The sequence below is a fragment of the Vitis riparia genome, chromosome 8 (assembly GCF_004353265.1).
Source record: "Vitis riparia cultivar Riparia Gloire de Montpellier isolate 1030 chromosome 8, EGFV_Vit.rip_1.0, whole genome shotgun sequence".
In the NCBI taxonomy this organism is placed as follows: domain Eukaryota; kingdom Viridiplantae; phylum Streptophyta; class Magnoliopsida; order Vitales; family Vitaceae; genus Vitis; species Vitis riparia.
Window position 1 is genome coordinate 3,209,086 of NC_048438.1, and position 72,089 is coordinate 3,281,174.

The 72,089-nt window shown below is 31.8% G+C and overlaps 4 protein-coding genes, 2 long non-coding RNA genes and 1 pseudogene across 7 annotated transcripts in view; 6 read left to right on the plus strand and 1 right to left on the minus strand.

The window, feature by feature from the left end:
• The window catches only part of LOC117919986 (F-box/LRR-repeat protein At3g48880-like), a 5,343-nt gene extending 4,603 nt beyond the window's left edge, over positions 1 to 740 (plus strand). For both annotated transcript variants that reach the window (XM_034837322.1, XM_034837323.1), the window contains exon 5: positions 114 to 740. In XM_034837322.1, coding sequence (XP_034693213.1) covers positions 114 to 594 — 481 coding nt within the window. In that variant the 3' untranslated portion in view covers positions 595 to 740. The remainder of the gene's footprint in view (positions 1 to 113) is intronic.
• A 10,173-nt stretch (positions 741 to 10,913) lies between these two features.
• LOC117921136 (F-box/LRR-repeat protein At3g48880-like) lies at positions 10,914 to 12,995 on the plus strand. Its single transcript, XM_034838935.1, has 4 exons — positions 10,914 to 10,982; positions 11,045 to 11,205; positions 11,564 to 11,910; positions 12,367 to 12,995. The coding sequence occupies exons 2-4, from the start codon at positions 11,131 to 11,133 to the stop codon at positions 12,845 to 12,847; spliced, it is 903 nt and encodes a 300-aa protein (XP_034694826.1). The 5' UTR covers positions 10,914 to 10,982; positions 11,045 to 11,130; the 3' UTR covers positions 12,848 to 12,995.
• A 4,274-nt stretch (positions 12,996 to 17,269) lies between these two features.
• LOC117919766 lies at positions 17,270 to 39,920 on the plus strand. The gene is made up of 3 exons (XM_034837014.1): positions 17,270 to 17,430; positions 17,830 to 18,037; positions 39,595 to 39,920. The coding sequence occupies exons 2-3, from the start codon at positions 17,835 to 17,837 to the stop codon at positions 39,761 to 39,763; spliced, it is 372 nt and encodes a 123-aa protein (XP_034692905.1). The 5' UTR covers positions 17,270 to 17,430; positions 17,830 to 17,834; the 3' UTR covers positions 39,764 to 39,920.
• LOC117919768 lies at positions 20,031 to 21,037 on the plus strand. Its single transcript, XR_004652141.1, has 2 exons — positions 20,031 to 20,114; positions 20,712 to 21,037. It is a non-coding gene; the product is annotated as an uncharacterized LOC117919768 (long non-coding RNA).
• On the plus strand, positions 24,492 to 25,513 carry LOC117919767. The gene is made up of 2 exons (XR_004652140.1): positions 24,492 to 24,579; positions 25,188 to 25,513. It is a non-coding gene; the product is annotated as an uncharacterized LOC117919767 (long non-coding RNA).
• Positions 39,921 to 46,989: 7,069 nt separating the features above from the next.
• Positions 46,990 to 48,955, minus strand: LOC117920217 (annotated as a pseudogene).
• Positions 48,956 to 67,882: 18,927 nt separating this feature from the next.
• Positions 67,883 to 69,677, plus strand: LOC117919891 (cytochrome P450 71D9-like). Its single transcript, XM_034837177.1, has 2 exons — positions 67,883 to 68,789; positions 68,868 to 69,677. The coding sequence occupies exons 1-2, from the start codon at positions 67,899 to 67,901 to the stop codon at positions 69,489 to 69,491; spliced, it is 1,515 nt and encodes a 504-aa protein (XP_034693068.1). The 5' UTR covers positions 67,883 to 67,898; the 3' UTR covers positions 69,492 to 69,677.
• Positions 69,678 to 72,089: the final 2,412 nt, after the last annotated feature.

The window sequence follows — 72,089 nt, forward strand, 5'->3', positions numbered from 1 at the left end:
TTTCTCAGGTATTTCCAGGTGTGAAGAAAACCACTGGCTAGAACTAGCATTTTTCGGCTTTTACACGCATTGTTTAATTTCCTGCTTCCTTGGTTTCTCTTTACTTCTTCCAGGTCTCCCTCATTGAAGGCTTTGCGTTTGCATGATGATCTACTTTTCAAAAAATCAACTATTATTCCAAAACTGATAAGCAAGTGGAAAAATCTGGAGATGTTGTCACTGGGGAGAAGACATAACATGGAGGAAATCCTAGCCCAAATCAGTCTTCACTGCAACAACTTCATGATGCTATTTGCTCCACAAATATATGTTGGGAAAGATGAAGCGACAGCTATAGTCACCTCATTGCCAAACCTTAAGTACTTGGTTCTAAAGGGATCAACAATTGAGTGGGAAAATCTAGTGATGGTATTGCAGGGCTGCAAAAAGCTCCTACGTTTGGACGTCAGGAAATGCATTGGATTTGAGGAGAATGATACTGAGATATTGGCACTTGCTTCCCATATTCCTACATTCATGTGTGAAGGTTCTATCTATGAGGAATATGACACATATATTGATTGTGATGGCGATTGTGATTACTATTCTGATTAAGAGTTTGTGAGTTGAGTTTGTTAACCTAAAGCCTCTATGAGAAGTTCCCTTCTGTATGCCTCTATGTAATGAGTTGAATTATTCATGACAATAATTGATCCATTCCCATGGACATTATATATGTAAAAAAGTTGTATTGGCAATTCCATTCCAGTTGTTTACCTGGTATCTTGAAACAAAAGATCAATTATTGACCAATCTTTCTTGGATATCCTTGGCATTGAGGATCCAGGCCAAGTTTTCATGAGGCTGCACGACTCTAGAAAATGCAATGTGGCTGCAACTACGGATTATATATTGCACATCTTTAATGATTATGAATGGTTTGGGGAAGTTCAAGCCACACTGTTCTCAGGGACTGATAAATCCATGCTTAAAGTGATCGACTAAGAGCACCAACTAGAATTAGGTGATTGATCGGCTAGTTACCTGATTCAAAGTGAATCTATCATCCTATTTCAAGTGTTGAAGGGGGTATCTGGTGTTGAAGACGTTCGATACGATAATGATATGGATATCTTGACTACTTGGTTTTTACACCAAATTATTAATTTTTCCTTGATTTATTGATATTTTTGTAATTTATTTTTGTAATTTTTACAAAGAAGAAGAATTTAATACGTAATAATGGGTCTGAGGCAAATCAAACCAAGAAGCCCAGCTTAATTCTTACCATTTTTTTTTCATTAGAGACACATGTTTTAAATTGTTCATTTTCTTTCTATAAGTTTTGAAAATATTAGGGGACTATAAAAAAATAGAAAAAAAATGCTAGATAATTAAGAAAAATGAGAGGAGTTCTCACTATTGGCTTTCCAATTGCTATTAATCTTGTTTTCTTGGTCTAAAGATTCCATTATGTTACTTGGTTTTTTATATTGATGATCATATTGGAGCCTTAACTTTTAGGCTATGCTTGATTCCAAAAAATACTAAGGAAAGCTTGATTTCACTATAGAAAATATAAAAGAAATTCAATTATAATTAAAATTGATATATTTATAAATTATTTAATCTTACTATAATATAGAAAAATAAGTAAAATGAGTTTGAAAAAATATCTAAAATTATTTATTAAATTTAAATTTATTTTTTATTTTCCTTCATTTTTCATTTCCTTCTACTTTTCTTTTATATTTTCTTTCCGTCCTATTTTCCCTCAAATTTTTCAGAAACCAAGCATAGCCTTAGGAAAAAAAAAATCATATTATTTTAATTGTTTTATGTGAATGTTTTAAATTAAAATCACATCTTTTATCAATTTTTGTAAAAAATAAAAATAAAAATAAAAATTATATGACATTTTATTGGAAAGCTTATGAGAGGAATTTTTTATATCCCTTTTAAATATATTTGAGAAGGGACCAACTTGTCATTAAAGTTGTTTCACTTTTTTGAAAAATAGAACTAAATAAAGTCTGCATTAATAATAATAAATATAAATCCAAAAAAAAAAAAAATCAAAAAGTATAATTCAAAAACGCTTTTTCACTATTAGCAAGACCTAGATCTCCTTTCATCCTCTCTCTTTTGTATTTTTACTTCTTACTCTTCCTTTTTCTTTTTCTCCCTTCTTTTCTTTTTCGTTCTTTGTTCTTTAACCAATCTCTATTTTATCTTTATAGAAAAGGAGGAGAAATCAATCTCTCTTTAGTCCTTTGTCATGAAGTCAGTACAGTACAAAGAATATGTTATATTTATATAAATATATATATATATATATATATATATATATATATATATATATATATATATTGTTGGTTAAAAATAAAGTGTAAGAAGAGTTACATTTTTGAAAAATAACTTTTGAAAATAAAGTGTAAAAAGGGTTACATTTTTAATGTGTGAATTAAATACATGATTAAGTTTTGAAATGTTACAAAACTTGAAAGGTTAAGGAAGATAATGGGTCTTCTCATCTTTGTAACTTTATACAACTTAAGAGGTTAAGTGTAAAAGAGTTACACATTTGAGATTAAATCATGTTTAATGTGTGAATTAAAATATTTATATATATCAAATCAGTCAGGCATTGAATCAAGTTTGGCATGTATATCATATTCTATAATTACATGTAATCACATAGTGCATTAAAAATATTTAAACTTAAATTTCATATACTGAAAAGATATGTAAATAAGTTGAAAATTTTACAAAATTTCAAAATTTTCAATCATATTTATGCTAATAAATAACAATAGTTATACCTATTTTTCACAAAATTTCCACTCAAGTCACAAAAATATCAATTCTGTGCACTGCATTCATAAAGTTTATAGTTGATCAGAGCTGGAGACGTGCTACCATGCTGCTAATGAGTATGTCACCTAAATTTTTTCTTTAAAGAAAAGAAAAGAAAAGAAAAGAAAAGAAAAGAAAACTGCCCCACTGCTCCTTGCAATTAATTTAGAATTGTTCTACATATTTGCAGGTGTAACCCTGAAGGGATTAAGTGTGCCCTTTTGCCCCACATACAATTAACTAAGCATGGTGTCCGACTACATGCTATTTTTGCTTCACTCTCTGAATCAGTCATGCCTCTCGTAGCCACCGAGAGGCATACATTCTGCAGCTAGAGGAGCACATTTCCACCACGGCTGACGGATCTAAATCCTGTCTGAGTATCTGAAAATTCTTAAAAGAACAGCTGATGAACTAGCTGTTATCAGTGCATCCGTATACGAAGATCGATGACCTTATTATTCAGGCACTTTGTGGGCTAGGCGCAGACTTAAAATATATTTTTGCTGCTATTTGATGCCGAGAGATACCAATCACTTTCGAAGAACTCCATGACAAGTTATTTGAACATGAGTGTTAGTGCCTTATGCTATTTAGATTAAGTTAGACAATTTTGTTTCATCCATCCTGGTGTAGGACTTTGCATTGAGCCTAGATTAGTCACTAAAGAACCAATTAGACAATTAAAATACAAGGATTTCGAATTATACTAGATGAAGCCGAAACTTAAACTAACGAGTTACTCATCTATCCCAAATCTAAACTAAATCAAGTTCCCAAAAAGATCATAACCTGACGCTCTGATACCATTCCGTCATGCGTCAAAACCCACTCCAATGTTGCGATGGTTACTTCACACCTCAAACCCAAAGACTCAAAGTGTGAATTGACTTAAACCATCATCTTGTAATTAGATGGTTACCAATTACTAAATTCCTATTTAGAGTAGTAAAGTAAAAAAATCTGTAATCCTTAAATATCAACTTTAAAACTAATACATCAACTAAAGTGTTATTCTTCAAACAACTTCAAACTTAAATAATAGCTAACAATAATTAAATTCTGATGTTTAAACAATGTCCAAAATAAAAGTTTAAACCAAAAGGCCTAACAATACTAAATTCCTAACCTAATCATCATTCCTTTTTTAAACTAAGAGTGCTTAAAAAATAGTCAACAAAAAGGAATGAACTCAAAGTCCAATAAAGAATATTAATACAGTTTTATGAGTCAAACATTTTCAGTTATGATTATAAATATGAGATATAATTTATAATCATTTTAACAAAAAAACTTTGTGTTCAAATATGCTAAAGCATCCAAAACTTTTCTTATTTATGTCAATACAATTTTATATCAAATCCAAATCAAATGCATTCAAAACTTTTTTTCTTTGGTTATCAAATAATAAATAGTGCCCAGTTTGGTGAAATTTTACAATAGCCTCAAATTTGTTCATTTTAAGGTACATGGAACCAAACACTACTAGTAATAGTAACCCCACCAAGAAATATAAAGGTAAGCTATTATATCCAATTGAAAATTGCCAAAAAATCAACTGTTATATCGTATTGACTAGGACTGAAAGGTCAATTATTATGTCGTGTTGACTAAGGCCAAACAAACCAGAGTCAAACATTTTATTTTATTTATTCAAACTTATAAAAATGTAATATCTCCAATTTTTTATTATAAACAAAAGAAAAATGTTCTAACATATTTTTCTTGTAAAATATATTTGATCCATATCTAGAAACAAAAATAACATCTTACACATTTCAAACTAACATATGAAAAGAAAATTATTTTCTTTTACAAAATCTAGATTGATTCCCCTTACCTCAAAAAACACTCAAAAACCTCAAAGACTTTAATCCTAAAGAATTTACTCCTCTCCTAACATAAAAAACAACTATTACTATTGACTACTTATCTAAAATTATAGGTTTGAGAATGTTAATAATTTCCTATATTGATATTATCATTGCTAATATTATTCTCAACTTCCTAACCAATGACAATTTAATTAAAAAGTCTCCAAATTTTTATAAAAGTTGTGTTCCTTCCAAAATCTTCAAAGATTCATTTTTTCGCTTGTGAAATTTTTTTTCATGATTGGAAAAAATTACATAAAGAAAATAAATGGTTGAATAAAAAAATTCAAGAAATAATAATCTTTATGTGAATCTTTGTCCCTTGAATTAAAAAGACAACAAGAAGTAATTGTTATTGAAGAAAATTTGTCACTTTGAATAAAGTAGCTTTCTTAAAAAGAAAATTATGAGATGATAAGAATGCTGCTTTTCTTGAAAACTTGGTTAAGGAATATCAATGTTTGCTAAATAATTGTATCAAAGTTATAACTGCTTATGAGTCATAGAAAACTATGATTGGTGTGTCAAATGAAGAAAAATTGAATCACATTGAGAAAATCGATTTCTTGAGATTAAGCATTGATTCGTGATTCCCAATTAGTGTCTCAGCTGATTCATATCCAACTGGTGCTCCTTGACTGAGGAAGTGATCAACAAAATTTATAACTTATATCACCATGCATTAGGATAGCTTTAGCTAATATAGCATAGTGGCTATAGGATCGTTCACTGGGAAGGGTTTTCAACTCTCAACTGATACCAATTCAAAGTAAATTGGTGCTTTTTCATTTCAAGGTTAGCTTAAGAAATAAAACACAAACTTGTTTAAATGAGGTTTTGTTTAAAGCTAACTAAAAAGAAAGTAATGGAAATTACTTATAAAGAAAAACATTCCTTGGAGGTTTAGATTCATAGGGGAGGTTCCTTATGCAAAAACAGAGCTCTGGTCATTTGGTTCATTTCCTCGCATTAGAGAATTAACATATAGTCAATTCTCTAACCGGTGTTGTACAGAGGTAACCTTTAAATGGATTTCAACTCTAATTCCCTCTCACTGATGCAACTTGCAATGACTCGTGCCTCTCACCTAGCATTTGCCATTCAAGGTGATCTTTAACTTTAGACTTCCTTTCTCAAGCTCGCAAGAGATAACTAAAGGATGTCTCCTTGGAGTCCAAAAGCTTACCAAGTGTTGGCAATTCTAGAAAATCCTACCTTCAAGTCACTTCCCAAAAGCTCGCAAGAGGAAAACTAGTGCATTTCCATGGACGGAGATCACTGGCCTTACCAAGTGTTGGCTCAAGTGAATTGAAAGTGTTTTAAGTTAACTAAAAACATAGAAATCATTAAAGGATCACACTTTCTCTTCATTAAAGACTGAAACCACAAAGCTACTAATTCATGCACTTGGAACCTTTCCCGGCAACCTTAACTCCAAGGAACTAAAAAGTCTAGCCACTCATTCTCTGAGGAAACTTCCTCAGAGCTTGTTTGGCTAGAAAGAAAACTAACGAGAAAACAAATATATCAAGGAAAATCAGAGCAAGTGCTATGTAAATTATATTTCTTCCTTCTACCGATTACATAATTGATCACATACATCGATCTCCTTGTAAAGAAAATTACAAACTATATATATGAGGTTATTCACCATTTGTACTTACTTAAAGACTAAGGAATCCTATGATAGGTGGATTACAAGGAGACTTTGGGGATTTAGACATCAAATATCTAAAGCAAAATATCCCAAAATATCTCAAAATGTCGGTTGGAAATATCAGGAAGCTTCAGGAGAACACCGTTGCACTGTATACTGAGAGAAGAACTCTGCGAGTAAGCGTTATCAGAAGGTTCGGATATGTATATCCGGAGAAGTTGAAGCGTCCTCCTTTCCCATCCGGCTGTGAGATATTCAGATGTAAAATATCGGTGCACAGAATTCCGGATGTGAAAATGTCGGCGCACGAAATTCCTCCCGGGTGGACTGAGCTATGTTGCACAAGGGGGACCGTCTACGTGTGTAAGGTGTAGGGACCCATCCGGCTCAACTCCATCAAATTTCCCCAAGAGGACATGCGCCGCCATGATATCTGACACTCGTGAACATCACACTCCGGATGATAGCATACCTATCCGGATATGTTGTCCGGATCATTTACTACAGTGAGCAAGCCTTGCTACAGCCCACATTCCGCCGCTCTCCAATGGTGTGTCCGGACGCCATGCTTGGACATCTTTTGTCATGAATTCCTAAAGAACTCTCCTTAATCTCTGATTGCTTTAGTGATCAAAAAGTTATCAAAACACCAAAACTTAACACAATTTGATTAAAATTGATTGCAAGGGTTCTTAATATGTTAATTGGGTTAAAAGGTGATAACTACTACTCAAAAGTGTTTAAAAGAGTTTATTACAAGCTATCAAATAGCACTTTTTGAGTAGTAATCAAGCATAAATATCTTTTTGAGAGAAATAATGTTTTAACTCAAGAATGAACGCCACAGAAAAAGTTGTTTCTTCAAAAAATAAAATCATTAGTAAAGGGAAGTCCTTTGGAGTTAAGAGAGGCCTATGATATCTTGATGAGTTTACTGCTCCTAATAGTGGAAAAACTAATTTTGTTAAGACTAAAAAGGTAATTCCTATTGTCCAAACACCTACTAGGGCCATGTACACATGTTCATTTTGTCACATAAATGGTTACATTAGTAATAGGTGTCACATTAGGAAGTTTGAAGAAATTCATTTTGATAGAAAAAGAAAAATTACTCAATGGGTTTCAAAAACTCTCACCCAATTTAAGCATATGATGAATATTCATGATTCTTATATTGCTACTTCAAATTCATCTTTTGGAGTCCTTAAGACTAGACAAATTTGGATTAGGAAAGATGTCCTTGTTGAACTTCAAAATAAAGGTCTTGTTAATTTGCTCTTATTCTACTCCTATAGGTTCTCTTAGGTTTTTACCTCCTAGGAAATCTTTAGGAACTTCCCCTTCTCAATAGCACTTTTTGTTTCATAGCCTAGGGTCTTGCATTAAGGTTTCTTCCTTATTTGTTTTTTCTTCTTTCATTAACCACTTTCTTTGTTTTATAATTTTTACAACTATTCTCATTCTATGCTAATTCTTTTTTTTTTTTCATCTATTTTTATTTTATTATTATTTATGTTTAAAATTTTTTTAAGGTTTATTTTTAGGTTCTGAAAGAAATTTTAGGAAGGTAATAGAGAATTGATAAAAAAAAAAAAAAGGAAAATTTGAAATTGGGTGACATTTTTAGATAAGTTTGGAGTAATTTTGGAAGTTTGTTTTGAGGGACAGACCATTGACGATGTGTGTATTTTTTTTTATATATATATTTTATGTTTGTGTTGGAAAACTATTGGAATCTGACTCACAATCAAGTTCGCAAGATTGGTGGCAAGGTTTTTTTATTTTATGTTCTTATAAAAAAAACTATTGAGAATCTGACTAAGTATCAAGTTCTTATTATCATATTCCACGCATGTGAAAATTTTATTCTCTTGAAAATTTCTTTTGAGTGTTGTTATGAATTCTAAAAAAGCTCTAATTAAATCAATAAAAATGAAAATAATATGCTTGATAAAAATGATAATTTTACTAAGTAATGATACTTCTCTTAATGGGATTTTTTTATTTTGGATAACTGATGTTGTTAATTTGGGGAGAGGATTAAGGGGAAAAAAAATAAAAATCCTCCCTTGACCTATTCTGAAAATAAATCATTTTCTTATCAATTAATATATTTAATAAAATTTCATTAACTATCATCTATAATAAAATTAAAAAATAGGATTAATAATAATTGAATATGCAATTATAAAAAATAGAAAAAATAAAAATAAAACTAAATAATTAATTAGAATGATAGAAGATATTGATTTCTTTCCAAAATTCATCATTTTCTTAATAATAATATATGAAAATAAGGAAATTAAAATGATAAAATAAATATATAACTAAAAATAAAAATTAAAAAAAAATGAAAAAAAATATTACTTTATGTTTAAAATTCATGATTTTATCAATAGTAAACTAAAATATTAATCCAATCCATGTGAGTCTTAATTGATTAATTAACTCTATTGAGCTCCAATTAATTAATTAGCTTAGTCCAAAAAAAGCATGCACAAGCTCCTATGAAACTTCAAATATTTACCTCAACATTCTTATGCATATATGTGAATAGAGAACACTTCTTAGAATCTAATTTTGAAATTGACTGAACATTATACTATAGAAAGTCAACTGTACTCCAATATTCTATGATATATTACAAAGAGATACAAGAACTTGGGTTTGTGCCTTACTATCTATGGTATGCAAGCTCCCCATTAACTGATATCCTTAATCTAATGAGGCAAATGCTATAAAAAACTAGCCTCACAAATAAGTCTATAAAAACTAACACCGGGCAAATCAAAGGGGCACCGACCTAAACTTTTAGAAAACTAAGAATGACTACAAGATATGGCAATGAACATGGGTCTTCCAATCAATTTTTGTGAGAAGCCTCTGCTCCTATATATGTAATAGGGTAGGGACAAGAGAAAGAAGCAGGAATGGTACCAATGACACTTATCCAGATTCTTATCGCTTTGTCTCCAATTGGGATTAGTGAGACCCAGAAGGTAAAGGTACAAAATTTAACACATTGTGAGGGGACCTACCATACATGACCTAAAAGACAAAGGCTAGTCCCAAGGCTAAGTCATCAACAGGAGGTTGTTTAACAAACAAATAGTTGCTAGGGCTTACTAACTTGCCTTCTTGAGCTTTCGGTGGAAGATGAGTGACTTGCTTTCTAATCGGGTAGACAACTGTCAGGCTTTCTAACCGTAGGACCAGACAGAGAGGCCTTTCACTGTTAGAGCTAGTGATTAATGGCCGGAAGTTAGTCACCCAAGAGAAAATAGGAGTTTGAGGCCTCTCGACTCTAATGTTCTGATTGGTCTAAAAGGGCATGACTCAGGACTAACTTGTCTCCTATATCTTGTAGGATGGTGAGATTGTCAATGGAGGATAACATCAAGATGGGGAACAGTGCCATGGATTGACAACTAGATAACATTTATAACCTTTGCATGATCTTATAACCTTTAGTGCATAATCTTATAATCTTTGCTTGATGTTTTCCTTCAGATGTTTTTGCAATTTTAATAACTTGCCTAGATAACACTTAAATACACTGGTAAACACCAATAAAAACCTTGTGTTCACATCATTGAGGTAGGTCACACTACGAATGTAACAACTATGTGTTGCAATTGTCCAAATGAATTCCACGTTTTCATTTGTGATTGAAAACTAAGTTCTAGTTTGAAAGGAACTAACAACTACAAACCTTTATACATGCTTATGCTATGTATCATGATATTTATAATCCAAACTTTGAGTAAATTACAATGAAATTCATAATAAACAATTTTATTAATAAGATAAAATATCGAATAAAGTGACTTAAAAGATACAATCCTAACAAAGAACTTGATATTTATATGTACGAAAATAGATAAAACCTTTTCAAGATATACAATGAAATTCATAATAAACAATTTTATTAATAAGATAAAATATCGAATAAAGTGACTTAAAAGATACAATCCTAACAAAGAACTTGATACAAAAAATATTAATTGTGCCTGAAGTTTTACTTTTGTTCCTACTTTTACCTTTTTTTCTTTCTTTTTCTAACTTTTTCGTTCCCTTTGTTTTCCAGCCAATCTCAAATGAGAGCTTAAGCACAAAGGAAAATTCGTCCTGTCCAAATTCCTTGGAGCATATGGTGGCAGTCCTCATTAAATTCATCAATTACTTAAGCACTAAGTTCAAAAAGAATTAGAGAAAAACAACCGGCCACTTGTTTCAATGATAATTAATCACTAAGAATTGATAAGAAAAAATGAGAACGATCTCAGGTATGAAGACCAAATTTAGAACCAAATATAAGAATTTTAATTTATTTCTTTATATGGTTGAACCTAGCTTTATATAATTATACTTTTATTTCATAGTTTAAATTTTATAATTAAATGACTTAAATTAAAACATGGATGTGATAAAAAATTATTAAAGTTTGAATAGTGGGTGGATGGAAAGACCAATCATTTTATTTTGTATGTTGAGCTATCCCTATTCAGTTTTAAGTCAGCAAAGAGAACTGATTCTATATCATCTTCACCCTCTCTCTATTTCTCAAACCCTTTCTTCTCATCACTCTTGCGGCTTCAGTGTCTCATCAGCTTCAGGTAAATCCATTATATTACGTTTCTTCCTTTCTCTCATTTTCTAACAGAAGAGACCAATGCAGATCATTTGGGTTACGATAATTTAGCTGATAAAATCCAGTCGAAGCACGACAAGTGTAAATTTTCTGTTAGCTTGAGTAACCTTCCAATGCCTTCGAATTACTATATTGGAGAGACTTCATCCAAGCGTTCAAATAATGGTTCTAAAAGTGACCATAGCAAGGTACTGCTAAATGCTATTAGTATTTTTAAATGTAGTTCTGTCTAATTAATTCATTTCATAAAGAATGACATTTACTTTTTGCATGCAATTCTTTTTGGAGGGAAAATAGTCCTATTCCTTCTAAGTTTGAGGCTCTTAAGACTCAAACTAATCATACCAGCCTTGTAATAATCTGGAGCCCAGGCACATTAATGTCTTCCATGAATGGCTAGGGAAAATTCAGAGGATGGGGAAGATTATTTTATGTCAAGAATATAATAGATAGATTAATTAGTAGTAATCATAATATCAGTTTTGATTCCATGATAAATTTAGTCGCACTGTTCTTTTTTTTTTTTTTCCTTTTTCATTTGCTCAGATGGAGGGACGAAAGTGGGAGGAGCTAAACATGGACTGTTTGGTGAATGTGTTTCGAAGAGTGGGAATGGAGTCGTTGCTCTTGGATGTTCCCTTTGTATGCAAGTCATGGTACAAAGCAAGCCTTGATCCTAAGTGTTGGGAGCATCTCAATTTTCCAAAATACATCAAACCTGATGGTATATGGGACACCGGCCCCTTGGGAGAAAGGTTGATGATGCAATATCGAGAAAGTTTCTCTGTCACTGCATTCATAAAGTCTGTGGTTGCCCGTAGCCAGAGACACGCTACTCTACTTAGGCTCCCCATCTGCTGCACCAAAGAGGCATTGGAGTACGCTGCTAACGAGTAAGCCACCTTAAATTATCTATCAAATTATTTCACTTCGGAATAATGCTATTTTTCTGCTGTTATTCTTATTCTTTTTGGCTTCTGTAATTCTTTGCTCAAGATGCAGTTTTATATTGATTTGGTAGCTTTTACACAAGATTTGCCAATATTGTGGTTTCCATTCATCTTAACTTATTTAAAAAGACTGCACAATTAAGAAATGGGAGAATGAAATCAATTTTTAATATGCATAGTGATTTTGGATACCTGGTTAGACTTCTATAAAATGACCCCATGCCTACAAGTTCAAAGGATTGATGACAAATTCACATGGTCCAATATCATTTTACCAGGTGTGGTTTTCTCTAGTCATTCCAGGTGTGAGGAAAACCACTGGCTACAAACTAGCATTTTTTGGCTTTTACATGCATTGTTTAATTTCCTGCTTCCTTGGTTTCTTTTTACTTGTTCCAGGTCTCCCACATTGAAGACTTTGGATTTGGATGCTGTTCTACTTTTCAAACAATCAACTATTATTCCAAAACTGATAAGCAAGTGGAAAAATCTGGAGATGTTGACATTGGGGAGCAGACGAAACATGGTGGAAATCCTATCCCAAATCAGTCTTCACTGCAACAACTTCATTAAGCTATTTGCTCCAGGAATATATGTTGGGAAAGATGAAGTAACAGCTATGATCACCTCATTGCCAAACCTTAAGTACTTGGATCTAAAGGGATCAACGATTGAGCAGAAAAATCTAGTGATGATATTGCAAGGCTGCAAAGAGCTCCAACTTTTAGACGTCAGGGATTGCATTGGATTTTGGGAGGGTAATGCTGAGATATTAGAGCTCGCTTCCCATATTCCTAAATTCATGTGTGAAGGTTCTATCTATGAGGAATATGACACATATATTGATGGTGATGTCGATTCTGATTACTATTCTGGTTAAGAGTTTGTGAGTTGAGTTTGTTAACCTAAAGCCTCTATGAGAAGTTCCCTTCTGTATGCCTCTATGTAATGAGTTGAATTATTGATGACAATAATTGATCCATTCCCATGGACTTTATATATGTTAAAAAGTTGTATTGGCAATTCCATTCGAGTTGTTTACCTAGTACTTTGAAACAAAAGATCAACTTGTAGTGATCGGGTATTTTAAGTTATGTTGGAATTTCAAGTTTGAAAATTCTTCCTTTTGGGGTGGTTTAAAAGTAAAAATAAAAAATAAAAATAAAAATGAAGAATACGTGTCAATTTTGGGGTGGCGAAATTTGAAAGATTTTATTGGCCAATCAAATAAGTTAAATTTTTGTGTCACATAAACTTTTTAGTAGGAAATTCATTACGGTTGTAGAAATCAAAATTTTCCAAAAAATGAAAAAAAAAAAAACGGAAATGAAAACAAAATAAAATAAATAAAAAATTAAAAATTAAATTAAATTAGTAATTAATAAATTAAAGAAAATTAAAATATTTGTATTCGTGTTTGATAATTTATTAGTGAAGTGTAGTTGAAAAAAATGAATGAAAAAAAGAAAAGGAATTGAATTGAAGAAAAAAAACTAAATTAATAATATAATAAATATATATAATATATTTGGTTGGGCTGGCCGTCACATTTAGTGATTTACTCAATTAGAAAAGAAAAATGGTGAAGAAGAGAAAAGAATTAGAAAGTGGGAAGGGAAAAAAAACAAGTGACAGAGCAGGGCGTCCTCGATAACTATAGTGGGAAAAACCACGTTGCTCTTCGGTCGGCCATTTCGATCGTAAAACAAGCTCCTTTTTCGCGTGAAATTTTATATTAGGGGAATACTCTACTTGACACGAGGGACATTTGTACGATGTCAGATTTTGTTTTCAACGGTTGGATTGTTAAATCTGTGGTAAGGAGACTTAACATTAAAAATTTTATTTAATGCATTTTTCTTCAAAAAATTATAAATCTCATTGTTGAAAGTTAAATAGATAATATTTGTGATACGAGAAATTTTATTGGGTGATTTAGGAATTTTCTTTGGAATTTTGTGATAATAAGGTAATTTAAATTGTAGAAAATGATTGTGTTTGGTTATTAAAAATGATTGGGATTATTGATAATAAATAAAGAAATTATGTTTGATTGATATTGGGATTATTGGGAATTTATTTGGATGTTTTTGATAATTTAATTGTGGAAAATGATTGTGTTTGGTTATTAAAAATTATTGGGATTATTAAGAATAAATAAAATTATGGTAGAAATTATGTTTGATTGATATTGGGATTATTGAGAATCTATTGAGATATTTTTGATAATTTAATTGTGGTTAAATGATTGTGCTTGATTATTAAAATTAATGGGATTGTTGAGAATAAATAAAATTGTAGTATAGATTATGTTTTATTGATATTTGGATTAGTGGAAATTTTTTATGACATTTGTAGAGAATGATATGTAATTTCATTACATTTCATATGCATCATGGTTGTGTGAAGGAAAATAAAAATTTGTTGTAAGATTGCATGAAATGGAAAAGAAAGAAAAATAAAATAATGATGAAAAGTAAAGGCCCATGAGAGGCAAATTAAGAAATAAGTGAGATCCTTAGGGTAAAAGACCCAAAAATTTACCCCAAGAAGACTTCGAATGTGGAGTGTATTTGGGTACAAACACGTATCTTTCGGTGAAAACCCGAGAATGACAGTGCATTGTATGACTGTGTCACATCCCCACATGCATTTTATTTAATTGTTGAAGTGTTACAATTAGAGTGAATGAAATGTTTGGGTTGTTGACTTTATGGTTGAATATTTATTTTGTATATCTTGAACCTTAGTAATATAAATTAACCCTTTTGGGTGTAAAACACCTATTGAGCAATGTGAAAATGTTTACCAATTCTTTCTTAAAACTTTTAGATGTAAATATAACCCACGAGGATCAACAAATAGAGCAGAGAGGGCTTCAGGATGCCCCAGGAGATTTTGGAGCAGCCTAGTGATTGTAGTGTAGTTGTTATGTTGGTTTATTTTGGAACTTGTATTAGCAAACTTTGAAACTATATATTTGTACTGAGACTTTATTTTGATTAATTGATTAATTGTTCATGCTGTGAACTTTCATTTTTGACTTGAGTTGGAGATCTTATTGTTATTGAACTTTCTTGTTGCTCTTGAGTAGTGATTGGTATATTGATAAATTGGAATATTAGTTGGAGGGAGCTTTAGTGTGATTTAAGTTTAAAAAAATAAAATAAAATTCAGAGCATTTTGGTTGATTGCCAACTTGGATTAAGAGGAACCCTTAGGGTCAAACCTTTGACCTGGGGTCATGGGCCAAATTCTAGGTCACTTGGAATTTGGGTTGACACAACTATTGACCAATCTTTCTTGGAGCTCTTTGGCATTGAGGATTAAGGCCAAGTTTTCATCATAAGGGTTGCACGACTAAAGAAAATGCAATTTGACTACTACTACGAATTATATATTGCACATATTTAACGATTATGAATGGTTTGGGGAAGTTTAAGCCTCAATGTTATCAGAGACTATCCATGCTTAAAGTAATTGGCTAAGAGCACACCAACTAGAATTAGGTGATTGATCAGCTAGTTACTCAATTCAAAGTGAATCTATCATATATTTCAAGTGTCATGGTACAAGTTGTTGGAATATCTGAAAAATTATATTCCAAGCCTTGGATTGATAGTGCACATGCATCTATATTCTTAGGGATGCTAGATCTAAGACAATATTAGAAGCATTTAAAACATGAATGCTTAGATCTAGGGCTCAAAAATTTTAATTTTGATTTAAATGTTAAATCAAATCTTGTTGGTAAAGTGGATCTCGAAGACTTCCCAATCTTCTATTTGATGACTCTTTTTTAGACCCTACCATTAAAGAAGAGCCAACTTTTCTTTTCTTAGAGCTGTAGCTTAGGGCTCTCCTTCTTAAAGATACGAATAAAAATGTTTAACCTCAATATAAAGGGATTTATATAGACTTTCTTGTGGACATAAGTGACTTGAATTTATGGTAGACTTGGGTCACTTAATTTAGTCTCCTGAATTTTAATTAATTAATTAGTCTTATTATTGATTTACCAATATTTTGCCAATTTTTTTAGTTTTTTTGGAGCCACGTCAGCTCCTCCGTGCCCAACCTTTTTCCCCATAGAAGAAGGATTTAATGCATAATAATGGGCTTGAAGCAACACAAACTAGCAAGCATAACCAAGGGATATGTTTTAGAATTTACCATTTTCTTCCTAAAAGTTTCCAATAACATTGAAGGTGGTATCCAATGTTGAAGACGTTTGATATGATAATGGTATGGATATATAGACTATTTGATCTTTACACCCAATGACTAATTTTTCGCCCATTTACTGATATTTTTGTAATTCACTTTTCTAATTTTTTTGGAACCACGTCAGCCCCTCCATGCCCAAGCTCTTTCAAAAAGGAAAAAATTTAATGTACAAGAATTGCCTTGAAGTAAAGCAAACTAGCCAACTTGGTCCAATTCTTACCAAATTTTCCATTAGAAGCAAATGTTTTAAATTTTACCATTTTCTTCCTTTAGGTTTTTAGAAAAACAAACTAAAGGGTACCATAAAAAAACACTTTTTCACTATTAGCAATAATAGTAATAATAATTAATAAGAGCCCGTTTGGTAGTAACTATATGAAATGCTTTTAATATTTTTAATACTTAAAATTTTTTATCATTCAAGTGTTAAAAAATAATAGAAACGCTTTCTAAAATCACTCCCAAACGCACTTTAAAAGTGTGTTTAGGAGTGATTCTATGAAGTGTTTATATCATTTCTAATGCTTGAAATTTTTTATTTTTCAAGTATTAAAAATATTAGAAACATTTTTTAAAGTCACTACCAAACTCAATCTAAATATAGTATCATAAAAATAATAGTGCAAGACCTAGATCTCCTTTCATCCTCTCTCTTTTGTATTTTTACTTCTTACTCTACCTTTTTCTTTTTCTCCCTTCTTTTCATTTTTCTTCTTTGTTTTTTAATCGATCTCTAAAGCAGGCTTTATCACTAGGGAGAGCTTTATCTTTTTGGAACAGGAGGAGAAATCTTATCTCTTCATATAGTCCTTAGTCATGAAGTGCACAGTACAAATAATATGGGTGCCTTCTAATCTTTTTAATCTTTTTCCTTTCTTCCTTTTTCCTTTAACTTTTTCTCTCTTCTTTCTTTTTTCATTCTTTGCTCTTCAACCAATCTGGCAAGGAAGCTTAGCCACTAAGGAGAGATTTACCTTTCTAAGTTTTAATAGTGTATCTGGGTGGACGCAAGGAGAATTCATTTTAATTATAGAGCTCTCTCTCCTTTAGTCTTTAGTGAAGTCAGAAGAATGTAGATTATTTGTTCTCTATAAATTAGGAAGAAAACTATCTCAGATTTCATCACTTTTACTCTCTCTCTTTCTTTCTCTCTCTCTCTCAATTCTCAAACCAGTTTCATATATACTGAGAGATCTCACCACTATTTTTCCTGCATCAGTTTCTTATCAGCTCCAGGTAAATCCATTTTTGTTCACTTCTTTCTTAAATGTTGAATTTTAGTTGATATTTAATTTTTTAGTGTTGAGTTAGCTACAGGGGAGGTTCAGGCATCAATGCACCAATCTCATCATCTTTAAAGATGGTAAAACAGAAATAAATTTTTTGAAGTAAAACAATCTCTGAAAAAAAAATATTAAGTAAATAATGAAAATTGATTAAAAACAAGAAGAAAATGCCATGCAGAATTGGGTTTGATGATCCATTTATGCTTGGGTTGGATAGGAGTGGTGACTTTTCTACTTTTATTTTTTTGAAATATAATAACCACTAGCATGTTCTATGTCTCTGGTTTATTCATGGTTGCATCAAATTAAATCAATCACCTTTGTCTAATCTGGTGACTGTGAATGGTAGCTCCCATGGCTGCAACCGGTGTGGCGGTGCATTTATATTGGAATGGAACAGCGAAGACCGAGAAATACGATGTTGTTTTTGAAGGTGATGCCATGAAAGTGATGCCTATTAAGCTCAACTATGGAACTACGTATGCTGGATTGTTGGATAAAATCTACGCAACTACGGGCATTGAGGAGAAGGATTTTGAGTTGAACATCATATGCAGATACCCTATATCTTCAAGGGAATATAAGCCCATCCCAATAAAGAATGACGAGGCCGTAGAACTTATGTTGGAAGTGCCATGCAGATCATCTAGAGTCTACTGTGTAGAGATATATTTGGAGAAAGAAGCAAGGCAATGTGTGAAAATGACCGTCTCTCATACTGATTCATCTCCACGCTTTTTGACCCTCGAAATACCTAAATTGGATTTGGGTTGAATTATATTAATATTGGGCCTCAATATTGTTTTTGAGTTTTGAAAATATTGGACTTGGGTTTAGTCTTTCACAATTATCTACTTGGGCCTCTTGATTTTGATTTTATTTGGAACTTTAGGTTATGATATTCAGCTATTATTTTTGGCTTTCTTGGTTGGGCCTAGTATTTTGAGAAGTCGAGTTTGGGCATGTTTTCTTAGACTGTATTGACTTCTATTGGGCTATACCTTGTTTTAGTTAAGGGCTATGATGTGCACCACGTGTAGGGCTAGATTTCATGGAAGAAAGGGATGTTCGGGAAGCTGTAGTTAAGGGCATGGAACCCTAGGCAGCAAAGGGAGGGGGGAGGAGGATTTTCGCTAAGACTTTTACAAGGGTTTTTTTTGTTTTTGTTTTAGAGAAAATGATTTTGAAGAAAAAGGATAGAAAATTATTTGCATTAAGAACAATCCAGGACATTATTTTTTGAATAAAAAAAGTACAATTTTTTTTATTAAATAAAAATAGTTTAGAAAATATTTTTATTAATAAAAAATATTCCATATTTTTATTTTATTTTAAAAGGTTCAAAAATCATTTTTCAAATAAATGTAAAGTTCCAGAAAATTCATCTCAGAAAGTTCTAATTTTTTTAAGTTAAAAAAAACTATTTTAATAAAATTTCATAAAAATCCAAAATTTTGTTTTTAATAAACTGTCCAGATTTTTTTTTTAAAAAAAAATAAAACTGTCCAAAATTTTTTAATCTAATAAAAAAAATACTTTTGGTAAATAAAAAAAATTGAAGTTTGTTTTGTAAATAATTTTGAAATGTCTTTGCCCCTATTAAAAATATTTTTTACTAATAAAATTGAGTTGAGCATATTTTTTAAATAAAATTTGTAAAAAAAATCATCTTCTTATAAAATTGAATTGAAATCTTCTTTTATAATTAAACCAGTGAAAACTCTTTCTTTGGGAAATCACTTTTCCATAATAGAAATTGACTTAATACTTTTTGAATAAAATTATAGAACTCTATTTTTAATAAATAAAAAAAATGAAATTCGAATATTATTTTGAAAATAGATTTGTAATATATTTAAAAAATAAAATAAAATTTGATTTGGAATATTACTTGAAAATAAATTTGTAAATATACATTTTTTAAATTTTGTAGCCAATCACTTCTCTTAATATAAAATTTGAAATAAAATATATTCTTGAAAATAAAAATTGTAAAAAATCATTTTGGTAAAAGTAAATAAAATAAATAAAAATCAACTTCTTGTAAATAAATCAAATTAAAAATTTTTCTCTTTAAATGAAATTGTACTTAATAACTTCTTTTAATAAAAACAAGAAAAATTCTTTCAAAATAAATTTGAATCTAAATAAAATTAAATATTTTGATGAATAAATGGAAGCTTTGTGAATAATCAACTTGGTTTTTAATATGAAAAAAAAATCTTTCAGATTTTTTAAAATTGTATTATGATAATTGAAATAATAAAGTCTTTATAATATATTTGTGTAATTCACTTTTATCATTGTTTTGATGTGCATTTTTTTTATTCTTTTGTGAGATCCATGATTTACAACTAATTGTCACACTTCACATGCTTACTAGAGATAATTTTTTCTTAGGGCTTAAAGGAGTATTATGACTTGTCATTGTAAGTTCTAGATGGGTAACCTGTTCTTTATAAATTAGGAAGAAAACTCTCACAGGTTTCATCACTTTTACTCTCTCTCTCTCTCTCTCTCTCTCTCTCTCTCTCTCTCTCTCTCTCTCTCTCTCTCTCTCTCTCACCAGTTTCATATATACTGAGAGATCTCACCACTTTTTTTCCTGCATCAATCTCTTATCAGAATATTCAGGTAAATCCATTTTTATTTTCACTTTTTTCTTAAATGTTGAATTTTAGTTGATATTTACACAAGAGCTAGCCATGATGGTCAATTTTTTCATGTTGAGTTAGCTATAGATGAGGTTCAAGCATCAATGCACCAACCTTATCATCTTTAAAAAGATGTAAAAGAGAAACAATTTTTTTTAAAGTCAAACAGTCTCAAAAAACAAAACAAATATTTTAACTAAATAATAATTAGCAACAACAAGAAAATGCCACAAAGAATTGGGTTTGATGATCCATTTATGCTTGGGTTGGATAGGAGTACTGGTGACATTTTTAGCTTTTTTTTTTTCTTTTTAAACAGTACCAAATATTTGATGCTCTATTAACATGCTTATGTTCTAAGAAAATTGCTTCAATTGTCCATTAAGAGTATGTTTAATAGTATTCTTGAAGTATTTTATCAAAAGTGTTTTGAGGAGAATCATTTGCTAAATTTTATCAAACACCTAATTTTTTTTTCTTCAAGAAAACTTTTCATGCTAAAAACGTTTTTTAGAATCACTATCAAATAGACTCTAAATCAATCGCTTTTGTCTAATCTTGTGAGCATGGATGGTAGCTCTCATGGCTACAACCAACGTGGCAGTGCATTTATATGAGAATGGAAGAGTGAAAACAAAAAAATATGATGTTGTTTATGAAGGTGACGACATGAATGTGATGCCTATTAAGCTCAACCATGGAACTACGTATTTTGGATTGTTGGATAAAATCTACGCAACTACGGGAATTGACAGGCATGACAGGTTGAACGTCGTATACAGATACCCTATATCTTCAAGGGAATATAAGCCCATCCCAATAAAGAATGACGAGGCCGTAGACCTTATGTTGGAAGTGCCATGCAGATCATTTCGAGTCTACTGTGTGGAGATATATTTGGAGGCAACGCGTTGTGTACGTGGAATCTCTTCCTCACATCTTCTCCAAGAATAATATTTTCACATGGAATCAGCGACGTGATCTGCTCAGGATATTGTAATTTTATTGTGTTGAATTGGCTTATTGTGTAATTTAATTGCACAATAGCATGTAGTCGGACTCTATTTTTAATAAATAAAAAAAAATGAAATTAGAATATTATTTTGAAAATAGATTTGTAATATATTTAAAAAATAAAATAAAATTTGATTTGGAATATTACTTGAAAATAAATTTGTAAATATATATTTTTTAAATTTTGTAGCCAATCACTTCTCTTAATATAAAATTTGAAATAAAATATATTCTTGAAAATAAAAATTGTAAAAAATCATTTTGGTAAAAGTAAATAAAATAAATAAAAATCAACTTCTTGTAAATAAATCAAATTAAAAATTTTTCTCTTTAAATGAAATTGTACTTAATAACTTCTTTTAATAAAAACAAGAAAAATTCTTTCAAAATAAATTTGAATCTAAATAAAATTAAATATTTTGATGAATAAATGGAAGCTTTGTGAATAATCAACTTGGTTTTTAATATGAAAAAAAATCTTTCAGATTTTTTAAAATTGTATTATGATAATTGAAATAATAAAGTCTTTATAATATATTTGTGTAATTCACTTTTATCATTGTTTTGATGTGCATTTTTTTTATTCTTTTGTGAGATCCATGATTTACAACTAATTGTCATACTTCACATGCTTACTAGAGATACTTTTTTCTTAGGGCTTAAAGGAGTATTATGACTTGTCATTGTAAGTTCTAGATGGGTAACCCGACCTCCAAATCCGTTTTTGGTTTATAGACTTGTCTTTTTTCCAAATAAGAAATCATATAGGGTTTTCTTTCTTCTTCTATTTTCATCTTTAAAAATAAAGTAAATAAGTAAAAACTCCAATTTTTCAAAAATCAGTTTTTCACAATAAAAATCAAGTCTCGCCATTGAGTGAGGACATATATGAAAAATACAGACCCACGAATGTATAAAAAAAAATGATATTAATTGATTGGCATAAGTTAATAATTTTTGCTATATAAATCTTAGGAAAAAAAACTAATAATTTATTTGTCACAAAAAAAAAAAAAACTAAGTTTTCAAAAATGTCTTGCATCACATAATTCTATTATTGATGTTTTTAATAATTTTTGTGCAAGAGTGTTATAGAAAATTATTTTTACGAAATTGCCCTATTTTAAAAAAAAAAAAATTTCACGCCTCAAAAATAATTATTACAATAATAATTCACTTAAATAAAATACATGAAAAATAAATTCAAAAATCATAAAATAATTCCTGTTCTGAATATTCACTAATATTTTTAGGAATATTAAAATATATAGATAATAAATTTTACACTGAATTAACTAAATTGAATAATTAATAAATTAATACAAAATTAAATCCAAACAACTCGGAAAAATATAAGAGGTCACACAAAAAAGAAAAAAAATATGAAATGTTTTTTTGTTTCCAATAGAAAAAATAGATAAAAAAAAAAGCTAGAAAATTAAGAAAAATGAGAGGAGTTCTCACCCTTGGCTTCCCGACTTGTTTTGCCATTTTGACATCTTGAACTTTGTTAATCAAATCATGCACACATATGAAAATAAATTAAATGAAAAAAGATAAGATTTTTAATGTGGTTCAACGATCGATGCGATTCCTACGTTTATGGAGTACACTAACACTCAACAATTCACTAATCATAAAAAATAAGAAGAGTTACAGTGATAAAACTTTCAAAAAGACCCTCTTATTACGGTTGCAATCTCTAAAAAAACAAAATCTTAAACATATAAGGGTCAAATATATAATGAGGATAAATTCATTATCATTATATAAAAAAAAAAATCTCCAAAAGGCACTGCCCTCTTCAACCCTCACAAGCTAACCAAGTAACTCAACTCTTGACATTTTGAGCAAAGTGGAATAAAACTAATTTAGGTTTCACAATCTAATAAAGTTCATATTTGAAAATTACTTTCTATATTGAGATTGAAGTCTTAACTTTGAGGAAAAAACAATCATTTTTTTAATTGTTTTACATGAATGTTTTAAAAAATCACATCTTTTATCAATTTTTGTCAAAAAAATTATAAGGGAATGTTTTTTTAAATCACTTTTAAATATATTTCAGAAGGGATCTAATGTGCAATTAAAGATGTGTTTCATTTTTTTTAAATATAAATAAATAAAGTTTGCATTATATGCATAGTGATGCATGGCAATAAGATGTGAGTAGTGGTTGTGCTCCTAAGTCAATGTTGAAAAAAATAGAATTAATTGGTTAAAAATGATGAAATAATCCTCATATTTATAAATTTATCTCCTTATATATTTTTGTTTGAAGAGTAACTCATTTTTGGTATAAATGTCATTCACTATTTCAAGTATTTATAGTATGTTTTGAAAGAAATGATTATTTTTACAAGAAAACAATAAAGACATTTTTGTCAAAATAAGGCTGAAAAATGATGAAATGTTAGATTTTTAAAATCGAATTTCCAATGATCTTTTTAATCAAATTACCAAAAAAATAATAATATTAAATTTTGTTTTTTTTAATGGGTGAAGATATAAATCCAAAAAAAAAAAATCAATTCAAAAACACTTTTCCACTATTAGCAATAATAATAATAATAATAATAATAATAATAATAATTATAATAATAATAATAATAATTAATAATTAATAATAATAATAATAATAATAATAATAATAATAATAATAAATATAGAACAATAAAAATAACGTATATCTACTTTTATCCTCACTCTTTTGTATTTTTGTTAATCAAACCATGCATACACATGAGTAGGAAAAAAAAATATAAAATTTTCGATATGAGCCTTACATTTACGAAGTGCATGAATACTTAGCAATTCACTAATCAAAGAAAAGAGGTGTACAATGATGAAGTTCTAAAAAAAACCTTGTCGAACTACTTTTTGTGCTTTGAAGCCAATTATATATATATATATATATATATATATATATATATATATATAAATAAATAATTATTATTCATAAATATTTTTTCACTATTAGAAATAATAATAATTAATAAATATAGAACCATAAAAATAATAGTGCAAGACCTAGATCTCCTTTCATCCTTTTTTTTTTTTTTTTTTACTTCTTAGACTTCCTTTTTTTTTCTTCCCTTCTTTTCATTTTCATTCTTTATTCTTAAACCAATCTCTAGAGAAAGCTTTATCACTAGGGAGAGCTTTATCTTTCCAAGCTTTTAGTGTATCTGGAACAGGAGGAGAAATCATCTCTCTTTAGTCCTGAGTCTTGAAGTCAGAACAGGGCAAAGAATATGGGTGCCTTATAATCTTTATAAAGAACAAAGAATATTTGTTCTTTATAAATTAGGAAGAAAACTCTCACAGGTTTCATCACTTTTACTCTCTCTCTCTCTCTCTCACCAGTTTCATATATACTGAGAGATCTCACCACTTTTTTTCCTGCATCAGTCTCTTATCAGAATATTCAGGTAAATCCATTTTTATTTTCACTTCTTTCTTAAATGTTGAATTTTAGTTGATATTTACATAAGAGCTAGCCATGATGGTCAATTTTTTCATGTTGAGTTAGCTATAGATGAGGTTCAAGCATCAATGCACCAACCTTATCATCTTTAAAAAGATGTAAAAGAGAAACAATTTTTTTTAAAGTCAAACAGTCTCAAAAAACAAAACAAATATTTTAACTAAATAAAAAAATAATAATAATTAGCAACAACAAGAAAATGCCACAAAGAATTGGGTTTGATGATCCATTTATGCTTGGGTTGGATAGGAGTACTGGTGACATTTTTAGTTTTTTTTTTTCTTTTTAAACAGTACCAAATATTTTATGCTCTATTAACATGCTTATGTTCTAAGAAAATTGCTTCAATTGTCCATTAAGAGTATGTTTAATAGTGTTCTTGAAGTATTTTATCAAAAGTGTTTTGAGGAGAATCATTTGCTAAATTTTATCAAACACCTAATTTTTTTTTTCTTCAAGAAAACTTTTCATGCTAAAAACGTTTTTTAGAATCACTATCAAATAGACTCTAAATCAATCGCTTTTGTCTAATCTTGTGAGCATGGATGGTAGCTCTCATGGCTACAACCGACGTGGCAGTGCATTTATATGAGAATGGAAGAGTGAAAACAAAAAAATATGATGTTGTTTATGAAGGTGACGACATGAATGTGATGCCTATTAAGCTCAACCATGGAACTACGTATTTTGGATTGTTGGATAAACTCTACGCAACTACGGGAATTGACAGGCATGACAGGTTGAACGTCGTATACAGATACCCTATATCTTCAAGGGAATATAAGCCCATCCCAATAAAGAATGACGAGGCCGTAGACCTTATGTTGGAAGTGCCATGCAGATCATTTCGAGTCTACTGTGTGGAGATATATTTGGAGGCAACGCGTTGTGTGAAATCTCTTCTCCAAGAATAATATTTTCACATGGAATCAGCGACGTGATCTGCTCAGGATATTGTAATTTTATTGTGTTGAATTGGCTTATATATCAAATGATTAGTCAGTGTTCAGGGATTGGATTAAGTTTGGTATGTCATGATAATATGTGATCTAGTTTGCATAATTCTAAGGAAAATGTATAGTTCTAGTTTTTTCTTTTCTCTCATCTTGTATATTAATAACCATATTCAAGAAAAAAATTATAATTTTTGTTTATTTTTTCTTTTTGTCTATAATTTTATTTTTTATTTTCCTTCCCTCAAATCATCTAGGAACCAAACATAGCCTTTAAGAATATTTAAACATATATAAATGTTGTTAGGAATTTTAGGCTAATCTAACCTATGGTAATCACCCTAGAAGGGGGGGAATAGGGTGATGGTCTCTTTTCGCAAATTTAAACAAGTGAATGTAAGTGACAATTATATGCAAGTATATAATAAGCAATATATAGACAATTGCATATAAATTAAAGAGTAGAGAAGAGAGAATGCAAACACAAGAGTTTATAGTGGTTCGGCACAACCCGGCCTACATCTACTCTCCTCTAGCTTCAATCCTGAGCTTGAGGTTCCACTAATTCAAGGCTTCCAAACCAAGCCTTCAAGCAATACAATTGAATTATGGTTCCAGTTCACTCTCTTGGACTTTTGACTCTAAGCACTACACTTCTCAAGAGATATCCCTCTCTTGAACAACTTCCTCTTCAAGGATTTACAAATAAAAGATCTCACAAAGATCCTAGCACAAGAACTTTAAGCTCAATTGATACAAGAAAACTAGGATTGAAAGGTGCACTAAAGATATGCAAGTTTTGAAATAATGGTGCACTAAAAAATACTCTTCCAAGGCTCAAATATAATCAAGAAAGATTTGGGAAGGTTAAGCTATTTAAACAAAGAAGTTTGAAGCCTTTTTATAGAAGAGAAAAGCCAAACTAGCCGTTTGGGGGTTCGATCGGTCGAGCTAGGGGTCGACCAGTTGACTAGCTGTTAGCATTAAATCCTTGGCAGGTGACCGTTGGCCTCAACCGGACCTCGACCGGGAAGAGAATTAACTTGACCAGGAAGAGAAGGCCACTGGGAGAGAGATAAATTTTTTGGCCTCCCTCGACCGGTACTTGATCGGATGAGCACAACCGGTCGATCGGTTCCTCAACCAGTTGAATAAGTTGAGCCATTTTTTGGCTCAACACCCAACCTTTTTCAACTTAAAACCTTTTAACACAAGTTTGAAAATCATTTAACATAAGGTTTTAGTTGAAAACATGAAATCATCCAATTCTAAAGATATTTAAAACAATATTACTCTTGGATGATTTTGGTGCATAAATAAAGAATGAAATGCATGAAAGTCCTAGTGCACCAACAACCTTACAAAGAGATCTTATGAAGCTTGGATCTTGAAAAGCTCTTCTCTTTGAGGTGGTCTTCTTCTTCATGATTTCTCCTTGGCTTGATTTGTCTTTGTGATTGCCACTTTGGAAATCGTCTTGCCTAATCACACTTAAAATATGATCATTAGTTCTAAACCTTGTTTTATTATCATCAAAATCAAGATTAACCGAACCCTGGTTTCACAATCTCCCCCTTTTTTATGATGACAAAACCAAGGTTTCTAAAAAGCTCCCCCTCAATATATGCTCCTTTGAATTTAGAAAATTTTCAAGTTTAGAAACTTCAAGGAGTATATTAAGGATGCTCAAAATGATATAATCAAACATAAATAGCATAAAGAGCATTTAGCAATTTGGCAAGACATTATTATTAAATATGATGCATACAAATAAAACCAATAAAGCACATAGCATCAATATGAATAGGATTGCTAAAACAATATTGACATTTCTTCCCTAGTTAGCAACCCTACCATTACTTCTTCCCCTTTTTGTCATCAACAAAAAGTTTCAATAAAGTATATAAGGGGAATCACATGTTATCAAAAGTTTAAAAAATAAACAATAAGCATGGTATGATTTTTCATGAAAATGAATCTCCCCCTTTTTCATTTGAGAATAGTTTCCAAATAAAAGATTGCTCACCCTTAGAACATTCCCAATTTAAAGCATGATTTGGAAAATATGTATGGGAGAACGTATGCATTTAAAAAGATATATAACATGCATTGAATAACACTTTTAGGACATAGAAGCATATGATTATTTAGTTTTACCTAGGTATAAAAAAGTCTTCTTTTTAATCCAAACCTTGGTTTAACAAATATACCAATTTTATCAAAGTGATACCAAATGTTATATTATTAATATACCAAAAATATACCAAGTGTTAGCAAAATGATATTGCAAATTAAGCTTTAGAAGGGATACCATTACCAATATCATCAATGCATTCTTTCTAAGGTAAGCATATCCTCCTTCTTGCATGGATCCCTACAAAACAAATTATCCTTTGGTACCCATATCTTCTTGGGTGCTAGAGGGTTAGTCTTTCTTCTCTTTGGAATCCAAAATAATTTAGAGTTTTGAAGAACATGAGGGGATTTTCTTAAGGAGAAAATATCACTAATGTGACCTCATTTTTCAAAAAGATTGCAAATAGTTGAAGGTGAAAAACTAGAGGCTTCCTTTACAAAATAATTCTCAAAAAAAAAAAAATTTGATTTTTGAAAGACTTGTGGGCTAGCCTCTTTTTATAAAAAAAAAATGTGTTTTTGATTTGCCAAAATCATATCAAAAGTCTTTTGGCCATTTGAGAATTTTTAACTCCTCATTTTCCTTTTCAAAAGAGATTTTTGTCTTCTCAATATTTTCAAAAATTTCATTATGCTCATTGAGCTCATTTTGAAGACAAGAATTATTTTTCTTGAGAGAAATATTTTTGAAAACAAGTTTTTCAAGATCAAAATATAATTCTTGAAGTGCATCTTGAAATTCAAAATGGTTAGAGTTGGAGTTTACCTCTTCTTGATGTTCTTCCAAAGCCATAAAGAACATGTTGGCATCCTTATTTGTGCATTCTTCTTCCATGGAGTCTTCATCACTTTCACTTTCATTTTTTTCCTCTTCATCATCATTTGTTAAAGCCATGAAGGCTATACTATTCTTATTTTATTCAACTCTTTGATGATTGTACAATTCTATCTCATAAGTCATGAGTGACCCAATGAGTTCTTCAAGTGAAAGTTTGGTGAGATCCTTTGCTTCTTGAATAGCTGTCACTTTTGTTTCCCATTTCTTTGGTAGAGACCTTAAGATCTTCATGACTTTCTCTACTTCGGTGTAGGTCTTTCCCAAGACTTCAAGTTCATTCACAATCACAATGAACCTAGAAAACATCTCAACAATAGATTCAAAATCCTTTATAGAAAATAATTCATAATCATGCACAAGGATATTGATTCTAGACTCTTTAACTTGGTTGTTTCCCTCATAAGTGTTTTCTAATAGTCTCCAAATTTCTTTAGCCGACTTATAATGCCAAATACGATTAAATTCATTTCTATCAATAGCACAATGTAAGATAAAAACGGCTTTGACATTTAATTGAACTTTCTTTCTATCAAGTTCATCACATTCATGCTTAGGTTTTGGAACCATCACTCCATTTTCTAATTTTGAAGGGATGTGGGGACCATCTTCAATGACATCCCATAAATCAAGATTAATAGATTGGAGAAACCAAGTCATTTTGGTTTTCCAATAGGGATAATCGGTTCCCGTGAAAAGTGGAGGTCGAGTGGTTGAAAAACTTTTCATATGAGATGAGCTTGATGGATTAGCCATTACTTCTTAGACGGTTAAGTTTTAGACAAGAAGCCTTGCTCTGATACCAATTGTTAGGAATTTTAGGCTAATCCAACCTATGGTAATCACCCTAAAGGGGGGGGGGGGGAATAGGGTGATGGTCTCTTTTCGCAAATTTAAATAAGTGAATGTAAGAGACAATTATATGCAAGTATATAATAAGCAATATATAGACAATTGCATATAAATTAAAGAGTAGGGAAGAAAAAAATGCAAACACAAGAGTTTATAGTGGTTCGGCACAACTCGGCCTACATCTACTCTCCTCTAACTTCAATCCCGAGCTTGAGGTTCCACTAATTCAAGGCTTCCAAACCAAGCCTTCAAGCAATACAATTGGATTATGGTTCCAATTCACCCTCTTGGACTTTTGGCTCCAAGCACCTTTTACACTTCTCAAGAGATATCTCTCTCTTGAACAACTTCCTCTTCAAGGATTTACAAATAAAAGATCTCACAAATATCCTAGCACAAGAACTTTAAACTCAATTGATACAAAAAAACTAGGATTGAAAGGTGCACTAAAGATATGCAAGTTTTGAAATAATAGTGCACTAAAAAATACTCTTCCAAGGCTCAAATATAATCAAGAAAGATTTGGGAAGGTTAAGCTGTTTAAACAAAGAAGTTTGGAGCCTTTTTATAGAAGAGAAAAGCCAAATTAGCCGTTTGGGGGTTTGACTGGTTGAGTTAGGGGTCGACCGGTTGACTAGCCGTTAGCATTAAATGCTTGGCAGGTGACCATTGGCCTAAATCGGACCTCGATCAAACCTTGACTGGTCCTCGATCAGACCTCAACCGGTCCTTGATCGGACCTCGACCGGGAAGAGAATTAACTCAACTGGGAAGAGAAGGCCACTAGGAGAGAGAAAAAATTTTTAGCCTCCCTCGACCGATACTTGATCGGACGAGCACAACTGGTCAACCGGTTCCTCAACCAGTTGAACCAGTTGAGCCATTTTTTGGCTCAACACCCAATCTTTTTCAACTTAAAACCTTTTAACACAAGTTTGAAAATCATTTAACACAAGGTTTTAGTTGAAAACATGAAATCATCCAATTTTAAAGATATTTAAAACAATATTACTCTTGGATGATTTTGGTGCATAAATAAAGAATGAAATGCATGAAAGTCTTAGTGCACTAACAACCTTACAAAGAGATCTTATGAAGCTTAGGTCTTGAAAAACTCTTCTCTTTGAGGTGGTCTTCTTCTTCATGATTTCTCCTTGGCTTGATTTGTCTTTGTGATTGCCACTTTGGAAATTGTCTTGCTTAATCACACTTAAAATATGATCATTAATTCTAAACCTTGTTTTGTTATCATCAAAATCAAGATTAACCAAACCTTGGTTTTACAAATGTCATATATGGAAAAGATATGCAAATAAGTTCAAAATTTTATTATTAATTAATTCCATAAAGGTGTGGGGTCTTAGTCTATCCTCTAATTGTTCAATATACACAAGAAAATAATGTGACTTAGAAAATTCACATTATCATGTCTGAGTATCTGAAAATTCTAAAAGAATAGCTGATGAACTAACCATTATTATTGCATCCATACATGAGGATGATCTTAATATTCAAGCACTTTGTGGGCTAGGCTTTAACTTCAAAGATATCTTCGTGCATTCATACATGAGGATGATCACCCAAGTGTGTCCTCTTCGGTGATCCTAAGGAGATGTGATCATGAAATTTAAGGCTATAATAATTCCTCAAGTGGAATTTGATATATGCTTTTGAGAACTAGAGTATGCCAATTGATCACATAGTAAGAGAATTTGTAACTCCAAGATTAAAGAGATAATCTTAAGAGGTTGACAACATACATCTCTTTAAATTACACATTAGGTTATAGGGAGTTTGCAATAGTGGATAGTAAGTCATAAACCAAAGTTATATCTCGTTGTAATTTTATAGGATATTGGAGTGTTGTTGATTTTTTTGTAGTAGGATGTTGAATCAACTTTAAATTAGATTATGAGGGAGCTTGTATTTTCTTGGGTCCCAATGGTCCCTATTCAAGCTCTTAATTCATGATGACATAATTTTGAGGTTATTTTTAGGTTTCTAATTCATATGTGTACATAAGGGCGTTTTAGTAAAAAAAAAAATTACACTTGATCATATGAATGGTCCTTTTGGACTAGGCTAATTAATTTGAGCTCAATAAGGTTGGTTAATTAATTAGAACCTAAGTGGGCTAGATAAGTAACCTATGCCCAAGCTAGTCTCAAGTTCCTTAAACTCACAAGGAAGCCTACATAAACCCTATAAAGCTTCACTTTTGCACTTTTGTCTTTCAGAATTTAGATGGAAACCCTAACTTGCCCTCTCTAGAGAGAAGATTACCTTTCTCTGGTGTCTAGATATGTGAGAGTGATAGACAAAAGGTTGTTTAGTTGGCGAGGCTTGCAATTCACTTTACACGACTTCATTAAATTAGAATTGATTTGGGAATATCTAGATCACATGTATGATCTCTCTTCTATCTAGATCTATATTATTTATGGTGTCATTGCCATGTCTTTCTTCTTCCTCCAATTAGATTTAGAGAAGCCTAAGACTAATAGCATGCACCCTAAATGATCTAGGGCTTGAAATGGAGAGATCTAAGGGTTCCTAACAACAAGTGTACAATTTTCTACTATTGTGTTGGAGCACGAAACAATGGGTTGTTTCTTGGATTTTCATGATATCTAGTTGGAACTAAAGAATATACAATTTCATGTTGTACTTATTCTTGTGGTAGGACAACTAGCCTAGTCTATATCACAAAAACTAGGTAATGTTAGTGCACTTTGAGCAAGAAATTGTAAGATAAAAGTCAATGAGCCTTTGAGATAAATGAGTATTCTTTTTACTAGACTTAGATACTCCTTTGTTGCATTCTAAAAATGTTGGCACACGTGATTCACAACATGTGTGATGTTAGGCGGGTGAACGTAAGGTATTATAAGACCCCAATAATGCTACGGTATTTAGTGGTGTTAACATATTTAGTGGTGTTAACAACTTCTTGATTGTCATGTAGACTTGCCGCTTTGACTACAACCGGAGTATTTATCTTTACGGACTCTAACATCTTAAATCACTAAGCAAATCGCAAATATATGTTATCTAATGCATTTTTCTTAAAACAAGAAATCACTTTAGGCTTCACAATCTAATAAAGTTCATATTTGAAAATCACTTTCTATATTGAGATTGAAGTCTTAATTTCGAGGAAAAAACAATCATATTTTTTTTAATTGTTTTACAGGAATGTTTTAAAAACTCACATCTTTTATCAATTTTTGTCAAAAAAAATTATAAGGGAATGTTTTTTAAATCACTTTTAAATATATTTCAGAAGGGATCTAATGTGCAATTAAAGATGTGTTTCTTTTTTTTTTATTTAAATATAAATAAATAAAGTTTGCATTATATGCATAGTGATGCATGGCAATAAGATGTGAGTAGTGGTTGTGCTCCTAAGCCAATGTTGAAAAAAATAGAATTAATTGGTTAAAAATGATGAAATAATCCTCATATTTATAAATTTATCTTCTTAGATATTTTTGTTTGAAAAGTAACTCATTTTTTACTTAGTAGTGACATCAAATTAAAAGTGCGTTTAACAATATTCTTACTTGAAGTATTTTATCAAAAGTGTTTTTAGGAGAATCATTTCCTAAATTTTATTAAACACCTATTTTTTTTTCTTCAAAAAAACTTTTCATGGTAAAACGTTTTTAAAATCACTATCAAATAGACTCTAAATCAATCACTTTTGTCTAATCTTGTGAGTATAGATGGTGGCTCTCATGGCTGAACCGATGTGGCAGTGCATTTATACTGGAATGGAAGAGTGAAAACCAAAAAGTATGATGTTGTTTATGAAGGTGGCGACATGAATGTGATCTAGTTTGCATAATTCTAAGGAAAATGTATAATTCTAATTTTTTTTTTCTCTCATCTTGTATACATATTCAAGAAAAAATTTATAATTTTTGTTTATTTTTTCTTTTTGTCTATAATTTTTATTTTTTTTATTTTCCATCCCTCGAATCATCTAGGAACCAAACATAGCCTTTAAATTGGATTTGTAACTCAATGATTGAAAAGATAATCTTAAAAGGTTGATAACAAATATCTCTTTAAATTACACACCAGTTTATAAAGAGTTTGCAACGGTGGATAGTAAATCATAAACTTAAGTTATATCTCATTGTAATTTCATAGGCTATTGAAGTGTAATTGACTTTTTATAGTAAGATGTTGAATCAACCTTTAAATTGGATTATGAGGAAACTAGTATTTTCTTGGTCCCAGTGGTCCCCATTCAAGCTCTTAATTTAGATGACAATTTTGAGGATGTTTTTAGGTTTTTAATTCATATGTGTGCATAAGAGTGTTTTAATAAAAATACAAGATTGTACTTATCAAATGAATGGTCATTTTGGACTGTGCTAATTGTTTAGACCCTAATAGGGTTGGTTAATTAATTAAGACCTAAGTGGGCTAGATAAGTAAGTTAAGCCCAAGCTAGGCTCAAGTTACTTAAACTCACAACAAAACCTACATAAACCTCTTAAAGCTCCATTTTTGCACTCTTGTCTTTTAGAATTCAGAGATAAACCCCTAACCTCCCCTTTAGAGAGAAGATTTCCCTTCTCTAGTGTCTAGATCAATGAGAGTGACAAGGCAAAAAGTTGTTTAGTTGGTGAGGCTTGCGATTCACTTTACTTAACTTCATCAAATTGGAATTAATTTGGAAATACCTAGATCACATGTATGATCTCTCTTTTGTTTAGATCTATATTATTTATGGTTTCATTGCCATGGTCTTTTTTTTTTTTACTCCAATTAGATCTAGAGAACCCTAAGACTAGTAACATGCAATTTGAACGATCTGGGGTTTGAAATGGAGAGATTCAAGGATTCCCAATACTAAAGGTATAATTTTCTGCTTCTGTGTTGGAGCATGAGACAATGGGTTGTTTCTTGGATTATCATGATATGTAGTTGCAACTAAAAAGTATACAATATCCCATTGCATTTATTCTTGTGGTTAGACAACTAGCCTAGTCCACATCGCAAAAAACTAGGTAATGTTAGTGCCTTTGAGCAGGAAATTGTAAGCTAAAAGTTAATGAGCCTTTGAGATAAATTAGCCACCACCCCATCACGTGCTAGTCAAGGAGGTATCCCATGTCCACAGTCTGCACCACCGTCTCTCATACTGATTCATCTCCACGCATCTTCATCCATGGCTAAGCATTCTTCCAAATCTATAGTACCTATTATTGATTTGGGTTGAATTATATTAATATTGGGCCTCAATATTGTTTTTGAGTTTTGAAAATATTGGACTTGGGTTTAGTCTTGCACAATTATCTACTTGGGCCTCTTGATTTTGATTTTATTTGGACCTTTAGGTTTTGATATTCATTGGTTGAGGTCGTTATTGGAGGGAGCTATGATGTTCACCACGTGTAGGGCTAGATTTATGGAAGAAAGGAATGTTCGGGAAGCTGTAGTTAAGGGCATGGAACCCTAGGCAGCTAAGGGGAGGGGGAGGACAACTCATCTTCTCTAGGATTTTCGCTAAGACTTTTTCAAGGTGCCCTTTTTTTTTTTTTTTTTTTTTCAGAAAATGATTTTGAAGAAAAAGGATCCAAAAACTGGTTTTAATAAACACTAGAAAATTATTTTTCATTAAGAACAATCCAGGACATTATTTTTTGAATAAAAACAGTACAATTTTTTTTATTAAATAAAAATAGTTTAGAAAATATTTTTATTAATAAAAAATATTCCATATATATTTTTTTATTTTAAAAGGTTCAAAAATCATTTTTCAAATAAATGTAAAGTTCCAAAAAAAATATCTTAGAAAGTTCTAAAAATGTTTTTTTTTTTAATTTAAAAAAAATGTTTTTTTAAAGTTAAAAAAATTGATTTTAATAAAATTTCATAAAAATCCAAAAATTTGTTTTTAATAAACTGTCCAGAATTTTATTTTATTTTTATAATAAAAATGTCCAAATTTTTTTAATCTAATAAAAAAATAATTTTGGTAAATAAAAAAAAAATTGAAGTTTCTTTTGTAAATAATTTTGAAATGTCTTTGCCCCTATTAAAAATCTTTTTTACTAATAAAATTGAGTTGAGCATATTTTTTTATATAAAATTTGTAAAAAAATCATCTTCCCAATAAAATTGAATTGAAATCTTCTTTTATAATTAAACTAGTGAAAATTCTTTGTTTGTGAAATCACTTTTCCTAAATAGAAATTGACTTAATACTTTTTGAATAAAATTATAGAACTCTATTTTTAATAAAAACAATCAAAATCAATATCTTTGAAAATAAAATCAAATTATAATATTTTTTGAAAATAAATTTGTACATTTTTTAAAAATAATTTCAAAAAATTCTTTTTTTTTAAAAAAATTGATTTGGAATATTTCTTGAAAATAAATTTGTAAATATTTTTTTAATTTTGTAGCGAATCACTTCTCTTAAATAAAATATTGTAAATATTATAAAGTCTTTATAATATATTTGTGTAATTCACTTTTATCATTGTTTTGATGTATATATATATTTTTATTCTTTTGTGGTATCCATGATTTACGAACTAATTGTCATACTTCACACTTGCTTACTAGAAAGGCCTTTTTCTTAGGGCTTAAAAGGATGTTATGACTTATCATCATAACTTCTGGATGGGTAACCCATCTCTAAATCCGTTTTTGGTTTATAGACTTGTATTTTTTTCAAATAAGAAATCACATAAAGTTTTCTTTCTTATTTTGTTTTTTTTTTTTAAATAAAGTAAAATAAATGACAACTCCAATTTTTCAAAAATCATTTTTTCACAATAAAAATTGAGTCATGCCATTGAGTGGGGACATATATGAAAAATACAGGTCCATAAATGCATAAAAAAATGATATTAATTAATTGACATAACTTAATAATTTTTTCTGTATAAATCTTAGGAAAAAAAATTAATAATTTATTTGTCGCAAAATAAAAAAAAAAAGGAACTAAGTTTTCAAAAATGTCTTGCACCACATAATTCTATTATTGATGTTTTTAATAATTTTTGTGCAAGAGTGTCATAGAAAATCATTTTTACAAAGTTGCCCTAATTTTTTTTTATATAATTTGTCACGCCTCAAAAATAATTATTACAATAATAATTCACTTAAATAAAATTATTAAAAAATAAATTAAAAAATCATAAAATAATTCCTCTTATGAATATTCACTAATATTTTTAGGAATATTAAAATATATAGATTATAAATTTTACACTAATTTTTTTTAATTAACTAAATTGAATAATTAATAAATTAATACAAAATTAAATACAAACAACTCAGAAAAATATAAGAGGTCACGCAAAAAATAAAATAACTAGGAAATATTTTTTGTTTCCAATAGAAAAAATAGAAAAAAAAAAAGCTAGAAAATTAAGAAAAATGAGAGGAGTTCTCACCAGATTTTGTTTTCGTGCTCTCAAGATTCCATTACACTATTTGTTTCTCCGTTTTGACATCTTGAAGTTTGTTAATCAAATCATGCACACATACAAATATAAAATAAAGAAAAAATGCAAGATTTTTAATGTGGTTCAATGATTGATGTGATTCCTATGTTTACGGAATACACCAATACTTAACAATCCACTAATCATAAAAGATAAAAAGAGTTCTAGTGGTAAAACTTTCAAAAAAACCCTCATAATTGTGGTCGCACTTTCTAAAAAACAAAATCCTAAACATAGAAGGGTTAAATATATAATGGGGATAAACTTGTCATCATTAAAAAAAAAAAAAAATCTCCAAGAGGGGTTGCCCTCTTCAATTAGCTAACCAAATAACTCGACTTTCGATATTTTAAGCAAAATACAACAAAACTAATTTAGACTTCACAATCTAATAAAGTTCATGTTTGAAAATCACTTTCTACATTGAGATTGAAGTCGTAACTTTGAGGAAAAAAAAAATCATATTTTTTTAATTGTTTTACATGAATGTTTTAAAAAATCACATCTTTTATCAATTTTTGTCAATAAAATTATAAGGGAATGTCTTTTTAAATCACTTTTAAATATATTTCAGAAGGGATCTAATGTGTAATTAAAGTTGTTTCATTTTTTTAAAATATAAATAAATAAAGTTTGCATAATATGCATAGTGATGCATGGTAATAACACCTGAGTAGTGTTTGTGCCTTGAAGCCAATGTTGAAAAAAATAGAATTAATTGGTTAAAAATGATGAAATAATCCTTATATTTGTGAATTTATCCCCTTCCATGCTTTTGTTCGAAGAGTAACTCATTTTTTTGATATAAATGTCATTCTAAATTTTGAAAGAAATGATTATTTTTACAAGAAAACAATAAAGGTATTTTTGTCAAAATAAGGTTGAAAAAGGATGAAATGTTAGATTTCTAAAATTAGATTTCCAATGATCTTCTTAATCAAATTACCCAAAAAAAAAAAATATTAAATTTTGTTTTTTTAATGGGTGAAGATATAAATCCAAAAAAAAAAAAAAAAAATCAATTCAAAAACACTTTTACACTATTAGCAATAATAATAATAATAATAATAATAATAACAATTAATAAATATAGAACAATAAAAATAATAGTGCAAGACTTATATCTCCTTTTATCCTCACTCTTTTGTATTTTTGTTAATCAAACCATGCATACACATGAATAGAAAAAAAAATAAAACATAAAATTTTCGATATGATCCTATGTTTACAGAGTGCATGAATACTTAGCAATCAACTAATCAAAGAAACGAGGAGTACAATGATGAAGTTCTAAAACAAAGTCGTCACACTACTTTTTGTGCTTTAAAGCCAATTATATATATATATATATATATATATATATATATATATATATATATATATCAAAAAATATAATTCATATATATTTTTCATTATTAGAAATAATAATAATTAATAAATATAGAACCATAAAAATAAAAGTGCAAGACATAGATCTCCTTTCATCCTCTTTTTTTTTTGTATTTTTACTTCTTACTCTTCCTTTTTCTTTTTCAGTCTTTATTCTTTAACCAATCTCTAGAAAAAGCTTTATCACTAGGGAGAGCTTTATCTTTCCAAGCTTTTGGTGTATCTGGAACAAAAGGAGAAATCATCTCTCTTTAGTCCTGAGTCTTGAAGTCAGAACAGGGCAAAGAATATGGGTGCCTTATAATCTTTATAAAGAACAAAGAATATGGGTGCCTTATAATCTTTATAAAGAACAAAGAATATTTGTTCTTTATAAATTAGGAAGAAAACTCTCACAGGTTTCATCACTTTTACTCTCTCTCTCTCTCACCAGTTTCATATATACTGAGAGATCTCACCACTTTTTTTCCTGCATCAGTTTCTTATCAGATTCAGGTAAATCCATTTTTATTTTCACTTCTTTCTTAAATGTTGAATTTTAGTTGATATTTACATAAGAGCTAGCTGTTGAGTTAGCTATAGATGAGGTTCAAGCATCAATGCACCAACCTTATCATCTTTAAAAAGGTGTAAAAGAGAAACAAATTTTTTTTTAAAAGTAAAACAGTCTCAAAAATCAAAACAAATATTTTAACTAAATAATAAAAAAAATTAATTAACAACAACAAGAAAATGCCACAAAGAATTGGGTTTGATGATCCATTTATGCTTGGGTTGGATAGGAGTGGTGACATTTTTAGTTTTTTTTTTTTTTTTTAAACAGTACCAAATATTTGATGCTCTATTAACATGCTTATGTTCTAATAAAATTACTTCCATTATATGCTTAATTATTTAATTAGTAGTGACATCAAATTAAGAGTGCGTTTAACAATATTCTTACTTGAAGTATTTTATCAAAAGTGTTTTTAGGAGAATCATTTCCTAAATTTTATCAAACACCTAATTTTTTTTCTTCAAGAAAACTTTTCATGCTAAAAACATTTTTTACAATCACTATCAAATAGACTCTAAATCAATTGCTTTTGTCTAATCTTGTGAGCATGGATGGTAGCTCTCATGGCTGCAACCGACGTAGCAGTGCATTTATACTGGAATGGAAGAGTGAAAACCAAAAATTATGATGTGGTTTATGAAGGTGACGACATGAATGTGATGCCTATTAAGCTTAACCATGGAACTACGTATTTTGGATTGTTGGATAAAATCTACGCAACTACGGGAATTGACAGGCATGACGGGTTGAACGTCGTATGCAGATACCCTATATCTTCAAGGGAATATAAGCCCATCCCAATAAAGAATGACGAGGCCGTAGACCTCATGTTGGAAGTGCCATGCAGATCATTTCGAGTCTACTGTGTGGAGATATATTTGGAGGCAACGCGTTGTGTACGTGGAACTCCTCCTCACATGTATGCTGCGTGATCTGCTCAGGATATTGTAATTTTATTGTGTTGAATTGGCTTATATATCAAATCAGTCAGTGTTCAGGGATTGAATTAAGTTTGGTGTGGCATGATAATATGTGATCTAGTTTGCATAATTCTAAGGAAAATGTATAATTCTAATTTTTTTTTTCTCTCATCTTGTATATTAATAACCATATTCAAGAAAAAATTTATAATTTTTGTTTATTTTTTCTTTTTGTCTATAATTTTTATTTTTTTATTTTCCATCCCTCAAATCATCTAGGAACCAAACATAGCCTTTAAATGTCTCCATTTTAATTAAGGATTTAAAAATATATAGAATTTACAGTAGTGAAAAAATTGAGAACATATTTTGTCTTCAATGAATAAATCATCTTGCACCTCATATCTATATCTATATATATATATCATATCCCATAATTACATGTAATCACATTAGCCAATAATAATGTGTAATCCAGTGCATTAATAAGAATATTTAAACATATATAAATGTCATATATGGAAAAGATATGCAAATAAGTTCAAATTTTTATTATTAATTAATTCCATAAAGGTGTGGGGTAGAATCCTTAGTCTATCCTCTAATTGTTCATTATACACAAGAAAATAATGTGAATTAGAAAATTCACATTATCAAATTTGAGTATTTGAAAATTCTAAAAAGAATAGCTGATGAACTAACCATTATTAGTGCATCCATACATGAGGATGATCTTAATATTCAAGCACTTTGTGGGCTAGGCTCTAACTTCAAAGATATCTTCGTGCATTCATACATGAGGATGATCACCCAAGTGTGTCCTCTTGGGTGATCCTAAGGAGATGTGATAATAAAATCTAAGGGTATAATAATTCCTCAAGTGGAATTTGACATATGCTTTCGTGAATTAGGGTATGTTAATTGATTACATAGTAAGAAAATTTGTAACTCAAAGATTAAAGAAATAATCTTAAGAGGTTGACAACATATATCTCTTTAAATTACACATCAGGTTATAGGGAGTTGGCAATAGTGGATAGTAAGTCATAAACCTAAGTTATATCTCGTTGTAATTTTATAGGACATTAGAGGGCAATTGATTTTTTGTAGTAGGATGTTGAATCAAATTTAAATTAGATTATGAGGGAGCTTGTATTTTCTTGGGTCCCAATGGTCCCTATTCAAGCTCTTAATTCATGATGACACGATTTTGAGAGTATTTTTAGGTTTTTAATCCATATTTGTACTTAAGGGCGTTTTATTAAAAATAAAAAATTACACTTGATCATATGAATGGTCATTTTGGAATAAGCTAATTAATTAGAGCCCAATGGGGTTGGTTAATTAATTAGGACCTAAGTGCGCTAGATAAGTAACCTATGCCCAAGCTAGTCTCAAGTTCCTTAAACTCACAAGGAAGCCTACATAAACCTTATAAAGCTTCAATTTTGCACTTTTGTCTTTTAGAATTCAGATGGAAACCCTAACTTGCCCTCTCTAGAGAGAAGATTACCTTTCTCTGATGACTAGATATGTGAGAGTGATAGGGCAAAAGGTTGCTTAGTTGTCGAGGCTTGCAATTCACTTTACAGGACTTCATTAAATTAGAATTGATTTGGGAATATCTAGATCATAGGTATGATCTCTCTTCCATCTAGATCTATATTATTTATGGTGTCATTGCCATGTTTTTTTTTTCTCCAATTAGATCTAGAGAAGCCTAAGACTAATAGCATGCACCCTAAATGATCTAAGGCTTGAAATGGAGAGATCTAAGGGTTCCTAACAACAAATGTACAATTTTCTACTATTGTGTTGGAGCATGAAACAATGGATTGTTTCTTGGATTTTCATGATATGCAGTTGGAACTAAAGAATATTCAATATCATGTTGTACTTATTCTTGTGGTCGGACAACTAGCCTAGTCTATATCACAAAAACTAGGTAATGTTAGTGCACTTTGAGCAAGAAATTGCAAGATAAAAGTCAATGAGCCTTTGAGATAAATGAGTATTCTTTTTTCTACACTTAGATACTCCTTTGTTGCATTCTAAAAATATTGGCACACATGATTCACAACATGTGTGATGTTAGGCGGATGAACCTAAGGTATTATAAGACCCCAATAATGATACGGTATTTAGTGGTGTTAACAACTTCTTGATTGTCATGTAGACTTGCCGCTTTGACTACAACCGGAGTATTACAATGGTATTTAGGTATAATCCATTAGTTAATTGAGATATCCCTAATATCTATTGTAGTAAGAATAAGTTGGTTATAATTTATAAATATTTATTTAAATTTTTAAATCATCCATTCACCTTCACTCTGGGTGTTCCCTGTTAGACTTTCGGTTGTTATTCAAATGATATTAAAACAATACCCATTTTTCACAAGGCTAACTAAAAGTGATCATCACCATGATTTGCATGATTTTTAGAATTGTTTCTATCATCATCTTTATCACCACTTTTCTCAGTCATGCTCTCACAAACCACAAATCACCTAACATTATACATTTCTCGCATAGTAGATTAAGGGCCAAGGTAAGATTCGTTGGTTTATGTCCTCTTCGACGGGTATTCCCTTCCTCTCCAATGGGTTCAAGGCTTACACAGAGTGTTAGACTTCCTTTTAATCAATAGTGTGTTCGGCAATAATATGCTTTAGGTTGTATTTGGTTGCCAATTTTTGGGAGAACATATAGCCATTTCTACACCCAGTCACCTTTCTATGTGCAATTTGACATAACAACGGATAAGGGTACTAGTATCTCTCACATTTCATGTCTTTAATTGATATCAATTATACAAGCTATGTGAACCTTAGGCTCATTATTAACTTTAGGACTACCCAAAAGCAAATTGTCCCTTAACATTTTTCCTATTCTTCAATGTTGTTCAACATTTCAGGAACCCGAGAAAAGGCGCACCGAAGAAGTAGTCTTGAAGATGAAGTGCTAAGCAGAGGCAACCCCATCTCACTTAAGCAATGATTTGGGCGTAGGTCTCTTCCCAATACAGGACTTTGGGGATGAGCATCCATGCAGGTAAGTATACGGACAATGATAGCATTGACAAGAGCATTCCAAGTTCACAGAGAATACCTGAAATAGGGCAGCCATCCCCGAATTTTCCTTTCCCCTCCACATGAGAGCCAAACGCTAGTTAATAAGCTATATAAATGACTCAGTGCCAAATGAAAAAGGAAAAAGGTTGGATCATATTTTTCTTAGGTTACGTTTGGTTAATGAGATAAGATATGATATGATATGTATATATTAAGATATCATATCTTATTGGATAGAATATACATATCTTAGGATATGATTTCCAATGGGTTATGATATCCTTGGATATACATATATTACAAACATGATATTTTAAAGTAGCACATCTTATACTATATTATATTTTATATTTAATTTATGAAAAAAAATATAATATATATTATTTTCAATATTTAAAATAAAAATTCTATTATATTTAAATATTTTCAATTTTAAAAAAATGAAATTTTTGTTATGTTTAACAATATTCATGATTAAATTATTTGAACTTTATAAATAAATTTTTTATATTATGTTATTTAATATATAAAAATAATTTATATATCATATATTAATATTATTTTATAAATATTTTTTTTTTAGTTTTTCCTTTTTAATCATAAATTTAATTTATAATAACAAATTACTTTGTTAAATGAGTATTTTAAAAAGTAAAAAAATGATAAAAAATAAATTTATCATTCATGGGATATATAATCTCATATTTTACCATGTGATTAACATATCCCATGTAAAGGGGAAAAAAAAAAAAGAGGTGGATAATATTTTTCACCACTTATCTTATCTCATGTTTGGTTGAACATAAGATAAGATAAATGATGAGATAATTTATCATCTTATCACCAACCAAACATGATATAGAATATAATATCTCATCTCTTATCTTATTCTATACTATATCTAACCAACCAAACATGACTTTAGGGAATTCTAACTTGATCATCAATGGGGTTGGGAGCTGCCGTATTTGACTCCCAAGATTTATTTTGGTCTATCATATGTGGATTTTAGGTACATTTTGTCAGTCTCTGGATCCCTTTACCTTTCAAAATGATCTGATGATGCTCACTTACTGTAAGCTTTGTATTCAAAGAGTTTAATATTCTATTGTTGTCGTGCAATCCATGCTATAAGCTTTGTATTGGATTCTTTGTCTTCTCAATATCAGATGGAACCAAGGATGAAAATATCGGTAATCACGGATATATCGGTATTTCGATTTTACGGATATATCGAATATATCAGAGATATATCGGTGGATATTTTGAAAAAAAATATCATAAGCTTAAAATTATTAAAAACTCATGAAAATGTAAGGAAAACCTCATAATAATATAATTAGAAGTATAATAGACATTTTAAAGTTATTTTATTGAAAATTTTGATATATGTATAACATGATTTATCATATTTGATAATAATATCGTATGCATCGATAAAAATATGAATTTTATAAGTGTACATTTATTATTAAATTACACCTAATATTATGATATTTGATTATAATATGTCTAATTTTAAAATATATATTAGTATTAAAATATAATCCATTTAATTCAATTGTATTAAACAATATAAAATAAATAATGATATATATATAATTTTTTAATATTTAATTAATTATTAATGATATTAAAAACATTATGAAGAAAATTATATAATTTTTATATTTTTGGTAATTAATTAAAAGACTTTGCATTTAATTATAAAATAATTATAATTAATTTGCTCTTTAAAATATTCTTATATTTTCTTTATATAATGAATTTAAGTAGATATATAGTTGTTGCATATTATGTATCAAAGGGCAACTTAGCCCAAGTGGTAAGCGGGTGAACCCCAAACCTTTTGGTTTGGGGTTCAAATCCTCTCAGCTCCAAGGAAATGGAGAGCACTGTAGCGCGTTGATGGGCACTGTAGCGGATTTGACTTTCGTTGACCCGCGTTGACCAGGCAATATATCGGAGAAAAATCGATTTATCGCCAAATCACCGATATATCGCGAGAAATCGCCGGACCTCGATACACGATATTTCAGCGATCTTCCTTGGATGGAACCCTTTTGAGATGGGTAATTTTTTCTTTGAGGAAAATAAATATAAAAATATTCTTAATTTCAAAAGCTGATAATTTTGGATCAAACTGTACACATAAATTTCACAAGACTTTCGGTTGTTATTGAAGTGGTATTAAAGCAATACCCGTTTTTCTCAAGGCCATCTAAAAGTGATCATCACCATAATTTGCATGATTTTTGGAATTGTTTCCATCATCATCCTTATCACCACTTTTCTCAGTTATGCTCTCACAAACCAAAAATCACCTAACAACCCTACATTTCTCACATCGGAGATTAAGAGTCATGATAAGATTCGTTGGTTTATCTCCTCTACGGCTATTCCCTTCCTGTTCAATGGGTTCAAGGCTTATGGAGAGTGTTAGACTTCCTTTTAATCAATGGTGTGTTTAGCAATAATATGTTTTAGGTCGTATTTGGCTGCCATTTTTGGGAGAACATATAGCCCAAAAAGGGGCAACCAAGGAGTAGTCTTGAAGATGGAGTGCTAAGCAGAGGCAACCCCATCTCACTTAAGTGATTTGGACGTAGGTCTCTCCCCAATACAGGACCTTGGGGATGAGCATCCATGCAGGTAAGTATACGGACAGTGATATCATTGACGAGCATTCCAAGTTCACAAAGAATACCTGGAATAGGGCAGCTGTCCCCGAATTTTCCCTTCCTCTCCACATGAGAGCCAAACGCTAGTTACTAAGCTATATCAATGACTCAGTACCAAATGAAAAAGAAAAAAAGGTTGGATCTTATTTTCCTTAGGGAATGCTAACTTGATCATCAGATGGGAATTCTAGCTTGACTCCCAAGGTTTATTTTGGTCATATCATATCATATGTGGATTTTAGGTACATTTTGCCGGTCTCCGGATCCCTTTACCTTTCAAAATACCTGATGATGCTCACTTACTGTAAGCTTTGTATTCAAAGAGTTTAATATTCTATTATTGCGGTGCAATCCATGCTAACTTACTAAAAGCTTTGTATTGGATTCTTTGCCTTCCCAACATCAGATGGAACCCTTTTGAGAGTCTTGGTCTGACTACGTCACAAGATGGGTAATTTTTTCTTTGAGGAAAATAAATATAAAAATATTCTTAATTTCAAAAGCTGTTAATTTTGGAGCAAACTGTATACAAAAATTTTACGAGAATTTTATCGAATTGAGTAACCACATTTTAAAAAAAAAAAATTAATAATAATTTATTCCACTAAAAAATTTAATGTCTAACAAACATGTGAGAAAATTACTCCACAAATATATTATTTATTTGGGATATTATTTATATATATATATATAATTCCTATCAAGCAATTGGTTCGCATTTTTTCCATATCGTAAGGGAGTTGAATGAGGCTTATGTCCAAGCTAATCTAAATGCTCCAATTGGATTGCATTGAAGGATTTGTTAATCAAACCCAGTTGAGTTTGCAATAAAAGTAATTTTTTTTTATTCTTTTTTAAAATCAAAATCTCTTTTAAAAATATTTGTTTCTTACTGTATCAATATTTACGTATTACCTTTTTCTTTTATTTCTTTTGTCTTGTCAAAATCACATTTATTGATTATAATTTTGATTTCAAGGTTAAAGCCATAGTAATCAAATGTGGTTGTAATCATAAAATTAAATGTAATAATAAAGTTAAACTATAGTTAGTAAGAGTTCTTTTTACAGGAATCAATTTAATAGAGTAACAACAATTCACCCAATGCAATAAGAATATGAACACCAATAATTTTTAGCGTGGAAAACTTTCCCAAATGTGAGAAGTAAAAACCACGGGACCTTTAGGCCACTTAAACCCTCCACTAATATAATCAATGGGTTACACAATTCTCTCTAGATGAAACTAGAGATTTACATCAGTCATATCTCAAGACAATTAGTCTTGGCAAATACAAAACAACTTGTATAAAACAATGGAGAGATCTCACCAAAACAGAGTCACTGTTCCCGGACACAAATCACCACTGTTCCAAACTCCAAATCCAATCTCCATCGTTCAAAATGAAGATCAATGAGTTAAAAACGTGCTAACCAAAAATCATCTCGATCAGACCACGGATTAATCTCGATCAAAGCTGAAGATCAGAACTGCCCGGGTGAGAAGAAATTCAACAACAAAGACGCACTGTTCACGAACTGAAACAACAACCTTCTGAAACTCCAAATCCGATCTTCACCGTTCAGATTAGAGATCAATGAGTTGAAAATCTCTCCTTCAAATTTCAGGTCGATCGGACCACACACGAAGCGGGATCGGCCATTTGATGAAATCTGGACAATAAAGAGAAGAAAAGAAATCAACGTTTTTCTTCTCTCTAACTTCAAAAATTCAGTGGCTCTTTTTCTTTTTCTCTCTAACTTTCTCTTCCTTTTTCTTCTTACTCTCCTCCTAGGGCTACAAAGATGATGAAGAAGAAAAGAAAACGGTTTCTTCTTCCCTTTTATACATTAAGGCCTAAGAAGCCTTAAATGTTTGGGCTTTGGGCTTTCCTCCACAAGAAGGAAATAACCCAACCCAACACTAACTGATAAGCTGATTATCTCAGTCATGTCGAGATCCTCTGGCTTGATTCCAGTGGGGAGTTTCCAATCAAAATGGTAAATAAAAATTGCCAATGATAGCTCAACGTTAGGTATAGCGAAGGACATGTCCGGACACATCCTCCTTCCAGCACCAAACGGGATAAATTCAAAGTCAGTACCCTTGTAATCAAGCGAACTGTCAAGGAATCTCTCAGGTTCGGTTCAAGAATCAGGATCTCGGCCAATGGCTCAGGCATTATCAATGACTCTAGTCTTCACAGGTATCTCATATCCATTAATCTCGTACCTCTCCCTACATTCCCTTGGAAGCAACAAAGGAGCAGGAGGGTGTAGCCTCAAGGTTTCCTTGACTACTGCTTTTATGAATTTTAATTCATGAATGCCGGATTCTTCCACAGTCCCTTTTCCAGCAAATTCCCGCCTTACTCGTGTCTTTTCCATCACTCTGGGGTGTCTTATCAGTTCAGTCATTGCCCACTCTCCAACTGTTGATGAAGTCTCGCCTCAACCACTGAACATGTCCTGAAAGAGGATTAATGAGCTTGATTATTCCACCATTGATGGTCTCTTTAGAGAATCAGTTTTTGCTTTTTAATTGCACTTGAAGTAAATCTATTCCTGATTTTCATTATGATCAGAAATATTTCTATTTTATTGCCTAAGTGGATGAAGTATTTTCTTCTTTCCTTATGATTTTTGATAATGGATTAGATTTTTGGGATTAAATGATATTGTGATAGAACAAAAGTTAAAAGTACTAACCAATATGACTGCTTTGACGTTGTTTTCAGCTAAGGGAAATTCAAGATCACCATCCTCTTGAATCTTTAAGAAAGTATCAACAAGATCTTCTGCTTCTAACTTGCCCCTCTTGGTCGTCATGCTCTCTTTGTGCTCCTTAACAATATTTTGAAGTATCCTATCAACCCTCTCATGCAGCTTCTCAAGTTTACTCCTTATTCCAGTGACTTGATCAACTCATTTTACAGAAGGGAAAACATCTGCAGCGCAGAAACCTGTTGCCAGCTCTGCCATCTCTGTCACAGCCCCTATGAATGAATCTTGGTCTTTGCATTTTTTTCCCAAAAGCCGCTCTTGCTATAATGGTAACGTCACATATTTCCTCGCTAAGATTGATTGTGGATCCTGAATGTGAAGCGATCCTTTTGATGACATTTGACACTTCCTCTTCCCTGATCAATTGGAAGGACTTAACACGCTTGGCGCTTAGAAGCTCAGTGGCACATAGTTTTCGTACTTGTCTCCAATAGTCACCGTACGGGGCAAAGCCAATGTTAGTAGAACCATATGATACGATGCTGGTCACCAAAAGATTAGGCCTTTGGGCAAAACTGATGTCGTTTGTTTTCATAAGCTCTTTGGCAATTTCTGGGGATGAAACCACAAGGGTGGAAACCTCACCAAGCTGTAGATGCATTAGAGGCCCATATTTCTTGGCCATTTCTCTCAGCATGAGATGAGGTAGGGCGCTGACCAGGTTGTGCATGTGGCAACAGCATGATTGAGTCGTTGGCTTTGGACCTCCTCACTTTCTTGAACAGCATGATTGAAAAGAGAAGGAAGGCAAAGAGGGTAGAAGAGGAGGGAAACTCCATGAGTAGGATGAAGAGAATGTAGCAGTGAGGGTAATGCTTGTGGTTTAATTTCTTCCCATAAATGTTTTCATCTTATACTAGTTTCAAGCTAATTTAAGTTGCCATCTTTGACTTGCAGCAGTGCAAATCACCAATATATTTTCTCTGGATGGGCTTGTAAGTTTTTTGAATGGCAGCCAACATATTTTATGAACTCCAATCTTTAACATCATCCTTGTGTTGAGATATTAGGAATATTTGGATATTAGGAAAATTGAGATATTAGGAATGTTAAGATACTAGGATATTAGTTGTTATTTCCTTATATCATTCATTCCTTGTATCATTCTTTCTCATTCTTAGAATGGTGATTACCCTCTATATATACTTTGTACATGAACGAATGAAATAAAAAAAAATGAAAAACTACCATTCATCAATTTGAAGACGGTATCAGAGCCATGGAACTGAAATCCTGGATATTTTGTCGGAATTATTTTGACTGAATCAAACTATGACGTTTGGTCACAACTCATGGAGATGCATATTGCCGAACGGGAAAAACTTTCCTACATTCAAATGCACTCACTGCAATAAGACTAGTCATACCAAGAGTCATTGCTTTGAAATTGTGGGATATCCAGACTGGTGGGATCATAATCGTGATCAATGGAAGAAAGATTCCAAGAAAACCTCGACTACAGCTGTTGCCGAAATAAAAACAAAGGCTAATGTTGCTGAGAAAGCCTTTGCATTGGTAGCCACTACAAATTATAGTGGTAAGTTTTTAAATACTTCTACACCTATTATTAATAGTGCATAGATAATTGATTCTAGTGCTACAGATCATATGACTTTTGATTCTAGACAGGTTTCACCCCTTAGACCTTCCTCACAAAAAATTGTTTCCACAACCAATGGTAACACAACCCCAGTCATTGGGGAAAGATCCTTAACTCTTACTGATACTTTGAATTTGGATTATGTTTTAGTTGTTCCATATTTAGATTACAATCTTTTGTCAATTTTTCAAATCACTGCAGCCTTATCTTGTATTGTCATTTTTTGACCTGAATTTTGTGTTATTAAGGACATCCAAACAAGACAGACGGTTGGTTGTGGTATTAAGCGGGGAAAACTCTATTACTTGGACTTGCAGTCAAAGGATTCAAATAAGTTGCGACAAGCCTTGATGGCAGATGGATCTGAGGGAGAGAAGAAAAAGTCTAAAATTTGGTTGTGGCATCGATGTCTGGGACATGCTTCCTTTGGTTATTTATAAAAATTGTTTCCTAGTTTGTCTGCAAAGAGTGATATTTCTGGTTTCCGTTGTGATATTTGTGAATTGGCTAAAAGTCATCTTGCTTCGTTTCCGTTAATTTTGAATAAAAGTCCGTTTCCTTTTATGGTCATACATTATGATGTTTGGGGCCCATCCAAAGTCCCAACTTTGAGTGGTTCACGTTTGTTTGCTACTTTTATTGATGATTGTACCAGAATGATATGGTTATGCTTGATGAAGACCAAAGATGAAGTGAACTTGTTGTTTCAAAATTTTCATAAAATGATTGAAACTCAGTACAATGCAAAGGTTCGGGTTCTGCGTAGCAATAATGGTGGAGAATATCAGAATTCTGATCTTCAAAAGTATTTGGAAGGACATGGCATCATTCATCAGACTACTTGTTCCAATACACCCCAGCAAAATGGAGTCACTGAACGGAAAAATCAACACTTGTTAGAGGTTGTTCGTGCTTCCTTGATAGCAGCAAAAATACCGATATCTTATTAGGGAGAAGCAATCACATCTGCCGCATACTTGATCAATTGGGTACCTTCCAGCTCAATTAACTTCCAAACACCTCTCCAAGCTCTTACTAATGTCGTAGTTGCCCCAACCATCCCAAATCTACCTCCTTGTGTGTTTGGTTGCATGGCATTTGTGCATCTACACAAACACGAACGCACCAAGTTAACTTCTCGTGCATTGCAATGTGTGTTTGTTGGTTATGCATTGCACAAAAAGGGATATTGATGTTACCATCCTCCAAATTGATGATTGTTTATTACAATGGACGTGGTGTTTCATGAAGATTCGATGTATTTTTCATTTGAGTCTAAACTTCAGGGGGAGTACCAGAAGGAAATTCAGACTCTCGATTAGGATTATCATATCTCTGAGGAGGATGAATCTAGACAATCTGAACTAGTGAACCAGGAAGCAGGTGAGTTGGATATGAGTGGTACAACTTTGGAACCAAGTAGTAATGACCACCCAGAAACTGAAGAAGTGATAGAAAAAGGAAGAGACAGTACAATTGAACCATCACCACCATCTAAACAATTTGGGTCCAAAGATGTCTTCACTGAAATACCAAACCAATCGTCGTTTGTTGAGGGTGTTCTTAATTTGGAACCTGGTCCATTCATGAAAGGGTTACCACATCGTCATAATAGAGGTATTCCTAAACCCACATATGAATCTGAATTGTCTACCAAAGTCAAATATCCTATGAGCAACTATGTTGATTACTACTCAAAAAGTGCTATTTCATAGCTTATAATTAACTCTTATAAACACTTTTGAGTAGTAGTTATCACCTTTTAACCCAATTAACATATTAAGGACCATTGCAATCAATTCTAATCAAATTGTGTTAAGTTTTGGTGTTTTGATAGCTTTTTTTTATCACCAAAGCAATCAGCGATTGAGGAGAGTTCTTTGGAATCCATGGCAAAGCAATGGAAAGCTCAGAAACATGAAGAACCGAAGCTTTGAAGTCCTTTGCCATAAGCAAATCCGGAATGCAAAGAGCAAAAGATGTTCGGACAAGGCGTCCGGACACACCATCGGATGGCGGCGGAACATGGTCTGTGGCAGGCTGTCCGAATGATGTAGCAAGGCTTTCTCACATTAAGTCAATGATCCGGACAACACATCCGGATAGGATATGCTATCATTCGGGTGTGATGTTCACGAGTGCCGTATGTTTCTCCTTGAGGGAGTCCGGATAGGGGAGCGCGTCACATGTCATCTTGGGGAATCCGGATGGAGTTGATCCAGATAGCCTGGCGGCGCGGATATCTCACAGCCGGATGGGAAAGGAGGACGTTCCGTCCGCCGACATTTCACATCCAGATATCTCACAGCCGGATAGGAGAGGAGGACGTTTCAACTTCTCCGGTCAGACATATTCGGATCCTCAGACAGCGCTTACCCGGAGAGTTTTTCTCTCAGTATACAGTGTCGCGGTGTTCTCCTGAAGCTTCTTGATATTTCCGACCGACATCTTGAGATATTTTGTTTTAGATATTTTATGTCTAAATCCCCAAACTCTCCTTGTAATCCACCTATCATAGGATTCCTTAGTCTTTAAGCAAGAACAAAAGGGTGATAAACCTCTTATATATAGTTGTAATTTTCTTGACATATAGAATATCTCTCTCGAGAGCTTGTTCTTGGAGAGAACCTTTTGTATAAGGAAGAAATATATTTTACAGAGCACTTGCTCTGTTTTTCCTTCATATATTTGTTTTCTCGTTAGTTTTCTTTCTAGCCAATCAAACTCTGAGGATTTTTCCTCAGAGAATGAGAGGCTAGGCTCTTCGTCTCTTGGAGTGAAGAAAGCCGGGTAAGTTTCTTCATGCAGAAATTGGAAGTTTTGTTGTTTTAGTTTTTAATGAAAAGAAAGTGTGACCCGTTAATGGTTTTTATATTTTTAGTTAACTTAAAACGCCTTTAAATCACCTAGGCCAACACTTGGTAAGGCAAGTGATCTCCGTTCATTGAGATGCACTAGTTTATTTCTTGAGAGCCTTTGGGAGGTGGTTTGAAGGTAGGATTTTCTAGAATAGCCAACACTTGGTAAGCTTTTGGACTCTAAGGAGACATCCATTAGTTATCTCTTACGAGCGTTTGATGGGTAATCCAAGGTTAAAGATCACTTTGAATGGCAAATGCTAGGTGAAAGGCACGAGCCATTGCAAGGTGCATCAGTGAGAGGGATTTAGTGTTTGAACCCATTAATGGGAAGCATCTGTACCGCATCGGTTAGAGAATTAACTATATGTTAATTCTTTAACACGAGGAAAAGAAACAAGTGAACGGAACTCTCCTTTTTGTATGAGGAACCTAAACCTAGTGATCTAAACTCCAAGAAACACTTTTCTTTGTAAGTAAAATCAGTTACTATTTTTGGTTAATTTAAAATCAAACCTTTTTCATTTAAACATCTTTATGTTTTCTTTTAAAGCTAACCGTGAAATGAAAAGGGACCAATTCATCTTTGGATTAATATCAATTGTGAAGTGAAAACCCATCCCAGTGAACGACCCTAGAGCCATTATGCTATGCTAGCTAAGGCTATCCTAGTACATAGTGTAATAGGTTATAAATTTTGTTGATTACTCCCTTCTGAGGACCACAATCAAGGGATACCAGCTGGACACGTATCAAATGGCACCACTGTCAGGGACCATTGAGAGAACATGAATCAGCTGAGACACCAATTGGGAACGAATCATATGTGTCTAACCATCGTTTGTCTAAATCAAATAAATCATTTGTAAAACAATTATCTACTGTAGCTATTCCTAACAATGTGCAGGAACCCTTAGCTGATCCAAGGTGGAAAGCAGCCATGAATGAAGAGATGAAATCATTGCAGAATAATGAAACATGGGAACTCATAGAATGTCCACCAGGAAAGAAGCCAGTTGGGTGTCGCTGGATCTATACTGTGAAGTACAAGACAAATGGTAGTATTGAACGATTTAAAGCAAAACTGGTAGCAAAAGGGTACACTCAAACTTATGAAATTGACTACATAGAGACATTTGCACCTGTAGCTAAGATCAACACAGTTCGAGTATTACTGTCTTTAGCTGCAAACTTGGATTGGCCATTACAACAATTTGATGTGAAAAATGTCTTTCTGCATGGTGAGATATCTGAAGAAGTATATATGGACCTTCCACCAGGATGCATGGTGTCAAAAGAACAATGTCAGAAGGTGTGCAAATTGAATAAGTCATTGTATGGGTTGAAGCAATCCCCGAGAGCATGGTTTGGAAGGTTCACAAAGTCAATGAAGCTTTTGGCTATCGTCAAAGTAATTCAAATCACACTTTGTTCCTGAAAAAGCAACATGGTAAGATTACGACACTCATCGTATATGTGGATGACATGGTAGTTACAGGAAATGATCCTGAAGAAAGAAAAGTTCTACAAAATTATCTATCTAGAGAATTAGAAATGAAAGATCTAGGTCCTCTGAAATACTTTCTTGGGATTGAAGTTTCTCGATCAAGTGAAGGAATTTTTTTGTCTCAAAGAAAGTAAGTCTTAGATCTTTTACAGGAGACTGGAATGTCGGGATGTCAACCTGTTGATACACCAATAGAAGAAGGTCTGAAATTGTGTGTTGAGCAAGTATCAACCAATAAGGGAAGATACCAGAGACTTGTGGGGAGATTAATGTACTTAGCTCATACAATACCAGATCTTGCTTATGCATTGAGTGTAGTAAGTCAATACATGCATAATCCCGGAAAGCAACATATGAATGCAGTCATGCGTATTTTGAGGTGTTTAAAGAATGCTCCTAGGAAGGGAATTTTGTTCACTAAAAATGTTGATCATTAGAGTATAGAAGTATATAGTGATGCTGATTGGGTCGGTGTAGTGGATGATAGGCGATCTACATCTAGTTACTTTACTTTTGTAGGTGGTAATCTTTTGACATGGAAAAGTAAGAAGAAGAATGTCGTCGCTCGTTCAAGTGCAGAAGTGGAATTTAGGGGTATGGCTCTAGGACTTTGTGAGGCATTATGGCTAAAACTACCATTCATCAATTTGAAGACCTTGGTGTGTATTGATCTGGAAATGGATAGTGGAAATGAATGGATTTGCCTTTGAATTGAATGACATTTTTCTCATTTTAACACAACATTCTGGACCAATCAAATGGATTTGTCAACTTTGTTGAATCATGCAGATATGCAATTATTTCAGACTTCTTTTCGTTAATAGCTACTTTGAAGTTATTAATCATGCATTCAAATTTGCCCTAAATTATATATATAGCTTATGACATTATGTTGCATACTAGAACTGCATGGTTCAAACCCACCTGATGTAGGCAATCTAGAAACCATTTTTAAAATCCAAATGAGTTGCTGCCATCCTCGGCGTTGGTGATTATACTTGAAACAATAGTCCAAGAAGAGTGATAACATGTCATTTTCACAGGTGAAAGTGGTGGCAGAAAGTTAGTATTCTACTTGGTATACGACTGAAAATCCATCATAATAATTAAGTGTGGCAGCCCAAATACAAATAAAAAAGACTCCAATGCATTAGACTAACCCCACCAGAAAAAAACTAATGAAAACGAAGACTTTCCTAAGATTTTTAAGGCAATAAAAAAAAGGAAATCATCAGTTTCTTTGTCTGTATATCCTGCATTGGGGCAGTGGCAACCATCAACATCATTTAATTTCATATAGTTTTAACATATTTAAAGAAATCCTAGCTGATTCGTTTTTGGGTGAAAAGCTTACGGCCGCGAACTTGAGCCCTTGTGCAAGGTGGAACATAAAATTTGCCTCCGAGAAGTGGTTTTAATTGGGACAAATTTAAAAAATGTAACTATAAAATTTTAAATATTGATAAATCAATGGTTTGTAATGCCCGAAACTCAATTTCAGGGATAAAAACACAATTTAAAAAAAAAAAAAATTAGAAGATGGTAGCAAAGTTTTTTCATATTTAAGAGTTTTAGGTATAAAATAGATTTCATGACTTTTCTATAAAGCAATCTTTTTTCACATAGATTAGAGTGATAAAAGAATGTAGAGTTGAAAATTTGAAACCTTAAGAGTTTGAAGATCTATTTTTATAGATACAAAATGAGCCTTTTTTGAGTCATTTCCACTTTAAGTCTCTGAACTTGAGGTTTGAAATGGCTATCATACCCTTAGATTACCTTAAAGTGGGGGGTTTTGGGGAATAATAAAATGGTTTAAAAGCCAATTTTCAACTCTAATGCAGGAGTTTATTTGGTTCCGCAAGAGGTGTCTATTTGTTTCGTACATCTGGTGATTGTAACATCTTATACCAGATAGGGAAAAAAAGTTCTTAAAAAACCACAATAAAGAATAATAATAGGAAGAAATGAATAAAAGAATGAAAATAAAATACATAACGATTTATTTAGTTCAGTCTCAAGCCTACATTGACGAGCGAAGATGAAGAAGAACTTCCATTATTATTGATAGAGATTATAACCTTAGAGTTCTCAAATCCCAAAGTCCCAATTTATATCCAAAAAGAGACTCGCTATTTTGGTAAAAATCTCTTCCCATATTTTTTTCCTAATTACAAAGAAAGATTCCACATGGGAAACTACGTGTATAATTGTCAAACATGTCTTTTCCTAAAAAAAGATCTCATAATAGGATATTTCGTTTATAATAATAGGAAACCCACTTACAAGAATAGCTTTTATTAGGAAACTATCAATAACTTTTCAATTGACTCAAAAAGAGAATTTGAGACACTTTCCAACAATCTCCACTTTGGCTTAAATTTCCAAGATTCAAACAAACTCCAAAGTCTTCCATGTTACTTTATTTCCACACCCCAAAAGGGCCTTCAGATATTACTAACACCAATTAAGTTCAAGTAATGTTGAATTTAATTGTAGGAACAAACTTAGAAGGTGTTTGTTTTTTTAGCTTTTTGCTAAAAACCATTTGTTTTCAGACTTTCCGTTGTTTGTTTTTCTACATTTTTATGACTTATTATAAACTTTTTGCAGAATAGGAAAAACCAAAATATTTGGCTTTATTTAAATAGAAAAAACAACATGTTGATTTTTCTTTACTTTTTAATGCTTAATAGAAATAAAATATTACAAAAACAAACAATATAATACTTAACACTATTAAACATTAAAGTTCTATTTAGAATTAAGTAAAAAAAAAATCAAACACCACCTTAATCATCATATCTACAAGATTGTCCATTGTAGGGATTTTTTTCATTGCAATAGCATCTTATGCAATCACATCCCCGATACAATGCATTATGACATCAATATGTTTGGTCCTCTCATGGAACATTTGATTTTTAGTCAAATGTATGACACTTTGTCGATCACAATACACAACAGTCAACTCCTATTGTAAGCCTAAATTGCCAACCAAAGCCTTAAATCAAATAGCTTCTTTCACTACTTCTATGGTCACCATGTATTATGTTTTTGTGACCGCCATGTATTCTACTTTAATGGTTGACAAGATAACTGTAGATTGCAAAGTTGCTTTCCAACTAATAACACTACCACATAAAATGAATACATATCCTATTAGAGATCTTCTTCTATCCAAATCTCCAACATAATCAAAATCAACATAACCAACAATTTCTTTAGAGATGTCACTACTTTTATCAATAAACCCAATATTTATCAAATAATCAAATCATTGCTATCCTATAATAACCAAATTATCAAAGAGTTTTTAACTTAACACATTGTCCATAATAGATAATACAAATGTCAACCACAAGGTCCACAACACTTAAATAGTTACTCAAAATATAACATGTCAATGTTTGAATAGTCATGAAGATTTTTGCATACTTATAAATATAAAATTCATGTCTTCATTCATTTTGGAAATTGGAAAATGGATATTGAAAATGAGCATCTGGTAAACCAAAGTTCTCCACATCAACCCCTTCTACAACCACTCCACCACCATTCTCATTATCTACAAAAATATTGAATATATATTACCAAGAAATAATTTTTGAAGGAAAAATATAATTATTGAACTTTTATAAGTTTAAATATTCTACTAACCAATGTGAGAACTTGAACCTTCCACTTCATTTATTGGAATTGATCATTCTTTGTATAGAAGATTTTCCAATTCTTCAACATCTAGCTCTGCTGGCTAATCCTCATCAACTATCCAAAAATCTGTCTCATCAATGCATGCATAATCAATGGGATCATAGATTCTTTTCTTGTTATAGAGCCTAAAAAATAAAAGCATATAATTATTCATAATTGTGAATAAAAGAATTTAAATTCAAAATAACTAAGAAAACATTTATATCGATTTTTTAGTCGTAAATTGTAATGAACGTATACAAGATCATTAAGCCTTTGATGTTTCAATCTATTCCTTCTTTTGGTATGTATATGTTCAAAGACACTCCAATTCCTCTCACATCCAGAAGACAATGTAGTTTGGCTCATATTTGAATGACCAAATTTTGCAAATGTAGTGCACTATATCAATGCAGCCTCCACCATTCATCTAGTTACCATTTCACATTAAAAATAAGAAAATTAAAACATTAGCAAGTTTAAATTATTAAATAGTAAGTAGGTAACTAATGAAAAAGAACAAAGACGCTAATAAATGAAAATAATCTTTTACCGAGTTGAAGTACTTCACGTGAAGAATAAGCAAGGTTTCTTCCAAAACTTCCCAATCGATCATGAAACAACTTCATTTCATTCATTGTATCAAGCTTGACTTTCAAAACTTTTTGATCAATAACATCCATGACACCTCCAATAACAGTTAGCATATTACAAAAGTTTCCCTGATCATATTGAAAAACATGGATTCAACTAATAAGCTACTGAATGAATGTTTTTCTTTAGTTGTTGATCCCAACGTTGCTTTATGATCTCTGTATAAGGCTTGTATAGTCTTTTGTTGTAGTTAAACAATTTCTTGATACCCAAATGAACCCTATACATGCCTTCATACACATATCACATTGAAGGCCTCTTATCACAATCAACAATACGCAATAAGCACATTAGTGGAGACATAAAATTCAAAACAATCAAACATTCATTCCAAAATCTATTATCTAATATGATGGAAACTACAACTTTGCTTTTATTATCCTTTGAATATCTAAAGTCCACAAAGAATTTACTACTCACCAAAGCTTGCAAGTCATGTTTATGATCATGACGACTCTTGAGTGCAATGAATGTAGTAGCAAAGCAAGTTGCACTAGGTCGGAGACTCTCCCCCCATCCGTCTCTTTTTCTCAACCAACTTAACAAAGCAACATGATTATACACAAAAATTGTCACATTTGATGCACGTCTTATAAGTTCAGCAACATGGACCATCTCACCAATATCCTTAAAGATCAAATTAAGACAATGAGCTGCATAAGGTGACCAATTGATGTGTTTATGCTTCTGAGAAATCAATCTCCTCGTGGCCACATAATTTGCTGCATTATCAATCACTATATGAACTACATTGAGTGGACCCACCCATTTAATCATCTCATCAAATAATAGAAACAAATTAGTTACATCATTGACAATGTCTGAAACATCAATAGATTTCACAAACGATATTCCTTTAGGACAATACACAAGGAAGTTGATGAGTGTTCTTTGTCTATTATCTGTCCAATCGTCACCCATTATTGTACACCCAATTTTCGCCCAAATTGCATGATAAGAGTTCATAAGTAACTAAACTTCTTTCTTAGCATCCTTTAAAAGATTAACCCGTAGTTGATGGTAATTTAGACCCTTATATCTAGGACCAATTGTAGATATAACATCCAACATTGGCTTGAAGTAAAAGGAATGCAAAACATTAGTAGGAATGCATGCATCATAAAAGAATCTCCCAATCTCCATATCTGCTCTCCAAATAGCTTCTTTCCCAGTTAATACACTCCTCAGGAAAGGTTGAGCTCCTTGAGTATTTCTTGGTACAAAATACTTATCCACTATTGATTTTTTTCTTTTTCCACTACTAACTACCATAGGACTTTGCATTTCTTGAACCTCTTATTCACCTTCTGTCATATCCCCTTCAAATTGTGACACATTAGGACCATAAGGATTTATGTATTCATATGCTTCTTGAGTTGCTTTCTTGGAATTTAAAAACTCTTGCAAAGAATTTTCCATTCGAAATCTGACATTAGGAGGAACTGATTTACATAGACCAATATCTTCTTTCACTCCAGCAAGATATTGTTTCATTTTATGAATACCCATATCTTTCTCAATCTTTTTACAATACAAACAAATAAGAGTTTTCTTTCTATTTGCATATCTTTTTTCAAAAACATGCTTCCATGCAAGGTCAGTCTTACTTCTACTTGTTTGTGAATTGGCAGTTGAATCTTGACCAGATGATGGAGTCAAGTTTGATTCCATTTTTTATTTCTCTATCAAATTAGAAACAAAAATCTCATATTAATCTAGAGAATGAAAGTCATCAATAATTTATAAAAATCACATATTAATCTAGAGAATAAAAGTCATCAACAATTGAAAAAATGAGAAATTTACTTTCAAACCAAACATTTATCTAAAATTTATAATTATTAAATATTATAAAATGTAATTCTTGAAATTCATAATATAATTATTAAATATTATAAATGTTACTTTCACATATTAACCAAGCAAATTCTTGAAATTTATTTTTTAGGTTTAATAATGTAATTGGCAAAATTTGAATATTAATTATTAAACCTAAAAAATAAATTTCAAGAATCAAAACATTAAATAATAAATAATTAAATATTATGCCTTGATTTCCAGGTTGCAAGCTTGCAGCTATTGGTTGGACTCAGAGTAGGGGCTTACAGCAGAGGGGAAGGGGGGTTACAACCGGTTAGAGGGGGCTTACAGCCAAGGTTCCAACGGCAGGGGGTGGCTTTCCGGCTTGCAATGACACGAAGGGAAATAGGTGACTTAAGCAACGGTGATCTTGTAACAATCGGTGGAGGGAGATTTTGCACGGTGAAATGGCCGACTGTGGGAGCTTGTCGCGGCGTGTTGGGGGCGGGCTGAGAGGTGGGCAATAGTTGTAGTTTGGAAAGGGGGGGTTTGGAGATGAAGGTTTTATATCCTCTAAAACGATATCATTTTGATTCCAGAAACATCAAAATGATGTTGTTTTGATGCTGAAAAAAAAGAGTTAAATTGAATCGAATCGGACGATTCGGAGTGAACTAGTTGGTTGGTCCGATTCACCTGTCGGACCGTTAGTTCAGCCTGTCCAATGTTGATTCAACCTGTTTTCAATCTAATTGACTGGACTGGATCGAAACCTTGATTAGCCGGCGGTCGGACAGGTCGAACCGTTAGTCCGATCCAATTTTTAAAACCATGAATAAAACACTTGAAAGTTTGAAGTGAGCTGCTAATGGAGTACTCACTGATTTTAACCCTTGCATTATAAAGCATTCCAACACTTTCTCAATGTACTTTTTCTGTGATAAATATAATTTCCTCGATTCTCGATTTTTATGAATCTCCATACCCAATATTTTCTTTATTGCTCCAAGGTCTTTCATTTCAAACTCTCCTTGAAGTTAAGTTTTCAACTTGTTATCTTAGAGATATTCTTGCATGCAATTAAGATTTCATCAACATATAACAATAAATAAATAAAAGAATCATCAAACAATTCCTTGTGATAAACACAATTATCATACTCACTCCTATGGTAGCCATTACCAATCATAAAAGTGTCAAACCTTTTATACCACTACCTAAGAGATTGCTTCAAACCATAAAGAGATTTATTCAACAAATAAACATGGTCTTCCTTTTCTAAAGTAATGAATTCCTTAGGTTGATGCATATAAATCCATTCTTCCAACTCACCATGTGAAAAAACAATCTTGACATCAAGTTGTTTTAACTCTAAATCAAATAAAGTAACCATAGCAAGTAACACCCTAATTGAGTTATGCTTCACAACTAGAGAAAACACTTCATTGAAATCTACACCTTTCTTTTGTGTGTAGCCTTTTATCCACTAAGCGTGCTTTGAACCTAGCATCTTCTACTCCTGTAATTCCTTCATTTCTTTTAAATACCGATTTGCAACCAACAATCTTTGATTTTTCGATTTCTCAACTAGTTGCTAGATATGGTTTTTTTTTAAAGAGATTCAATCTCCTCATTCATAGCAACAATCCATTGTGTAGACTCTTTACTACTGATGGCTTTATGATAAGTATGGGGTTATTCCTTTTCAATGTTGTTTGCCACACTAAGTGCATAAGCAACCAAATCTACATAAGCATACCTTTAAAGTGGTTTAATATGCCTCCTCGTTCTATCTTTGGCCAAACAATATTGTTGCTCTTGTGGTGCATTTTCTTTATCATCAAGATGTTGCACTTCTTCCTCTTTTAGCTTTATTGAAATAATTTCTTCTATAGTTTTTGAAGCTTTAGAACAAACTACACATTTTCTCTCACACTAGGGTCATTTCCATACATGAAGTTGCTCCTTCCTAGGACTTCACATTGTTAACTCATTAAAAGTCACATTCCTACTAATAACTTTTTTTGAGAATTTTGAATCTGGGCACCATAATCTATACATTTTCACTCTATTTGCATATCCTAAGAATATGCACTTCTTTGCCCTTGGTTCCAACTTACCTTCATTCACATGAGTATAAACTAGACAACAACAAAATTCTTAAATTAACATAATTAGAAGGGGAACCAAACCATACCTCTTCAAGAGTCTTACAACTAATAATAATTGAAGGAGATATATTCGCAAGATAATAAGCTGAATTTACCATTTCAACCCAAAATTCATTTAACAACTTTGCATTTGAAAGCATACACCGCACCTAAAATAGTTCTATTTATTCGTTTTGCAACACCATTTTGCTATGGAGTATGCCTAATTGTGTGATGTCTCATAATACCTTCATTTTTGCAAAACATATTGAACTATTTATCATAGAATTCCATGTCATTGCCAGTTCTCAAGCTCTTGATCTTTTTTCCAATCTGATTCTTAATTATATTTTTCCATTGCTTGAACTTCCCAAAGATATCACTCTTATGTTTCAAGATATATACCTAAACCTTTCTAAAGTAATCATTAATAAAGGTTAACATATATTTTCCACCACCATGTGATACAACTTGAGAAGGGCCTCAAAGATCCAAATGGATACAATCCAAAGTACCTTTAGTTTTATGGGTACCTACACTGAATTTCACTTTGTGTTGTTTCCTGAACACACAATGCTCACAAAAAGCCGATTCTCCCAATTTTTTAACCATCAAGCAAACTTTGTTTGCTTAAAATCATCAACCCTCTCTCACTCATATGTCCATGTCACATATGCCATAATTTGGTAGTGTTTGAAATTGATTTTAAGGTTGAAAATACAGTTGCACCTGTAACTGTGCTACCCTATAATGTATAAAGACCATTAATTTTCTTTCATTTCATCACAACAAGAGCACCCTTAAAATTCTCATAACTCCACCTTCAGACTTATATGTGCATCCATTAGAGCCAAGTGTCCCTAAAGAAATCAAAATTGTCTTCAACTTTGGAACATGCCTTGCATCAATTAATGTCTTTACAATGCCATCATGCATCTTAATTTGAACTGTGTCTATCTCAACAACCTTATAGACTACATCATTTCCCATGAGAATATTCCCACCATCTATAGGTTGATAGATATTGAACCAATCCCTATTGGGAGATAGATGATAAGAACACCTTGAATCAATAATCCATTCATCACCCGAGTTATTAACGTAACTAAAAGAACATCTGCAATATATGAATTTTCTTCTGCAACTGCAACATCACCAAAATTAGAAGTTTTCTCATTTTTATTTTCTTTATGGTTTGGATAATTTTTTACATAGTGCCCTTCTTTGTTGCACTTGAAACACTTGTTATTTCCCATAGACTTTGATTTAGTTCTAGATCAACCTTTTCTAGCACTATTTTTCTTTCTTATTCTCCCTCTAGCTACTAAAATTTTCATCAAGTCATCTTCTCCACTCTTAGACACCCTCTTCTTCAACTCATTTGAGTTCAAGGCTACTTTAACATCCTTTATGGAGAGAGTATCTCTACCATACATCAATTCTAACATCAATATTCCTCAAATCCATAATAGTTTTATTAAATTCATTAAAGTGGTTTTTACTGGACGTGCCTTTTTTCATTTAGAGAGTAAACAACTGATTCTTTAAGTACAAGTGATTTGTAAGAGACTTCGTCATATAGACTTTCTAACTTCGATCATAACTTACCAGTCGTATAGACTTTCTAACTTCAATCATAACTTACCAGTCGTATCTTCTTCTACAACCTTATGAAGCACTTCATTACCCAAGTACAATGGAATAACATTGTGCACTTTCTCCATAAGTTCATCCTTCTCTTATCAGACATAACTGTTGGTAGAACTTCTTTACCTTTCAATGCTTTGGATAACCACTATTAAGCCAATAAGGCATGCATCTTAACACACCACAATTGAAATTGTATCTTCCATCAAACTTCTCAACCTTAAACTTTGTCGTCATTCTAGGTCTAACAACCTAAGCTCTAATACCAATTTGTTGTAAAAAAACAACAACAAAATATAATAATAGGGAAAAATAATAAAATGATGAAAACAAAACACACAATGATTTATGTGGTTTGACCTCAAACCTACATCTATGGGCGAAAACAAAAAAGAACCTCCATCATTATTGAAGAAGATTACAACCTTAGAGCCCTCAAATCTCAAAGCCTCAATTTATACTCAAAAAGAAACTCTTACTATGGGTTCCAATGGTCCTTGTTTAGAGCTCATATTCCTTGATGACACAATTTATGAGGGTTGGATGAGTTTTTAGTTCACTTTTATATATAAGGGCATTTTGATAATTACGCAATGTTGCAAAGGGATGAGTGAATGGTATCTCGGACTATGCTAATTGATTAATTAGAGTCATGTATAGTTAATTAATTAATTAGCAACCTTTTTGGGTTATATTAAGTGACCTAAGCCAATGATGGGCTTAAGTTACTTAGGCCTAGTAAGAAGCCTATAAATACCCCTTTAGGGGTTGAAGTATTCATTTCTTGCCATTTTCTCCCTATAGTCTAGAGAAAACCCTAACCTCCACCCTTGAGATCTCCACCATCTCAATGCCTAAACACAAGAAAGAGTCATCAGGCGAAAGATCATGGTGTTTACGAGATCCATTATGATTTTGGAGTTATCTACATCAATTGGAATTGATCCGTGAACATATGGATAAAAGGTATGTGACTTTATTTTCTAGATTCATGATTTATGTGGTATCAATATTGATTTTTAAATATCTGGTTCTCCGTTGCATTAGATTTAGAGAGCCCAGGATAGATTTTCATACACCCTATGAGATCCAGGGCATGGGAATGGAGTGATCTAGGGTTCCTTACAATAACTATTCCGATTGAAACTTCATAATAACTTATCCTATTAAATACTATAAAAATCCCTAACTTTTTAGTAATTCCTTAATGGATAAAATATTTTATATGAAAAAGTTTCCAAAAATGTTTTTTTCCACAAAAGGAATTAAACGATCCGTTTTAGAAAGTATTTGCAAAATAATTTATATCTTTATTAAATCACTAAAAGTTTCCAAAAATATTTTGACTATTTTAAGTACTCTAAGGTGGCTTCAACGTGACTATTTTATCTTTATTAGATAACAAAGTTTTGAGCAATTGAGTTATTTGGGCTGATATTAAATCAGTTGTCCAAAAGTTGCTGGTGATACATACATGGACTTGATCATTTAATTGTTTGTTTGTTTATGTGAGAATAAACAATTAAGGTTGAACTTCCTCTAAATTGGCTTCTACATGACTATTTATCATGTTTAACAGTTTGATATGGGGACTTCATCAACTTGTTTGATGGTTTGATTGTTTGTTTGATCATACGAGAACAAACAATTAAGGTTGAAATTCTTATAAGGTGGGTTTTGAACAATTGGGCAGTTTGGGCAATTGAGTTGTTGGGCCAATATTAAATCAATTGTCCAATCTCTTAGGGCAATTCAGTTGCTTGGGCCAATTTTAAATCAATTGTCAAAAAGTTTGTTTGGGCCAATATTAAATCAATTGTCCAAAAGTTGTTGGTGCTAACAATTGAGCTGCTTGGGCAATTGAGTTGCTTGGCCCAAAAATATATCAATTGTCCAAAAGTTGTTGGTGCTATAATACTATAAATATACCAACTAGGTGTAATTTGAGCAATTGTTTATCAACTCAAGACTATCAAGGGTACTCTTGATATTTGTTCTTCCCATGAAGGAAGTATAGGTAAAACATTGTCAGATTAGTTTTTGTGCTAGGATATGTTACTAGTAGTTTATGAGCGGTTCTATCCTAAAATAATAAGGCTTTCATTTATAGTACTTTCTTGGTTGCTAAATTTTTTTAGTACAAACATTTTTAACTAAAAATAAATCAATTAAAATTAAAATTTTACCATTAGAAACAGTCTCATAGTTTCATAATTATAGGGGGTATTTTTATCTATATATGTCTATCAACTTTATAATATATTGGGTCAATTATCAATTTTTAATGGCACTAAAACACAATTGTCAAAAATGTGAGCAGCCAAAAAAAGGTGATTGGCTAACTATGTTGAAAAGTTGGTAGTGCAAATGAGTAGTCAAAAATGCTGATTTGAATTTCATTTTCAATTGTATTGGACCGTCCTAGATGGTGACAAATAAACCGTAAATTAATTTATTTAAGAAGTTGTGAAAATTAGTTAAACTATTTACAATCCCTCCAAGAATAATTCTAGTTAAAGGGTATTTGGTCTTCAACGTTTTTTATTGGAACAACTTTAACAAAAATATTTTTAAGAAAATTTAGCTAGCTGCATGGTTGATAGTAATTTCAAGAAGTATTTTTTATATTTTAAGTATTAAAAGAGATAAAAACACTTTTTAAAATTATTATCAAACAAACTCTAAATTGCATTTGATAGTGATTTTAGGAAGTATTTTTAATCTTTTTAATACTTAAAATTTTTATCTTTCAAATACCAAAAAAACTAGAAACCCTTCCTAAAATTATTATAAAATGTACTCTTAAAATGCGCTTGACAATGATTCTAGGAAGTGTTTATAATATTTGAAAATTTTTATCTTTCAAGTATTAGAAAATGTTAAAAGCGCTTTATAGAATCACTCTCAAATGTACTTTTAGAGTGTATTTAACAATGATTCTTGAAAGTATTTATAATCTTTTTAATACTTGTAAGATAAAGTATGTTTAACAGTAATTCTTGAAAACGTTTATAGTATTTTTAATACTTATAATATAAAATTTTTCAAGCATTAGAAAGGTTAGAAACGCTTTCTTAAATCAATACTATCAAACAGACTCTCAAAGTCCATTTGACAATAATTTTAAAAAAGACTTATAACATTTTTAACACTTGAAAAATTTTATTATTCAAGCGTTATAATGATTATAAACATTTTCTAAAATTTTTTCGATCTTTATGACTTTGACACTATCCAAACCTTATCTCCAACTTAAAATAAAATTAAATAAAAAAGTTTGTGTTAAAATTTTAATTAAAAATAAATTCTACCATTAAAATTAAACAGTACATAGTTCGATAAGTATAGGGGTAATTTTGTTCATGCACGTCTTCATAGACTTCAAACCAATTTTATACCATCAATTTCTAAAGATCCTAAGACAACATGAAATAACATACTGACAAGTTTATGGTCAAAAAAGGCGATTGCCCACCCATTTTGAAATTGGTTTTCAATGTGACTAGATGTTCCAATTAACATATGATCTGCCTTAGGATTTCAAGATATTTTGCTCATTTTCGAAGGAATGATGGGGACTCAGAGGGTTGGCGGACGCAGTCGAGAAGAAAAAAATAGTGGTTAATTTGAATTGTTTATAAAGTGACCAAAGATGGCGCTTGTGCTGAGGAACCAACAGCATCAACTTCACTGCTTTCTCCATGGAGTTTCCCTCTTCTTTCCTCTTTCCCTTTCTTCTCTTTCTATATATCCTATTCAAAGTAAGTAAGAAATCCAAACCCCAAATCTCTATTCCAAAGCGGCCTCCAGGACCATGGAAGCTACCCCTGATTGGAAACTTGCACCAACTTGTTGGTTCACTTCCTCATCACTCACTGAGGGACTTGGCAAAGAAATATGGACCTCTCATGCACCTACAACTTGGCCAAGTCTCCATGCTTGTAGTCTCATCGCCAGAGATTGCCAAAGAGGTTATGAAAACCCATGACATCAACTTTGCCCAAAGGCCCCATCTTCTTGCTACCAGGATCGTATCTTATGATTCTACCGACGTCGCTTTTGCTCCATATGGTGATTACTGGAGGCAACTGCGGAAAATCTGTGTGGTCGAACTTCTCAGTGCCAAGCGTGTTAAATCATTCCAGGTGATTAGGAAGGAGGAGGTTTCAAAACTCATCAGAATCATCAGCTCTAGTTCAAGATTTCCAATCAATCTGAGGGACAGAATTTCGGCTTTTACATATTCGGTAATCTCAAGAGCGGCACTGGGGAAAGAATGCAAAGACCATGACCCGTTGACAGCGGCTTTGGGGGAAATCACAAAGCTGGAATCAGGTTTCTGTCTTGCCGATTTGTACCCTTCTGTTAAATGGATTCCCCTGGTCAGCGGAGTGAGGCATAAACTTGAGAAGGTGCAGCAGAGGATTGATGGAATACTTCAAATTGTTGTCAATGAGCACAGAGAGAGAATGAAAACAACAACAGGCAAGCTAGAAGAAGAGAAAGACTTGGTTGATGTGCTTTTAAAGCTTCAACAGGATGGTGACCTTGAACTTCCCTTAACCGACGACAATATTAAAGCAGTCATCTTGGTTAGTACTCTTGCCTTGACGCCTTTTGATTTTATTTTATTAAAATCACTGATCCATAGTTCATTCATTGTTTTTCAGGACATTTTCGGTGGGGGAGGGGATACAGTATCGACAGCAGTGGAGTGGACAATGGCGGAAATGATGAAAAACCCAGAAGTCATGAAGAAGGCACAAGCTGAGGTAAGGCGGGTCTTTGATGGAAAAGGGAATGTGGATGAAGCGGGTATTGATGAATTGAAATTCTTAAAAGCGGTAATCTCTGAAACCTTGAGGCTACACCCTCCTTTCCCATTGTTGCTTCCAAGGGAATGTAGGGAGAAGTGTAAGATTAATGGATATGAGGTACCTGTGAAGACCAGAGTGGTCATTAATGCATGGGCAATTGGACGGTACCCCGATTGTTGGACTGAAGCTGAGAGATTTTACCCAGAGAGATTCCTTGATAGTTCAATTGATTACAAGGGTGCTGATTTTGGGTTTATTCCGTTTGGTAGTGGAAGGAGGATATGTCCAGGCATACTGTTTGGCATACCTGTGATTGAGCTGCCACTAGCCCAGTTGCTGTTCCATTTTGACTGGAAACTTCCCAATGGAATGAGGCCTGAGGATCTAGACATGACTGAGGTTCATGGGTTAGCAGTTAGAAAAAAACATAATCTGCACTTAATTCCCATTCCTTATAGTCCATTGACTGTTGGGTGAGACCACCCAGAAGAAGGATTCCTACTCCGCACTAAGTTTATATTAAGAATGCTCCGGAAGCCGCTGTGATGTAATGCAATAATGCTGCAGAGGTTGTTTCCTGCATCTTTCAACTTTTTCTAGAATATTTAATAATGTAAACTGTGTTCAATAAACAATAACAATTCAGAGGCTAAGTTTTCTATATCTATACGTAAATGACATCTTATAGCACAGTGTATTTTTGTCATAGGATTTATTGAGATCATATAAAAATATGAATAGACAGCATTAATGAACATATTGACCCTACTAAAGGTGGTTTTCTTCTCCATCTCTAGCTCATTGCCACGTGCACACAACGATAGTGGGGTTTCTACAAAAGTACATGATTTTTTAAAACTATTTATTAAAATATTGTTGTCCCCAAAATATTTCTAAAACTAGGGCAATTTACCCTAAGTGGGATTCCACGTACACCTCATCTATTGAAAAGATGAATTTTGTGTAAAATAAGAACTCGTATTTTTATTAGACAAGTTTAGTGTAAAATTCAAAACTCACCTATTAAGAAGATAAGTTTAGTGTAAAATCGAAACTCATCTTTTTAATAGACGAGTGCAATATAAAATTCAGAACTCGTCTATTGAATAGACAAGTTCAATGTAAAATTGAAACTCGTTTTTTCAATAGATGAATTCAATGTAAAATTTAGAACTCGTTTGTTGAAAAGACGAGTTTAGTGTAAAATTAGAACTCGTAATTTCAATAGACGAGTTTAGTGTAAAATTCAAAACTCACCTATTAAGAAGATGAGTTTAGTGTAAAATCGAAACTCATCTTTTCGATAGACGAGTTCAATATAAAATTTAGAACTCGTCTATTGAAGAGACAAGTTCAATGTAAAATTGAAACTCATTTTTTCAATAGATGAGCTCAATGTAAAATTTAGAACTCATTTGTTGAAAAGACAAGTTTAGTGTAAAATTCAAACTCATCTTTTCAATAGATGAGTTCGGTATAAAATTTAGAACTCATTTGTTGAAAAGACGAGTTCACTGTAAAATTGGAATTTGTCTTTCTAATAGACGAGTTCACGTATGGGCTTTTATTAATGCATACCTCTATTAAGTAACTAAGATCTTTTATTCAAATCAACTAGACTCGAATTGATAAATAAAATTTCATAAATGTACACTCTCAACCATTACACGTTGATATATATTATCTATATATGAATTTTAAACCAATAACAAAACTTATCCTAAAATTTTTCCACTAGTTATTACTAATAAACTAGATAGGATCCATCAAAATGTTATTACTAGGCAAATATCACATTTTGGTGAAATGTTTAGTGTAACAGTCTTAGATGGAATATTAAACTTTGATTTTCCCCCACCATAACTAACCATCATTTTGGTATCATCTTGAAGCAAATTGAAGCATACCCTCTGGCCCTTTTATGGAATAATTGTCTTGCTCAGGAAGCTTAGTTGCATCACATTTCAGATGAAATAGGTAACAAACAGCCACCCCAATTTAATTTGGATTCCTGCCATTTACCAAAGATTTTTCTATCCTTACCCACAAAACTTATTAAAACCAAGTGGGAAATGTTTAATTGTTAAAATTCACTTTAGTACCCATCATTCATTACTAATCCCATCCCCATTGAAACCACTGTAATTTGTATGTCAAATAGAAATCTTGTTTAATTTCAATGTATTAAAGAACCAATGAGATCTGGGTTGATGTAGAATTCCACTTTGCTTCATCTGAATAACCAAAACAATTTAGGGCCATTAACTTTGCTTGCTTTGCAAACTCCATTGTTCGAGTATTAATTTAGTTACATTTTGCCATCATTTTGCAAGGTGATGCCTTATCACACCCCACTCTACATCCAACTCAAAGTGGGCTCTAGAGAATTGAGTGCTTGAAAAGAATGGTTTAAAATAACATATTTCATAATCCTGTGCTTGTTGAAAATGAAACTAGTTCCAAAAGTTAGGATGGTCGTAAAATCATTCAATTGAATTATATGATGACGATAATGAAGAAGAGTTCTAATTTCATTACCTTGCTTTGCAACTCCTCCACTTTCACATCAATATGGGTAAGTCTTGAACTTAACCTAAATACAATTTCTTCAAGGTGCAATGCATCCTTGGCAAGTCCTCTTAGGAGATACAGGAGTAGTTCAATGTAATCCTTTTTTAAGGTCATGTACTTTTTAAATCTCTACAACAAATTCCAAATACTTTTAAACCAATTATCTGGGAAATGAACTACTGGCAAACTGGACAATTCTATGTAACAAGTTGCAATGGATTCTTGGAAAGACAGAATTTCTCATGTTTAAACAAGTCAAGTCATCTACATGCATTCCCCGAGAATTTCTCATGTTTAAACAAGTCAAGTCATCTACATGCATTCCCCGAGTATGCCCATTGTTAACTTCTCCTGCCTAGAATCTATAGAAATCCCAAATTCATGACAAATCAATAAACCAAAAATTCCATCATCCAAACCTCACTTTCAAAAGTTTCTCATGTTGTTGACAAAACTCGAAACTAACCAACCAAATTGGAGATGGTTGTTTGGAACCAGCACTGG

Excerpts from the sequence above, each read along its gene's own strand:
- LOC117919891 (XM_034837177.1), top strand. The coding sequence starts at position 67,899 with ATGGAGTTTCCCTCTTCTTTCCTCTTTCCCTTTCTTCTCTTTCTATAT. Across the intron at positions 68,790-68,867 it reads ATATTAAAGCAGTCATCTTG|GACATTTTCGGTGGGGGAGG; the intron begins GTTAGTACTCTT and ends ATTGTTTTTCAG.
- LOC117919766 (XM_034837014.1), top strand. The coding sequence starts at position 17,835 with ATGGCTGCAACCGGTGTGGCGGTGCATTTATATTGGAATGGAACAGCG. Across the intron at positions 18,038-39,594 it reads GAGTTGAACATCATATGCAG|ATACCCTATATCTTCAAGGG; the intron begins ATACCCTATATC and ends CGTCGTATGCAG.
- LOC117921136 (XM_034838935.1), top strand. The coding sequence starts at position 11,131 with ATGCCTTCGAATTACTATATTGGAGAGACTTCATCCAAGCGTTCAAAT. Across the intron at positions 11,206-11,563 it reads CTAAAAGTGACCATAGCAAG|ATGGAGGGACGAAAGTGGGA; the intron begins GTACTGCTAAAT and ends TCATTTGCTCAG. Across the intron at positions 11,911-12,366 it reads TTGGAGTACGCTGCTAACGA|GTCTCCCACATTGAAGACTT; the intron begins GTAAGCCACCTT and ends TACTTGTTCCAG.